Source organism: Scyliorhinus canicula, chromosome 15, assembly GCF_902713615.1.
Source record: "Scyliorhinus canicula chromosome 15, sScyCan1.1, whole genome shotgun sequence".
In the NCBI taxonomy this organism is placed as follows: Eukaryota; Metazoa; Chordata; class Chondrichthyes; order Carcharhiniformes; family Scyliorhinidae; genus Scyliorhinus; species Scyliorhinus canicula.
The window spans coordinates 84,545,655-84,617,743 of NC_052160.1; the positions used below are offsets into that span (position 1 = coordinate 84,545,655).

Consider the following 72,089-nt stretch of genomic DNA (forward strand, 5'->3'; position numbering starts at 1 on the left):
TTCAAGTTTGTTTTAACATACAAGCCACCTATTGAACAGAGACATCACTCCTGGGTGAAGTATCCTTTCCTCAGTTTTACAAATTAAAACATTTGGGGTTCTTCTCCGATATTCTAACAATAGCTCTGGTCCAATAGCACAATAGAGGGCATAGACCCTCACCCAACTGAATCAAGGCAGAGATCCTCACCCCTGGTTAAGTCTGGAGTTAGTATTCAGAATTGCCACAGCGCAGAGGAAGCCATTCAGCCCATTGCTCTCCAAATGAGCAATTCACCGAGTTCAATTCTCCCGCCTTCGCCCCCCCCCCCTCCATTGTAACCCTGCAGATTCTTCATTTTAAGATGACTGTCTAATTCCCTTCTGAATGCTTCAACTGACCTGCCTCTACCACCACTTTCAGACAGTGCATTCCCAACCCTAATCACTCACTGCGTGAAAATGTTATTCCTCAAATCACTTTTGCTTCTTTTACCAATTACTTTAAATCTGTGCCCAGTTGTTCTCAATCCGTTCACGGGTGAGAACAGGTTCTTACCATCTCCCAAGGCGTGGAATGGTGGCACAGTGGTTAGCACTGCTGCCTCACGCCACCAAGGACACAGGTTTGATTCCAGCCTTGGGTCACTGTCTGTGCGGAGTTTGCACGTTCTCCCCATGTCTGCACGGGTTCCTTCTGGGTGCTCCGGTTTCCTCCCACAGTCCAAAGATGTGTAGGTTAGATAGCTGGCCATGCTAAATTGTCCCTTAGTGTCCAAAGGTTCGGTGTGGTTATGGGGATGGGGTGGAGGAGTGGGCCTGGGTAAGGTACTCTTTGATTTGATTTGATTTATTATTAGTCACATGTATTAGTATACAGTGAAAAGTATTGTTTCTTGTATGCTGTACAAACAATGCATACCGTACATAGGGAAGGAAGGAGAGACTGCAGAATACAATGTTACAGTTATAGCAAGGTGTAGAGAAAAGATCAACTTAATATGTGAGGAAAGAAGCTGTTCTTCAGTCAGTTGGTACGTGACCTCAAACTTTGATAACTTTTTCCTGACGGAAGAAGGTGGACGAGAGTATGTTCAGGGTGCATGGGGTCCTCAATTATGCTGGCTGACTTTCTGAGGCAGCGGGAATTATAGATAGAGTCAATGGATGGGAGGCTGGTTTGCGTGATGGACAGGGCCACATTCACGACCTTTTGTAGTTTCCTGTGGTCTTGAGCAGAGCAGGCTCCATACCAAACTGTGATACAACCAGAAAGAAAGCTTTCTATGGTGCATCTGTAGAAGTTGGTGAGAGTCGTAGCTGACATGCCAAATTTCCTTAGTGTTCTGAGAAAGTATAGTTGGTGGGCTTTCTTAACAATAGTGTCGGCATGGGAGGACCAGGACAGGTTGTTGCTGATCTGTACACCTAAAATCTTGAAGCTCTCGACCCTTTCGACTTTGTTCCCATTGATGGAGACAGGGGCATGTACTCCACTTCGCTTCCTGAAGTCGATGACAATCTCCTTTGTTTTGTTGACATTGAGGGAGAGATTATTGTCGTCACACCAGTCCACCAGATTCTCTATCTCATTCCTGTACTCTGTCGTGTCATTGTTTGAAATCCGACCCACTGCGGTGATGTCATCAGCAAATTTGAAAATCGAGTTGGAGGGTAATTTGGCCGCACAGTCACAGGTGTATAAGGAGTATAGAAGGGGGCTGAGGACACAGCATTGTGAGGTCCTGGTGTTGAGAATTATTGTGAAGGAGGTGTTGCCTATCTTTACTGATTGTGGCCTGTGGGTTAGAAAGTTCAGGATCCAGTCACAGAGGGAGGAGCCGAGGCCAAGGCCACGGAGTTTGGAGATGAATTTCATAGGAATTATGGTGTTTAAGGCTGAGCTGTAGTCGATAAATAGGAGTCTGACATAGGCATCTTTGTTATCTAGGTGTTCCAGGGTAGAGTGCAGGGCCATGGAGATGGCGTCTGCTGTGGACCTGTCGCAGCGGTAGGCGAATTGTAGTGGATCAAAGTAATTCGGGAGGCTGGAGTTGATTCGCCACTCCATGGCGAAGTGGAGGCCATGACTAACCTTTTGAAGCACTTAATGATGATGATGTCAGAGGCACTGGACGATAGTCATTAAGGCACCCTGCTTGTCTTTTTTTGGTACAGGGATGATGGTCGTCTTCTTGAAGCAGATAGGGACCTCAGATTGTTGTAAAGAGAGGTTGAAGATGTCTGCGAATACCCCTGCCAGCTGATCAGCGCAAGACCTGAGTGCTCGTCCGGGTACCCCATCTGGGCCAGTGGCTTTCCGAGGGTTGACCTTCGAGAAGGCTGCTCTGACGGCTGCAATGGTGATCGCAGATACAAGTTCATCCGCGGCTTCTGGGGTGGAGCGCGTGCTCTCGCTGACCTCTTGCTCAAAGCGGGCATAGAATGTGTTGAGCTCATCAGTGAGCGGTGCATTGGAGCCGGTGATTTTACATGCCTTCAACTTGTAGCCTGTTATGTCTTGCAGACCTTGCCTGAGACGGCGGAGGTCTGTGTGGCTAGCCTGCGACTCAAGCTTGGTCCGGTTCTGTCTTTTGGTGTCTTTTTTTTATTTTTTATTTTTTTATAAATTTAGATTACCCAATTATTTTTTCCAATTAAGGGGCAATTTAGCGTGGCCAATCCACCTACTCTGCACATTTTTGGGTTGTGGGGGCGAAACCCACGCAGACACGGGGAGAATGTGCAAACTCCACACGGACAGTGACCCAGAGCCGGGATCGAACCTGGGACCTCAGCGCCGTGAGGCGGTTGCGCTAACCACTAGGCCACCGTGCTGCCCTGTCTTTTGGTGTCTTTGGTGGATTTCTTTAGATCATATCTGGCTTTCTTGTTTCGGTCAGGGTCACCTGACTTGAACGCCTCAGACCTAGAATTCAGCAAGCAGTGGATATCCCTGTCCATCCAGGGTTTCCGATTGGGAAACACGCGGATTTGCTTCTCTGGCACAGTCTTCTACACACTTACTAAGTTAGGAATTGGATAATAGTTAACTTGTTGTATTTGCCTCATATTTAATGATAGTTCCTGTTATTATTTTTTTTTACATTTAAAGTAAGCAATTTTTTCCAATTCAGGGGCAATTTAGCATGGGCATGGCCAATTCAGCTATCCGGCATATCGTTCTGGGTTGTGGGGGTGAGATCCACACAGACATGGGTGAATGCGCAAATTCCACAAGGTCAGTGACCCAGGGCCGGGATCGAACCAATGCCCTCGGCGCCATGAGACAGCAGGGCTAACCACGGCCCCACCATGGTGCCCCTTTATAGTTGCTGTTATTAATAAACTAAATTATCGCTTTTTGGCCATTTGGCTAAGATCGAGTGTGTGTATTAATAAAATAAATTTAGAAACCTACTTTTTGAAATATTTTTTATTTGTGTTCTTCATATTTCATTGCAAACTTTACACGACCAGAACACATATTTACAATAATTTACATACATTGTGATTTAGGCAGTAATTTTTCAGCAAACTGTCTTTTGTAGTTATCTTCTCTTCTGCCTGTTCTGGGTTCTTCTTTGGGTGCATTTGTTCCCCTTTTCCCTACACCCTCCCCCCTTTCCTTTCTCTTCATTATTACATGATTTGTCCCTTGTCCTGTGCCCCCTACCTCTGAACATTCTTAAAACAAGTTGATGAATGACTTGCACGTCCTGTGAAAGCCTTCTGCCGACCCATGATGGCAAACTTTCTCTTCTCCAGCCTGAGAAATTCCTCCAAGTCGGACAGCCAGCCTGCAGCCTTGGATGGTAGTGCCGATCGCCAACCGAGCGGGAGTCTCTGGCGGGCTATCAGGGAAGCAAAGGCTTAGGCATCAGCCCCCCTCTCCATGAACAGCTCTGGCTGCTCTGATACTCCGAAGACCGCTACTAATGGTGGTCACTCACCCAACCCCAGACATGGCCTCAAAGAAGGACGTCCAGTACCCAACAATCCGAGGCAAGACTAGAACATGTGGATGTGGTTGGCCGGACCTCCCTGGCACCATTCACATTGGTCCTCCATCTCCAGGAAGAACCTGCTCATGTGTGTTCTGGTTAGGTACGCCCTTATCAGCACCTTTAGTTGCATTAGGCGCACTCCATGGAGGCAAAGTTTGTCCTGTGCAGTGCTTCGATCCAGAGCCCTCCACCTATCACCCTGCCTAGTTCATCCTCCCACTTTTTCTTTGTAAATTTACAAACCTGGTGATTGTAGCTATTGAGCAGCCGAGGGCCGATACTTTCGAAGAAGTATCTATTAACTTCAATTGTGTTGCGACTCTGGGTCAAGTGGAGCTGGAATTGCCCGTGCATGAGCCCAGCGGCTCATCACCAATTCTGTGATCTACTCTGTCTAAATCCCTGAAGACTTTGAAAACCTCAAATCTCTTTTCAGCCTTCTTCAAGGAAATCAGAAATAACTTCTCCAATCTAGCTACGTAATTCAAGTTCGTCATCCCTGGAACCATCCATGTGAATCTTTTCTGCACTCTCTTTCTAATGCCTTCCCATCTTTCCGATGTGATGTGCGATGTCCAAAATGGGACCCAATACTCCACCTGAGGTCAAATTAGTGTTTTATACAAGTTCAACATAATCTCCTTGATCTTGTATTCTATGTCCCCATTAATAAAGCCTGGGTAGGATGCCCCTTTAAGGGAGCGAGTTCTCAGAGGCTCATGTGACCTGTTCGGCCAATCCAGCTGGACCGTGTGAATCCTGGGGTTGAGTGCCAGTTTGTGCTGCCAGTTTTGGAGTCTGGAGTCATGGAATACGATAGCCTTCATCTCACTCTCTGTAAATAGTTACTTACCTTAATAAACCATTTATTAGTTTATCTACTTGGTGATTGCCAGACTTACAAGATACTACATTTGGCGAGAAAAATCAATTGGACTGCCTCCCTACTACTACAGAAATTGGGAGAGCAGACGTTGTGTCGAAGAATGTGGAGGCAAACTCATTCAGCAGTCTGTTAGTGTCAAAATTGCCACTTTTTGGGAAACTTGAGACATTTGATCCGAACGCGGAGCAGTGGGTGCTATATGTCGAACGCCTGTGCTATTTCATGTTGAGAGACAGGCTAGTCTGTGGTGTTAATGACATGGCCATATAAAAGAAATAATTAGCAGAGGCAGAGATGGATTTCCAGAAAGCCTTTGACAAGGTGCCACACAAAAGGTTGCTGCATAAGGTAAAGATGCATGGCATTAAGGGTAAAGTAGTCGCATGGATAGAGGATTGGTTAATTAGTAGAAAGCAAAGAGTGGGGATTAATGGGTGTTTCTCTGGTTGGCAATCAGTAGCTAGTGGTGTCTCTCAGGGTTCAGTGTTAGGCCCACAATTGTTCACAACTTACATAGATGATTTGTAGTTGGGGACCAAGGGCAATGTGTCCAAGTTTGCAGATGACACTAATATGAGTGGTAATGCAAAAAGTGCAGAGGATACCGGAAGTCTGCAGAGGGATTTGGATAGGTTAGTGAATGGGCTAGGGTCTGGCAGATGGAATACAATGTTGACAAATGTGAGGTTATCCATTTTGGTAGGAAGAACAGCAAAAGGGATTATGATTTAAATGATAAAATATTAAAGCATGCCGCTGTGCAGAGAGACCTGAGTGTGCTTGTGCATGAGTCGCAAAAAGTTGGTTTACAGGTGCAACATGTGATTAAGAAAGCGAATGGAATTTTGTCCTTCATTGCTAGAGGGATGGAGTTTAAGACTAGGGAGGTTATGCTGCAATTGAATAAGGTGTTAGTGAGGCCACACCTGGAGTATTGTGTTCAGTTTTGGTCTCCTTATCCGAGAAAGGACATACTGGCACTGGAGGGTGTGCAGAGGAGATTCACTAGGTTAATCCCAGAGCTGAAGGGGTTGGATTACGAGGAGTGGTTGAGTAGATTGGGACTGTACTCGTTGGAATTTAGAAGGATGAGGGGGGATCTTATAGAAACATATAAAATTATGAAGGGAATAGATAGGATAGATACGGGCAGGTTGTTTCCACTGGGGGGTGAAAGCAGAACTAGAGGGCATAGCCTCAAAATAAGGGGAAGTAGATTTAGGACTGAGTTTAGGAGGAACTTCTTCACCCAAAGGGTTGTGAATCTATGGAATTCCTTGCCCAGTGAAGCAGTTGAGGCTCCTTCTTCAAATGTTTTTAAGATAAAGATAGATAGTTTTTTTGAAGAATAAAGGGTTTAAGGGTTATGGTGTTCAGGCCGGAAAGTGGAGCTGAGTCCACAAAAGATCAGCCATGATCTCATTGAATGGCGGAGCAGGCTCGAGGGGCCATATGGCTTACTCCTGCTCCTAGTTCTTATGTTCTTATGACCTTAAAGAAGGCATTAGAAATCACCTAGCCTATGGAAAGTGCCAAAAAAGGCGGGGGGGGGGGGAGGGGGGGAGGAACTGCTATGCATGCAAGCAGGTGAGGTCCACCAGGTTTGGCGGGGAGCCGCTGGTAGCCGTGGTGCCAGGGGTGAGAGCGTAGAAAATAATCAGCAAAGAGGCTCCTAGCAAAAGAGAGTGCAGTGGTATAGGGAATTCAATCCATAGACCAGGAGCAATGAAAAATGGTACCTGTCTGGGGAAGATCATCCAGGAGAGATGCAAATTTAGGGAAACTGTAGGTTATGACTGCAATAGGAGTGGGCATATTACAAGCAGGTAGAGTCAACCAGGCACCCCCAAAAAATTTCTGACTCCAGTACACATTGTTGAATAACCTTGAAAATGGATCTGCAGTATACAGGCTAAACAACATCAAAGAGGGCAAGGCAGCTCCAGTTACGATTCTGGGTTGATGATAAATGGTCAGCCATTCAGAATGGAGAGGGACACGGGTCCCTCTGCTACAGGTGGAGGAGAACAAACATATCACTATTTGCAAGTGGGGGATTTCTTGCCCCTGAAGTTAAGTAGCTCTATAGCCAGGCTAGCCATGGATACTGAGAAAGCTTTAAGGATTCCCGAAACAACAACAATGTGTGTAAGCTACCGGCACCAGTCATCGCAACTGCCACTAATAGTAATGGGGGGGGAGGGGGGGGGGGCAAGTTTGATGGGCCGAGATTAGCGTTTGCCAAATTAGATAAAATTGGCTCCAAATATTCAAAATTAACTATCCTTGCTGGTCTTTCAATGTCAACCCTCCCTAAACTTTATTTGAGCTAAATTCTGCTCGACTGTATATTCTTAGGGTGGAATCTTCCGGCCTCGTTACATTCAAGCATAATGAGGTGGGAGAGGCCAAAAATGAGATGCGTGCCGGGTGCCAAACAGTTTGCGATGCAACCGGCCCGTTCCCATAGGTGAAATCGGGATCTTGCTGTACCGTAGCGAGAAACCAATTCTAACCACTTACGCCCCATTTCCATACAAGTAACCAGAGTGCCCCATATCCAACGGCCTCTCGTCATTTGGCTGCCTCCCCAGCAAGTGTTCACGCTGGCGCTGATTAATACTCCTTTTGAAAAACGTCAACCTGGCGGAATAGCTTCTGTGGGGAGCTGAGGAGGTGAGTCGCAATCTTTGCTCGCAGGCAAAGAGCCGTGTGTGCTGGGCATGCCGCCCCAGTTCTCAGTGGGGTTGGGGGACCCTCTGCAGGAGTGGGCTGCCATGGGAGGGTTGGAGAGGTGGAAGCTCTGTGGGGGGCAATCGCTTGCGGACCAACCCCTGATTCCAAATCCCATTCTGGGGCAACCCTTGTCCCTGCCCATCTGCCTCGCCAAACACACATAACCCCCACCGACTGCTAAGGACTCTGGCCATGCGGCTGATGACTATCGCTAATAGGGAATAGCCAATCGTGGAAAAGTGAGCACTTGTCACATGCCAAGTGGATTCCTGTGGGTGGGCGGGCAGTGTAGCATGTGGGCGTCATTGCCTAGCATTCTGTTCGCACCTTGATGTTTGGACACTGTGCTTGAACACTGCAACACTGCGGGAGGCAAAAGCACACACGCAGCAGCCAACATCCGTATACCCAGGGATGAGACACAGCTCTAGGGACATGTCCCTGCTGGAGGTTGGATGAGCACCATGGGGGGGGGGGGGGGGGGGGGGGATGCCTGGAGAGATGAGCAGAGAGTCCAGGGGTCAGCCCGCATTGCAGAAGAAAGTGACACAGGCGTCATAATGGTTGTGCTAAAAGCTGTTTAATGTGCTGCACAATACTCCATTCCCGTTAGTGCCACCCCCCAATCCCCCCAGTCCCCAACAGCACCCCCTAACTGCCTGCCCTCCCCCCCTCCCTCCTACCCTAGTGCCCTCAGTGATCCTCAACGTGCCTGGCCCTCCTAGCTCCACCACTACGTCTTGATGTTTACCCTGGATGCACATGTGAGGTAGAGGTAGCAGCTGCTTACCTTTTCTCGTGGCGCTCGATGCCCCTGGCGGGCGTCCTCTGGGGGCTCTGGGGCCGGAGGGCCCCGGCTCACTTATCGGCGACACTTGGACAGCCGTGCCACCCTGTCCCATGTGCTGCCTGCAAGACATGGCATCATCAGAAGGGTGGAACATAGGGGAGCTGGTGGCTACCATTGCCACTCCATGGGACGGGTCCGGGTTGGCAACCAGCGCACCCACCTCCTGATCAGTACCCATAGGGCCCTGGGGTTCACTTTGGGATGGAGAAGCAGTTGGTTTGAGCCCTGGCTGCACCTGGTGTCCACACCCTCAGCGATGCTCCTCAGTGATTGGGCCATGCTCTGCAGTGCCTCAGCCATGCCCATTTGCGACTGGGACAAGCTCCGCAGCGCCTTGGCCATGCCTATCCGAGAGCGGGACATGTCCCACAGAACCTCTTCAAGGTCAACCTGGTACTGTGTGACACCCCTCAGCGAGTCAGACCTTCTGCTGAGTCCCTCAGCCATGTCTGTTACCGCCTTGGACACCTTCATTCATGGTGCCGACGTCATGCACCAGGCTCTTCACTGTGGTCGCCACCCTAGCAGTGTTGCCACGCATTTCCAGTGCCATGTCCTAGGCCCATAGCCTCTGGGACTCCTCCAAAAGGCTATGGATCTGCTGCAGTAATGCGGACATCACCCCCTGAATTCCTGGCCGCTCTCTATCGTCTCCATCAGCTCCGGGTAATCCGAGGCTCAGCATTTAGCTGGGACCCAGCTGGGTCCTGGGATCCAGCAGACCACCTACTGCTGTCTCATCTGGGGGTTCCTGCCTCCACCTGGTGACGTCAGCAACTGTGTGGTGCTCACCAGATAGTGCCCCAGAAGCCTGACCACTAACATGTCCCATCGAGATGTGCGTATCGGCGCTGGTGGAGGGTGGGGATGGCAGCTGTGGCGCGATTATTATAGTGGCATCCTCGGACTCAGGAGAGGGGCCACCCGGGATGGGCCAGCGCCATTGGCTGGAGGACTTGTAGGATAATGGACATGTGGTCAGTGCGAGGGAGGGGTCAGTCAGTAAGGTAATCACTACTTACATCTGACAGGTCCTCCGGGTGGAGCCTGGTGGTTCCTCACCTCTGTGGTGTCCGCCAGCCTCCACATTGGTGACCGCCCTGTCCTCGGCCACATCAGTCACCTCCAGGGCTCGGTATCGAAGGAGGTGAGGATTCTCAAGTCTGCCACCACACCACAAGTCTGGGCTCTCTGCCGTCGATTGGGGGAGAACTTTTCCTGAGGAGACAGAGAGAGAGCACCGTTAGCCACACGCGTGGTTCAATGGTGGTAGAGGAGCAGTGGAGGGGGGAAAGGGGGAGGGCGGGCTGGGGTCCTGGGGGGAGTCGGGGCCGGAGGTCTATAGGTGGGGGAGGGAGGGGGGGAGGGTGGGGGAGGGAGTCCGGGCCGGTTCCAGGGGGAGTCCAGTGTGGGTGACCAGAGGCATGGGGGTGGTTCCAAAGGGACGAGAGGGGAGGTTCCAGGCGAAGGGGAGGGGGCTGTTTCCCGGCGGAGGGGAGGGGAGAGATTCCAGGGGGAGGGAGGAGGTTTCGGGGGGCGGGGGGAGGGGAGGGGGGGGGTTCCAAGGGGAGGGGGAGGGAGGGGGCTGTTTCCAGGGGGAAGGGAGGGGGTTGGTTTTAGGGGGAAGGGAGGGGCGTGGTTCCAGGGGGAGGGGGCTGTTTCCAGGGGGAAAGGAGGGGGTGTGTTTCCAGGGGGAGGGGGTTCCAGGATAAAGTCTGGGCAGAGGCTAAGCTGCAGCACAGACAGTGTTTGCGGGCAGAACATCCTGAGCTGCAGGTGGTGTTAGTGGGGATCAGACAGATGTTGGGCTGGGACAACAACCCTGGAGCCGGCTCCTTGAAGCTGCAGCGAGTCCCAGCAGACGGTGGCCGCCCGCACCGGGAGCTTTCCTTCTCTGGCAGTGGCTTCCTGGTCACTTATCAGCTTGGTGTAGCCGAGTGTTTATTGGAGAACATGCCGGAGGTTGTGGAGAGAGCTCCCAGAGTGTTTGGGGCATCTGCCGGCTCCCTTATTGCTGCTGCTCTTGTCTGTGCCATGAATCTAGGTAAGTGACCAATAAACTCCCAACACTGGAGCAGATTTCTTCTGGCCCAGATTTTGCTGTTTTTTGTTTTGCTTGTTGCTCGCGAGTAAGTCTTGACCGGTTTGGCATCTGGGCAGACAACGGGAGCCTGGACTGGGCTCAGTGTTAGGGTGTGGTGTGGGACACAGATTTCGTGCTGAGGAAGAGGATGGAAAGAAATAGGGTTCCTGCAGATGATCAATAAATGTTGCTGATTGTTCTGTTTCAGTGTGGGAATTGGCCCTATAATACATTAGATTGGGCTGGGTCGGACTGCAATGCATCGAACTTGCATCTTTATAGCGCCTGATCTCTCCGTGCATCCCACAGGGGGTGGACAGCCAGTGAAGTAGTTGTGAAATGTAATCACTGTTGTGAAGATCCCCGCTGGGCTTCCACAAACAACAATGTGATAATTTAATGTTTTTGGTGATGCAGTTGATGGATAAATATTGGTTCCGTTAAACTCCCACCTCCCTAATTAGTGCAAAGGGACCCATTAAGGAGTGTCACAGTGGTTAGCACTGCTGCCTCACAGCTCCAGGATCCCAGGTTCAATTCCGACCTTGGGTGACTGCGTGGAGTTTGCACATTCTACCCGTGTTTGTGTGGGTTTCCTCTGTGTGCTACGGTTTCCTTCCACAGTCCAAAGATGTGCAAATTGGGTGGTTTGATCATGCTAAATTCCCCCGTAGGGTGGAGTTGCAGTAATGGGGTGAGGGATTGTGACTAGGTAGGGTGCTCTTTTGAAGGGTCGGTTTAGACTTGACGGACCGAATGGCCTCCTTCCACACTGTAGGGATTCTATGATTCACATCTGCTTGATAGGGCGGGGAAGACAAGATCTCAGCCCAAAGACAGCTGAGAATTGGAGTTTGGAGTGAGGGCTCTTACCTGTTGACAAAGCATTTCAGCGAGGAACCTCCCCTTTCACTTTGACCACTCACTGCAACCCCCCCCCCCCCCCCCCCCCCCCCCCGGTGGCATAATGCTGCTGAGGTCACTGAAGCAGCGGGGTAAGGAGTCCAGAATGCCACTTTCTGTGTAAGGATAGCAAAGCTTGATACTGTCCAGTGGTACTCCATGAAGGGTAAAAAGATAACCAGGGAAAGAGGAAGGCCTGTTCAGGACCGCAGTGGTAATTTGTGTGTAGAGCCGGAGGATTTGGATCGGGTTTTAAATGAATACCTTGTGTCAATGTTCACTAGTGAAAGGGCCAGTGTGGGTATAGAAATCAGAGAGAATAATAATATTATAAGGACTGCAGTAAAATTAAATTGACAGAGAGGAGATTTTGAGATGCTTGAAAGTAGACAAATCTCCAGGGCCGGATGAAATGTATCTCAGGCTGGCAATAATTTTCCATTTCTCTCTGGCTCAGGAGATGTGACGCAGGACTGGAGGAGAGCCAATGCTGTACCATTATTCAAGAAGGGAGGAAGGGATAAACCAGGAAACTACAGGCCAGTCAGTCTAACCTCAGTGGTGGGTAAACTACTGGAAGCAATTCTGAGAGACAGAATTAGTTTGTATTTGGAGAAGCCTTTAGCAAGGCTTTTGATAAGGTCCCACATGGGAGACTGATAGCGAAGGTCAGAGCCCATGGGATCCAAGAAAATTTGACAAATTGTATCCAGAATTGGCTGAGTGGTAGGAAGCATAGGGTGACAGTCAAGGGTTGTTTTTCTGACTGGAAGCCTGTGTCCAGTGGGATCCCGCAGGGATCAGTGTTCAGGTCTTTGCTGTTTGTGATTTATATAAATGATTTAGACATGAATGTAGGAGGGTTGATCAGTAAGTTTGTGGATGATACGAAAATTGGTGGGGATAATTAGGATAGCCTTAGATTACACAAGAATATAGACAGGCTGGTAAGATGGGTTGATCAGTGGCAAATGGAATTCAATTCAGATAAGCGTGAGGTGATTCATTGGGCAGGACAGATAAGGCAAGAGAATACATGATAAATAGCTGGACCCTGGAACACCCGGGATGTACACCAGGGTTGTACACCCATCCATGAAGGTAGCAGCACAGGTAGATACAATGGTTAAGAAGGAATATGGTATACTTGCCTTTATTAGCTAAGCACTAAAGTTTAAGAGCAGAGAGGTTATGCTGGAACTGTATAAGGTATTGGTCAGGACACAGCTGGAGTATTGCGTGTAGTTGTGGACTCCACATTATAGGAGGGATGTGACAGCACTGGAATGGGTGCAGAGGAGATTTACCAGGATGTTGCCTGGGCTGTCTGTGTTTGGCAGAACAAAACGGAACACCAGCACCAATCAGCACAGACTATTAGCTGTGACCCGGGAATTTAAAGTAGCTGATTGGCTGCTGGCCAAGTCCATCAAGTCGAATCATCATCAGGCCAGACCAAACAGCACTTTGAACTGGGGGGAGGGATTTCCTTATTTTTAAAGTTAAAGGTGTAGTCCTTCTAATGGTGGCACGGTGGTGTTAGCACTGCTGCCTCACAGCTACAGGGACCCGGGTTAGTACCGGCTTCAGGTGACTGTCTGTGTGGAGTTTGCACCTTCTCCCCATGTCTGTGGGTTTCCTTTGGTTACTCCGGTTTCCTCCCACAGTCCAAAGATGTGCAGGGTAGGTGAATTGGCTGTGCTAAATTGCTCCTTAGTGTCCAAAAAGGTTAGGTGGGGTTACTGGGATAGGGTGGAGGTGTGGGCTTAGGAAGGGTGCTCTTTCCAAGGGCCGGTGCAGACTCAATGGGCCAAATGGCCTCCTGCACTGTAGGGATTCTATGATTCTAATGGTCCAGGTGTAGAACATATAAATCAAAACAGAAAATAAAGGGAATGCACCGGTAAAACAAGGTTTGAACAGGAGGATACCGCAGAATGCCCATTAAAACCATTACACTCTTCCAACCTGACCATTCCCCAGAATTACAGAGTTGTGAACAGTGCAGAAGGGGGCCATTTGGCGCATCATGTCTGCACCGAACATCGTGACGTAGTGACATTCCCCTGCCTTTCGCTCGGGGAAGAAAAGGGGTGAAAGAATAATAAGGATAAAGATCAAAGATGAGTCTTTGCTTCCGATGATAGTTCTTTAGCACCCGTTCTTCACAGCAAGTTTGTAGGTTAAAGTCCTTGGTCTGGAACCTGTAAAAATAATCTCTGTGGTTTACTCACATCTTTTCCTGGAGAGGTCCCTTTGCTTCACCTCAAACTTTGCTTTCAGTTTGTGGTTTATTTCCATACCTCTCTGTCTTTACTGGAGAGAGAGTTGATCGGTTAACATTCGCCTTTTTTGCAGAGGTTTAGTTAGATCTTTTCTGGAGAGAGTTAGTTAGATCCCTTCATCCAGACTGCAGAATCAAAAGTGACACTGCAATGGAACCCTATGGCTCTGAAAAACATTCCAGTGGGATAATATCCAATCACCACCTATTACCAGGCAGAACACTGCATTTTGGGCCAATTCATTGGCCATCAGCCAAATCAATCAACAGTCATCCCTGATGCCAGCTAATTGGTAATCACCAATCTAAAACAGGATAATAATCATTAACGCTGCAATGACGTTACTGTGAAAAGCCCCTAGTCACCACATTCCGGCGCCTATTCAGGTACACGGAGGGAGAATTCAGAATGTCCAATTCAACTAACAGCACGTCTTTCATTCTTGTGGGAGGAAACCGGATCACCCGGAGGAAAACCATGCAGACACGGGGAGAACATGCAGACTCTGCACAGTGAGTGACCCAAGCGTGAATCGAATGTGGGACCCTGGTGCTGTGAAGCAACAGTGCTAACCACTGTGCTACCGTGCCGCCTTCTGTTTCAGTTAAAGGCACAGGCCACTGTTTTCTTCTGCTTGAATTAAAGATACAGGCTGCTTTAAAGACACCGGTCCAAAACTCATCCATGGATCAAAATATAGCAGCAGAACTAAAAGAAAGGGTAAATAAGGGAATAAACAAGAACAAATAGGAAGGACCTTTTACAATGGGAAGAGTGCCCTCTTTGACAGCACATCTCTTTTTTTACAGCAATAGTAAAGGCACAAATGATATCTGAATGATTGTAAATATAGTTAACTACCCCTCTGCACTGTTTTGAACCAGTCTGCAGCCTATGTCCACACCATCCTCCAAGCGTCTCTACTGTCATAGAATCATAAAATGATTGATACATCATGGAAGGAGGCCATTTGTCCCATTGCATCTCTGCTGGCTATTCCTGTGAATAGTTTTCTCAAGAATTTTTTTCATCCCACTGAATGGGGTTTGCTCTCATTTCCTTTCATTCTTATCAGTCCAGTCATTGCAGAAGAATCACTGGCAAAGGGGCTGGTTTAGCTCACTTGGCTAAATCGCTGGCTTTTAAAGCAGACCAAGTAGGCCAGCAGCACGGTTCGATTCCCGTACCAGCCTCCCCAGACAGGCGCCGGAATGTGGCGACTAGGGGCTTTTCACAGTAACTTCATTGAAGCCTACTTTGGGGCCTCACGGTAGCATAGTGGTTAGCATCAATGCTTCACAGCTCCAGGGTCCCAAGTTCGATTCCCAGCTTGGGTCACTGTCTGTGTGGAGTCTGCACGTCCTCCCCGTGTGTGCGTGGGTTTCCTCCGGGTGCTCCGGTTTCCTCCCACAGTCCAAAGATGTGCGGGTTAGGTGGATTGGCCATGCTAAATTGCCCGTAGTGTAAGGTTAATGGGGGGATTGTTGGGTTACGGGTTACGTGGGTTTAAGTAGGGTGATCATTGCTCGGCACAACATTGAGGGCTGAAGGACCTGTTCTGTGCTGTACTGTTCTATGTACTCGTGACAATAAGTGATTTAGGAGCTGATTTAGCTCATTGGGCTAAGTCGCTGGCTTTTAAAGCAGACCAAGCAGGCCAGCAGCACGGTTTGATTCCCGTATCAGCCTCCCCGGACAGGTGCCGGAATGTGGTGACTAGGGGCTTTTCACAGTAACTTCATTGAGGCCTACTCGTGACAATAAGCGATTTTCATTTTTCATTTTCATTTCAATGCCTTCTCTTCCTGCTCTTCCACCATTGCCTCTGGAGCATCCACAAGGATAGATTTTTGGTTTCTTCCTCGTTCTCAGCTATGTGCCGTCCCTCAGCAACATCAACAGGTACACTGATGACACCTCAAACTCATCTACCGCCACCTCAAACTCATCTACCGCCACCTCTCTCAGTCCCATCACTGCTTGTTACGTGTTAGATTGCTTGTTCAACATCCCTATGGATTCAACATAAATTTCCTCCAACAAAATATTAGGAAGACCAAAACCATTGTCTTTGGCCCTGATCACAAACTATCCTCCCTGGGCACCTGATCCCATCCCTTTCCCTGGCAACATTCTGAGGTTGAAACCGACAGCATCCTTACTGTTGAAGACAGAGATGAGGAGGAATTTCTTCTCTCAAGAGGGCAGTGAATCTGTGGAATTCTTTATCACTGAGGGTTGTAGAGGCTGGGTCGTTAACTATGTTCAAGGTTGAGAGAGACAGATTATTAATCAGTAAGAGAATCGGGGGTCATGGGGATAATGCTGAAAAATGGAGTTGAGGATTATCACATCAGATCAGCCATGATATTGAGATGTGGAACAGACTCAATGGGTCAAATGGCCTACTTCTGCACCTACGTCGCATGATCTTATTTACATAGAATTTACATAGCATTTACAGTGCAGAAGGAGGCCATTCGGCCCATCAAGTCTGCACTGGCTCTCAGACAGAGCATCCTACTCAAGTCCACACCACCTTATCTTCCTAACCCAGAAACCCCACTCAAGCAACACTAAGGGCAATTTTGGACACTAAGGGCAATTTATCATGGCCAATCCTCCTAACCTGCACATCTTTGGACTGTGGGAGGAAACCGGAGCACCCGGAGGAAACCCACGCACACATGGGGAGAACGTGCAGACTCCGCACAGACAGTGACCCAGCCGGGAATCGAATCTGGGACCCTGGAGCTGTGAAGCCATTGTGCTAGCCACTATGCAGTTGTATTTCACACCGATGAATTTTCAGCTGGTCATGTACATTCAGCTAACATCCCAACAAGGTTTGTTTCCAAATTTGTTTCAAATCCTTATTTCCAAATTTCTTGCAAATGACAGACGTGTACCAAGTTCAAACTGTGCTCTTTGCACCAGCTTACGTGAAAGCAGAAATGTAGAATCAGAAACTGCTTGAAGTACTCTGTCAGCATGAAGCAGAGTTAGCATTTCAGATCTGTGACCCTTTAGGTGGCTACCAGATCTAAATATTTCTCACATTTTGTTTTTATTTCAGATTTCCAGATTCCGCAGTATTTTTCCCTTGTACAAAGTTATTTTCATATTCTAAATGTCTATGTGTATTCCTATATCTAGGATTACATTTTACGGAGTTCATGCCGACACTGACACCTTTAGTTGACAGGTTCATTCATGAGGTAGTCTGGTTTTTATTTTTGACTCTTGCAGATAATTTCTACCGGAGCCTGAAACGAGCTGCTAAGAAGTCGAGGAGATCGTTTCTTGGACCAATGAACCCTTTAGTTAACCTGGTCCAAATTATAAGGAAAGGCTTGGTGGAGAACCTTCCTGACAATGCACATGAGCGTGCCTCTGGGAGACTCTTCATCTCCCTGACGCGGTTGTCTGATGGACAGAATGTCTTGGTCTCCGACTTCACGTCCAACGAGGAACTCACCCAGGTAACAGTCTGCTTTGCCTCATCCAACATCGAATGAAACTTCAGGACTTTTTGACTGTGGAATATTTCCAGATTTCTGATGATGCAGAGTATTTGCGAGGTATACCTGGCACATCTTGATTTTGCCCCACTTCCCGCCATCCTCTCGCCCCATCCAGCTGAGGGTTTGATCCCATGGTATTGGGCCCCCTTGAATTCCTGTGGTGCGGGATCACATTTTGGCTGGTTAATCAGTGAGCATAGAGGAAAGCTCAGATCTGCCCATCCTATAAATGGAATCAGAGTCAGAAGGAGGCCATTCAGCTCATCGAGTCTGCACCAACCCTTCGAATGAGCACTCTACCCATGCCGAGTACCCCCTATACTGCAACTTCATAACCTAACATATATATCCCAGGATGCTAAGGGGCAATTTAGCATGGCCAGTCCACCTAACCAGCACATCTTGTGGGAGGAAACAGGAGCATCCGGAGGAAACCCACGCAGACACGGAGAGAACGTGCAAACTCCACAGCCACTCAAGGTTGAAATTGAACCCTGGCACTGTGAGGCAGCAGTGCTAACCGCTGTGCCATCGTGCTGCCCCATGTTGACATTTTACCTCTGAATGAACAGCCATCTTGATAAGCCATCAGAATCAATCATTATCTTATTCTCTCTTTTCCTCCTCCCCCCATGTAACCGCCTGGAGTTGCTGAGGCAATGTATAACTCAAAAGGATTTTTAATTTAATCACTTGACTCACTGGCTTGGTGCTTGGAACCCACCTCCTTGAGGATTATTGTTCAGGTGATGTGTGTTCCTCGCGCCCTAATCTTGTCCTCTGCAAATTCTCAGAATTTCTCTAAGCTATAATGCCTTAATTTTAATGTGTGTAAGTGACTTTACTATTGAGAAATGTTTAGTCGAGCTGTTAAAATCGTTCAGGTCTTTTTTAACTGCAGTGACTCTGTCCACATAAAGTGACCCATTCAATGGGATACTTTAATTGCCACTTGACCTAATCTCAGTTGAATTGGGTAAGATGAAGACTTAAGACTTAAAAATGTATCATTTTAGATTTGAACTCTTCTCTACTTGGTACAGGCATTGGTGTGTAGCTGTTTTGTTCCTGTTTACTGTGGCCTGATTCCTCCAACTTTCCGGGGTGTGGTAGGTAGTCATTGACTCGATTTCTAGATTGTGCTGCAAGTTTGTATCTATGTAAACCATTTATATTCTTCTGTCTCATCGAATCGTAGAATAGTGCACAGGAGACCATCCAGCCCATCAAGTCTCTGTTCGCTCTTTTAAAGAGCAATCCAGTTACTTCCACCCCCATTTCCTATAACTCTGCAATTTTATTCTCTGGAATGTGTCAATTCCCATCAAATTGAATTCCCCATGAACCTGTATTCACTCATGCTTCTCTTAATAGCTTGAAAATTCATCAAGTCACCACTTAACAACCGTCTAAAATCTAGGAATACAACCCCAGTTTATTTATTTATTTAAAAGCATCTTTTTCCAATGAAGGGGCAATTTAGTGTGGCTAATCCACCTATTTTGCACATCTTTGGGTTGTGGGGGTGAGACCCATCCAGACATGGGGGGAATGTACAAACTCCACACGGACAGTGACTCGGGGCTGGGATCGAACCCGGGTCCTCGGCGCCGTGAGGCAGCAGTACTAACCACTGTGCCGCCCTTCTCAAGTTTATTTAATCACTCCTTGTGCATTCCACATGCTGACCACTTGTTATATAACATTGCTTCATCTTGCCTCCAGTTCTTTTGCCAATTGCTTTAAATCTGTGTCCTTTGACTATTGGATACAGTTTTATAATATTTATTCCATCAACACTCAATCTTGATTTGAAACCTCTTTATTAAATCTTCTCTTAGCCTTCTGTGTTCTGAGTCTCCAGTGTGTGACATTATACAATTGTACAGCATGTGAAGTGTTAATGCTATGTTAAGCCTAGCCACTAGAGGGAGTTAAGGGACAGTACTATAAATTGCACTGGATCTTGGGCTCGGGGAGGAGATTATACTGGAGCTGACAACGATAAGATTCGTAGTGTATTGCAGAGTTAGTTCAGATATAATTGTTATAGTTAGTAGATAGAGATAATGTTAATGAGTGTAGTTTAATTCTTATATTCAGAATAAGTGTTGAGCTCAAATTTAGTAGTTAATAAAATTAGTTTAGTTCTTCAAAAGAGCTTTGTGTAGCTTTGTGATCACTACGCCTCCCATCCTGGAAACCCTTCACAAAGATCATTACACAGTGTATCCACTTAATTGTAGCCCCTCATCCCTCAAGCTTTTCTAGTAAATCTCTTCTGCACTTTTTCCAAGACCATCATGTCCTTCCTAAAGGTGGTGCATTTAATTTGACATAGTACTCCATTGGGTGGGGGGGGGGGGGGGGAACAAGACATGTATTATCTCTGTTGTGATGTTACAAGGGGCCAGATCCTATCCCTCACTCAGCATGGCTGCCGACTACAGCCAGGTCTCACACAAAATGGCTGCTGACACCCGTGACCTTCAACTTGGAAGAAAGGACACATCAATCTGGGCGATGGGGTTCAGCTGTAAAACAAACTATGTAAGTGGATCCCTGAGTCATCCCTGAAAATCCTTGGGGTGGAGGCCAGGAGTGTAATGCATTCCTGTGTGGTTTGCTGGTTCTGTACCATTTGCGGTGTGCATTGTGAACTGTGACCGGGCTGAAATGCGAGCCGTTTTTGGAGCTTGGCTGCGGATTGGGTGAGAGCCTTTAGCGGTAACATGGACCTGTTTTATGTAGACAACAATGAATTTGGCTGTGTGCTCTTACCTTATTAATCAGTAAATTGTCTATTAATTGGATATGGGCTTATGGTCGTCTGTTTTGTGTCTGTAACTCTGACTATGTCGTCGCCTGACCCCTTGCAACATCACAATATAGACTAACTTCCTGGACATTGTACTCAAAGCTTCTATTTATAAAGCCCAGGATCCCACTAGTTTTGTTAACTCCTTTCTTCGCCTTTCCTGCCAACTTTAATGAAAGCACCCCTAGGGGCCTCTTCACTATTAAGCACATATTTTATATCTTCATTCTTTCTACCAAATGTATTGCCTGTCTATGTTCTCTTAATCACAACTCGACTACTGTGACCAACTCTGGACATCTTACAGAAGGTATATTGGCTTTGAAGGCATGTTACCTGCGTTCCTTCCAAGTGCGAAATTACGAGCAATGATTTAATGAATTAGGGTTGTATTCCTGAGAATTTAGAAGGTTATTAAGGGGTGATTTGATTGAATTTTAAAGATATTAAGAGAAATGTTTGGGATAGAAATGCCGTCTACTGACTGGGTAACCGGAGGATAGGAGGAATAGTCTAATACCCAGACTACTGAAAAGGGAAGTGTGCAAATGTGTCTCCGTACAAAGGGTAGCAGAAGTTTGGAACTCTCTTCCACAATTGGTAATTGATACTAGATCAATTGTAATTTTAAAACTCCAATTGTTAATATCCCCAATAAAACTCTTGGGATATAGACAGGTTCATGGAAATCAACCATGATGTCAATGAATGGTGGGGAACAAGCTCGAGGGGCTATATGGCCATCTCTTGTTCCTGTATACCAATACTAAAATGAAGCAATGATCAAGCAAATTACTGGCCTGACAATGTGCTGGTCACATAGACTCCATTTTAAATGTTGACACCATTTTAAATGTTGACATCAGAACTTATGACTGAAAAAAGGTGACAAAATACATAGTATTGTAGACAGGGAGTACATGATTGTAGATGCAGTATGATAGTCAAAAAGTAAAAGGGCCATAATACTGGATCAGAAACAAATTCTCAGGGTAGCATGGTGGCACAATGGTTAGCACTGCTGCCTGACGGTGCTGAGGACCCGGGTTCAATCCCGGCCCCCTCACTGACCATGTGGAGTTTGCACATCCTCCCCGTGTCTGCGTATGTCTCACCCCCACAACCCAAAACAGGTTAGGTGGATTGGTCGCGCTAAATTGTCCCTTAATTGGAAAACAAAAAGAATTGGACACCCTAAATTTTTTTAAAAAGGAACAAATTCTCACCAGTGTGGTAAACCACTGTTGCACCTCTATTCGGTGATGTATGGAAGGACTTGTACTGCAGGTGCGTTGATAGTCCCTGCCTGCTGGCTCCGCCCAATAGGCAGAGTATAAATATGTGGGTCCCCCATGCTGCAGCCATTTCGCCAGCTGTTGTGGGAGGTCACACATTTTAGAGCAATAAAGCCTCCGTTGTATCCAACTCTCGTCTTTGTGCAATTGATCGTGCATCAACCAGACTTTTGACTAACTTGTACAGTTAGAATATATGTCCTAAGGACGGCACGTGGCACAGTGGTTAGCACTGGAACTGCGGCGCTGAGGACCCGGGTTTGAATCCGGGCCCTGGGTCACTGTCCGTGTAGAGTTTGCACATTCTCCCCATGTCTGCGTGGGTTTCATCCCCACAACCCAAAGATGTGTAGGTTAGGTGAGTTGGCCATGCTAAATTGCCCCTTAATTAGGGAAAAAATAATGGGCGAGATTCTCCCAAAACGGGAGAAATCGTAAAGCTGCTGTAAAACCCGGGCGGGTTTTACGGCAGCGCGCCCCTTCCCGACCGGGGACCGATTCTGGTCCCCGGTCGGGGCTAGCAGCCCGACGCCGTAGGCTCCGGCAAGACGGGCTTAACGAAAATCGTTAAGCCCGCTTGCCGGAGTTAGCGCCGGCTGACGCGTCATATGACGTCAGCCGCGCATGCGCAGTTTGGAAGACTCCAACCCGCGCATGCGCGGGTGACGTCATCGCGTTTTTGCTCGAAACCCGCGCATGCGCGGGCCGGGTTGCCCCTCAGCCGCCCCGCGAATGGATACTGCGGGGCGGCGGAAGGACAAGTAGTGCGCGGGCATCGGGCCCGCTGCCCGCGATCGGTGCCCACCGATCGCGGGCCCATGGCACCCTTGGCACGGTGGTGGTACGGCCGTGCCAATCGGTGCCATGGTTATTAATAGCGAGTTTGTGACGCCGTTTTTACGAACGGCAAGACCAGGTGTGTTTGCCGTTCGTAAAAACGGCGGAAAGGGCTGGGACTTCGGCCCATCTAACAGCTGAGAATCGCTGCCGGCCGTAAAAAAACGGCGGCAGCGATTCGGGTCGGGACTTCGGCGGGGGGGTGGGAGAATAGCGGGAGAGCGGCAAAAATGTCGGGAAGGCCCTCCCGCTATTCTCCCACCCGTCGTGGGGGGCGGAGAATTTCGCCCAATAAGTGGGTACTCTAAACTTATTAAAAAACAGAGGAAAATAAAAGGATATAGGACCTAGTGGAACCTAAAATAGAACATAGAACATAGAACAGTACGGCACAGAACAGGCCCTTCGGCCCTCGATGTTGTGCCGAGCCATGATCCCCCCCCCCCCCCCATACCTTACTTTTTAGAACACTTCGGGCAATTTAGCATGGCCAATCCACCTAACCCGCACATCTTTGGACTGTGGGAGGAAACCGGAGCACCCGGAGGAAACCCACGCACACACGGGGAGGACGTGCAGACTCCGCACAGACAGTGACCCAGCCGGGAATCGAACCTGGGACCCTGGAGCTGTGAAGCATTTATGCTAACCACCATGCTACCGTGCTGCCCCCTGCTACCATGCTGACCCGCGCTACAGAAATGTTTCTGTTAATTTTATCTAATGGTGTTTAAGGACACTGTGACTAGTGAATACTCAGGAGTACCGTCTACTCCAGAATAGTGGAGTGCAGAAGGAGGCTTTCCAGCCCATCTCATCTGCACTGACCCTCTAAGAAAGCACCCTACCTAGGCCCATTCCCGTAACCCCATAACCCCACCTAACCTGTACATCTTTGGACTGTGGGGGGAAAAAACCGGAGCACCCAGAGGAAACCCACGCAGACAAGAGGAAAATGTGCAAACTCAGCACAGTCACCCGAGGCCGGAATTGAACCCGGGTCCCTGGTGCTATGGGGCAGCAGTGCTAACCACTGTGCAATGCTCCATCCCCACCCACTTCTCAGTTTTTTGTTTTTTCCTTATCCTACTGCAAGTGGCGAGCTGGCACAACTAATTCACTCACTCCCAGTTGATTTCCTGTCTGTTGCTTTCTTTTAATAGCATGGGATGCGCAATATGCTTTACAAAAGAGGGTTTAGAATTTGTTTTCAGACTTCTTGCTCACAGCGTCATGGTCATACGGGTTGCGTGTGATCACAGGATGGCCTTTATTAACTGGCGCATGAAATTAGAATTATAGATCACAGGACACCCACTGAGAAATAACCAAATCACTTTGAATGATGGCGTTTGTCCAACTTTCCCCAACTGTTCTGCAGTGGCCTGATTGCGCTTTCATTCCGCGATATTTCCATTCCTCTTGCAATAAACAACAAGCTTCCATTATCCTTCCTAATCACTTGCTCTGCCTGCAGATTAACTTTTTCTGATTCACGTACCAGGATACCCGATCACTCATGCCATCAAATTCTGTAATATCTCTACATTTAAATAATATATTGCTTCTCCAGCCTTCCTGCCAAAATGGGAAAGTTCACATTTTCCCACATTATACTCCATCTGCCAAATTATTTCTCACTCACTTAACTCTAACCTGCTCATATTCTTTTACAGACTTCTTATGTCCTTTTCATAACTTGCATTCCTACCTACCTTGGTGTCATTGGCAAATGTAACTACCGTACATTCGGCCCCTTCATTCAAGATGAAAATTTGTAAATAATTGAGGCCCCCGCTGTGACACTCCACTAAATTACAGCTCGCCAATTTGTAAAGGTCCCATTTATTCCGACTCTCTGTGTCCTGTTTGCTAACCAATCCTTTATCCATGCTAATATGTTACCCCTTCACCATTGTCATCTTAACTTGTGGGCCTCGGAGATCACGGCGCCATTTAAAATGGCATCTCAATCTCTCGCAACAACTGGGAGTTCCAACGAGAAGAGCTCCCCTTTGTAAAAACGGGGCTAAGTGCGGCCTCAGCCGTGCGTTCCCCGTTTAAGCCCCTTATTCAAAGCAAGTCCTGTTGAATAGCCACGTTATTCTCGGCACTGCGAGTGCTGAGAAACACGCGGTTAAACGCACTTGCTCGCAAACTTTGTTTCCTTTTTTGGAAGATCGCGGCCTACATCTGCAGTCACTTTTAAAATCCTAGGATGTAGGTAATAAGGTCCTGGCGACTAGTCAACCTTTAGGTCTAATAGTTTTCCCAGCACCTTTTCCCTAGTGATGGTGATTGGTTTAAATTCCTCCTTTGCGTTCACCTTTTGATTTTCAAGTATATTTGCAAAATTTTCTAAGTTTTCTACATTGAAGATGGACACAAAGATACATACATAAATCCATAGGAGATAGGAGCAGGAGCAGGTCTTTGGCCCTTCGGGCCTGCTCCGCCATTCATCACGATAATGGCTGATCATCCAATTCAATAGCCTAATCCTGCTTTCGCCCCATAGCCTTTGATCCCATTCTCCCCAAGTGCTCTCTCCAGCCACCTCTTGTTTTAGCATCAACTACCTCCTGTGGTAATGAATTCCACAGGCTCACCCCTCTTTGTGTGAAGAAATGTCTCCTCATCTCTGTCCAAAATGGTTTACCCTGAATCATCAGACTGTGACACCTGGGCCGGGATTCTCCCCTACCCGGCGGGGCCGGGCGCCTTGAACCACTCCGGCGTCGGGTCTCCCCAAAGGAATTCTCCGCACCTTTTAGGGGCTAGGCCCGTGCCGGAGTGGCTCCCACTCCGCCAGCCAGCGCAAATGGCCTTTGACGCCCCGCTAGCCGGGGCCGAAAGGCCTTCGCCGGCCGGAGGAAGTCTGCGCATGCGCCGGTGCGTCAGTGGCTGCTGATGTCATACCGGCGCATGCGCAGGAGAGGGGGTCTCTTCCGTCCCCGCCATAGTGAAGGCCATGGCGGAGCGGAAGAAAAAGAGTGTCCCCACGGCACAGGCCCGCCCGCCAATCGGTGGGCCCCGATCACGGGCCAGGCCACCGTGGGGGCACCTCCCCCGGGGTCAGATCGCCCTGTGCGCCCCCCCAGGACCCCGGAGCCTGCCCGCGCTGGCAATCCCGCAGGCACCAGAGGTGGTTTAAACCACGCTGGCGGGAAAGGCCTGTCAGCGGCGGGACTTCGGCCCATCGCGGGCCGGAGAAACGCCGCAGGGGGGACCGGCGTGGCGCAATTCCCGCCCCAGCGAATCTCGGGACGCGGAGAATTCGGGACACGGTGGGGCAGGATTGACGCCGGCCCCGGGCGATTCTCTGACCCCCCCAGGGGGGTCAGAGAATTCCGCCCCGGGTTCTGGACATACCCATTATTGGTAACATCTTCCCTGCATCTACCCTGTCTAGTCCCGTAAAAAATTTATAATGATGTGCAGAATAGGTGGATTGGCCATGATAAATTGCCCCTTAGTGTCCAAACGGTTAGGTGGGGTTATTGGGTTATGGGGACAGGTTGGAGGCGTGGGATTAAGTGGGGTGGCTTTTCAAAAGACTGGTGCAAACTTCTTTTTTTAACAATATTTTATTAAGGGATTTGAGAATGTTTATAACAGTAACAAAAACAATGACATCAACATGGTAAAATAAACATTTCCCCCCCTCAGCTCAATCTTCACACACCTCAACCATACAACAACAATCTGCACCCCCCCCGCCCCCCCCTTGGAATACTGAATCTGCTGACATTTAAAATTTTCTCCGAGAGAGTCGACGAACGGCTGTCATCTCTGGACGAACCCTAACATTGACCCTCTTAAGGCTAACTTTATTTTCTCAAGACTGAGAAACCCAGCCATGTCACTAACCCAGGTCTCTACAGTCGGGGGCTTCGCGTCCCTCCACATTAACAAGATCCGTCTCCGGGCTACCAGGGACGCAAAGGCCAGGACGTCCACCTCTTTCGCCACCTGAACTCCCGGATCTTCCAACACTCCAAAGATCGCTACTTCCGGACTCGGCACCCATGGACATTGCCTCAGCAAATCCCTGCCAAAACCCTTTGGGCATGCCCAGAACATGTGGACATGATTTGCTGGGCTTCCCGTGCACCTCGCATACCTATCCTCTATCCCGAAAAACTTACTCATCCTAGCCACTATCACGTGTGCCCGGTGGACTACCTTAAATTGTATCAGGCTAAGCCTGGCGCACGATGAGGAGGTATTAACCCTGCTTAAGGCATCCGCCCATAGACCCGCCTCTATCTCTCCTCCTAGCTCGTCCTCCCACTTGCCCTTAAGCTCCTCCACCGGAGATTCCTCCCCCTCCTAAAGCTCCTAGTAAATATCCGATACCTTCCCTTCCCCCACCCAGGTACTGGAAACTACTCTATCCTGTATCCCCTGTGGCGGCAGCAGCAGAAAGGCCGGCACCTGTTTCCTCAGGAAGTCGCGCACCTGCAAATACCTAAAACCATTCCCTGCTGGCGATTTAAATTTATCCTCCAAAGCTTTCAAGCTGGGGAAGCTCCCGTCTATAAATAGATCCCCCATCCTTCTAATTCCTGCCCTCTGCCCACGCCGGAACCCGCCAGCTAGCCTATCTGGTACAAATCTGTGGTTGTTATAAATCGGGGTCCAAATTGATGCTCCCTCCACTCTCTTATATCTTCTCCACTGCCCCCAAATCCTTAGAGCCGCCACCACCACCGGACTTGTGGAGTATCGGACCGACGAGAACGGCAGAGGTGCCGTTACCAATGCTCCCAGATTGGTGTCTTTACATGACGCTGCCTCCATCCGCTCCCATGCCGACCCCTCCCCCATTACCCACTTCCCGATCATGGCTATATTAGCAGCCCCGTAGTAATTGCAGACGTTCGGCAGCGCCAACCCACCCTCACCCCCCCGACTGCGCTCCAGCAACACTTCCTTCACTCACGGGGTTTTACTCAGCCACACAAAGCCTGAAATAATCTTATTCACCTGCTTGAAAAAGGCCTTAGGGATGAAGATGGGAGGCACTGAAAGACAAACAGAAATCTGGGGAGGACCGTCATTTTCACGGTCTGGACCCTCCCCGCTAGTGATAGCGGGAGCATGTACCATCTCTGAAAGTCCCCTTTCATTTGTTCTACCAACCGGGATAGGTTTAACTTGTGTAGTACCTCCCATTTCCAGGCCACCTGGATTCCCAGATATCGAAAGCTCTTCCCTACCATTCTAAGTGGCAGCTCTCCAAGTCTCTTCTCCTGTCCTCTTGCCTGGATCGCAAACATCTCGCTTTTCCCCATGTTCAATTTATACCCCGGAAAATTGCCAAATTCCCCCAAGATTCGCATGACTTCCCATCCCCTCCAACGGGTCCGAAATGTACAAGAGCAGGTCATCTGCGTAGAGCTAGACCCGGCGCTCCACCCCATTCCCCAGAACCAGCCCTTTCCACTTCCTAGAAGCTCTTAACACCATGGCCAGTGGCTCTATGGCCAGAGCAAACAGTAGCGAGGAGAGGGGGCACCCTTGCCTTGTCCCTCAAAATAGTTTGTAGTTCAAAATACCCCGACCTCAGCCAGTTAATACCCACACTCACTACTGGTGCCTGATAGAGCAACCACACCCAGTCAGTAAAGCCCTCACCAAACCCAAACCTTCCCAGTGCCTCCCACAGGTAATTCCACTCCACCCGATCAAAAGCCTTCTCCGCATCCATCGCTACCACCACCTCCGCCTCCTCTCCTTCTGAGGGCATCATAATAACATTTAGAAGCCTTTGAACATTGGCCTGGAGTTGCCTGCCCTTAATGAATCCCGTCTGGTCTTCCCCTAACACCCCCGGGACACAGTCCTCGGACCTTGTGGCCAGTACCTTAGCCAGCTGTTTGGCATCCACATTCAGTAGAGAAATTGGCTTGGATGACCCGCATTGCTCCGGCTCCTTCTCCCGTTTCAAGATCAATGAAATCGAGGCCTGCGACATTGTTCAGAGGAGGACTCCTTTCTCTCTTGCTTCATAAGATTCTCATGGATAGCCGTCAGGCCCCGGGGCCTTGCCCGACTGCATGCCCTCCAACCCCTTGATTATTTCCTCAATCTCAATTGGGGCTCCCAGCCCCTCCACCAGGTCCTCCTCCACCCTCGGGAACCTCAACTGATCCAGAAATTGCCTCATCCGCTCCACCCCAGCCGGGGGTTCTGACTCATATAATTTACTCTAAAAGTCCTCAAACACCTCGTTCACCCCCGCTGGATCCAGGACAGTATTACCGTCTCTACTCTTTAATTTACCCATCTCCCTGGCCGCCTCTCTTTTCCTGAGCTGGTGCGCCAACATTCTGCTTGCCTTTTCCCCACACTCATAGATTGCCCCCTTTGCCTTCCTCAACTGTTCCACTGCTTTCCCTGTGGTCAACAGCCCAAACTCCACCTGTAACCTCAGCCGCTCCCTCAGTAGCCCCGCGTCCGGGGCCTCCAGTATCTCCTGTCCACCTGGAGTATCTCCAACACTAACCTGTTCCTCTCAGCCCATTCCACCTTTTCTCTGTGGGCCCGTATCAAGAGTAATTCCCCTCTCACTACTGCCTTCAAAGCTTCCCAGACCGTCGCTGCAGAGTCCTCCTCCGTATCATTTGTTTCCAGGTAGTTCTGGATGGACTTGTTAACCTGCCCACATTCCGCCGCGTCCGCTAGCAACCCCACATCCAGTCTCCACAGGGGGCATTGCCCTCTCTCCACACTAACCCGTAGATCCACCCAGTGCGGGGCATGATCCGACACTGCGATTGCCGAGTACTCAGTATCCACCACCTTCGGTATTAGCGCCCTGCTCAGAACAAAAAAGTAAATGCGAGAGTATACCTTGTGGACATGTGAAAAAAAGGAAAACTTCATCCTCAGCCGTGCAAATCCCGATGGGTCCACTCCCCCCATCTGTTCCAGAAACCTCTTCAATTCCTTTGCCGCAGCCGGCTTCCTCCCTGTCCTGGATTTTGACCGGTCCAATTCCAGATCAGTGACCTCCCCTGACCAGGTTATGTGACTCTAAGTCTGGGATCTTACCTAACACCCGTCATCCCAATTCGGAGCATATATGTTCACAAGTACCACTCGCACCCCCCCCCCCCCCCCCCCCCCCCTGTCTGACATGATTCTCCCTGCCTCAAATGCCACTCGTTTGCTGATCAAGGTCGCTACCCCCCTCTGGTCTTTGAGTCCAGTCCTGAGTGGAACACTTGGCTAACCCACCCCTTCCTCAATCTCGTCTGGTCTGTAACCTTTAGGTGTGTCTCTTGTAACATTGCCATGTCCGCCTTCAGTTCTCTCAAATGTGCGAACATGCGAGCCCTCTTGACCAGCCCATTCAGGGGCTCAATCTCAATTGGGGCTCCCAGCCCCTCCACCAGGTCCTCCTCCACCCTCGGGAACCTTCCAAGAGTCAGCTTCTGAGAGTCAGCTAACCCATGCTGACTCGATAGCTCCCACCCCTGGCACCAAGCAGCCTGTCTCCCTATTGTACTCTCCTCTCTCCCCCCCCCCCCCCCCCCCCCACATGAATAAGCATTTTAAAAGCATCACATTCCCCAGTAAGTAAACAAACAACATAGAAAAAAACAGTGAAGAAACAATCACTGTAGAAAAATAGTCACCCAAAAAGCAGAACTAACTTCAAAGCCCATCCCCCCCCTCTAACAAGGTCCCTGCAAGACAGATCAACCTTTAACCATCCCAACAGCCCATTATTTCACACAGAGCTACTTAATGTTTTACAATCCAGCACCACAAATTGCTGCCATAGTATTTCTCCAAGACTTAAGTGTCTTTTAATTCGCTTCCAGCTTCATTTCTTTAATAAAGGGCCATACTTCGTCTGGCATTTCAAAGTAGAAGTCCCGTTCCTCATGTGTGACCCACAGGCGGGCCTGGGTACAGCATCCCGAACTTCACCCCCTTAAAGAGGGTCGTTTTTGCCCGATTGGACCCAGCTCGCCTCTTGGCCAAATCCGCCCCCAGGTCCTGATAAATGCGTAACTCAGTTCTCCCACTTGCTGCTCCGTTCTTTCTTGGCCCACCACAAAACGTGTTCCTTGTCCATGAAACGGTGAAAACGTACCACCATCGCCCTCGGCGGTTCATTCGCTCTGGGCTTCCTCGCGAGGGCTCTGTGTGCTCTGTCCAATTCCAGGGGCCGAGGGAACGCCCCAGCCCCCATCAACTTCTCCAACATGTCTGTCACATAGGCCCTCGCATCCGTTCCCTCACTGCCTTCAGGGAGGCCAACAATTCTGAGATTCTGCCTCCTGGACCTATTCTCCAGCTTCTCCTGCATTATTTTCTGGCGGTCGTTCATCATTCCCACCTTGCTTTCCAGTACGGTTATATACTCCTCGTGCACGGATAACTTTTGTTCGACTTCCTGGATCGCTCTCCCGTGGGTTTCCTGATTGTGAACCACTTGACCAATCGAAGCCTTAATCAGGTCCAGCGTGTCCTTCTTCAGCTTGGCGAAGCAATCCTCGCAAAACTTCACCAGCTGCTCTGTCGATCACTGTGCCGTCTCCCCGCGGCCCTGATGCCCCGCCATGCTGTCCCGTGTTACCAGCTCTGCTTGCGTCTCCCTTATAGGACTTTGCCGTCTCACACGGCCTCCTCTGGTCCTATTCTCCATACACCGGAGGGGGATTTCTCCTTACTGTCTCACTCTTCACTGCTTTATCCCATAAAATCCCAAAAAAAAGGCGGGAAAAAGGTCCAAAAGTCCGTTACAGGCAGGAGCTATGAAATGTGCGGCCTACCCCTCCATGGCCGCCACCGGAAGTCGGCTGGTGCAAACTCGATGGGCTGAATGGCCTCCTTCTACACTGTAAATTCTATCATTATCTATGAAAATATCTGTTCAACATTGTAATTTTGTTGCTTCCCATTAATAATTACCCAGACTCACTTTCTAGAGGACCAATATTTGCTTTAGTTACTTTTTTAAAAGTATTTTGAAACTCTTGCTGTCTGCTTTTGAATTTCCAGCTAGCTTTCTGCTCTACTCTAATTTTTACCTATTTATTTATTTTTGGTGGCGGCACGTTGCTGGAGGTCGCACAGGTGACTCCTGCTAGAGTGTCTCGTTTTTGGACTTCCTAGACGTCTGGTGGCAACCAAAGACAATGGGGCGGATTCTGCATCATCGCCCCAGGGGATTTTCCCATCTCGCCAACCGGCCAATGGGATTTCCCATTATCCCACGCAGCCGGGAAACCCTTGGGCTGCCAGCGCAACTGAGAATCCCGAGAATCCAGCCTAATGACTTCAGTCTTCCCAATATTTAGTTGTACTGCAACTGGTGTGGTGGTAGGGGAGGGTGAGACATGGGGGGAAATGTTGCAGACTGGAGGGGGGGGGGTCAGAGAGCCAGACTGGGTAGGGGGGGGCAGAAAGAGGAGGGCCAGGTTGGGTCAGGGAGTAGGGGTGGTGTGCTGGATCCACTGGGGGGGGGGGGGGGGGGTCGTGTGTGTGTGTCCAGGGTATCCCATGCGAGTCTCGGCTTTTTAAAACAACTTTTTACCATTTACTCTAGAGTTCACCTCTAACTCGCTTTCAGAGTAAGATCAACCATCTGAGGTTAGCAATTTAAATCGCTTCTGTCGGATGGTTCCCAGCCCAGTGCTATTGTCCAGCGGGAGTCCACACTTCGGGCAATTGCCGTGTAAACTTTTATGTGGAAACCTCCAAGAAGGATTCCCAGCACATCATCGGGGTACCCCCGCAATGCGACACGGGGCAACCAGGAATTTATGGGCCCACGTTTTGTACCCGTTTGGCCAGCAGTGATTCGGTTGATCTGCTGTCTCGCTAATGCTCCAGGTGTCACTGAGGGAGCTCGCACAAGCCATTGATAGTAGCAATGTATTTAGAATAAGTACATCAGAATGTTAATGCCTGTGATTCCTTTGGCAGCGTTACATTGATGGAGGGTTTACCAACTTCCAGCCTCTATATGACATGAGGAATACAATCACCGTTTCCCCATTCTCCGGAGAGATTGATATTTGTCCCAGGAATGGGACTGACTGCTTCCTCCTCTGGCTGGGGAAGAGCAGCTTCGTACTATCCCCAGAAAACCTGCATCGCGTTGCCTTGGCTCTCTTCCCACCCCATTCCAAGGTAACCTGACCTGTACGAAGCCTCCTTTCACACTAAACTCCTTTCCTTCTCAGAAACAATCAAGGAACAACCATCCTCCTATCTCTCTGCCTCTTATTTCTAATCCCCGATAAAAGGCTTTGATCTCTGCCCCATTTCACAATGAGTTTCACGATTTCTTTCTCTCTGTACTCTCTTTTCCTGCAATGTTGACGCATGCAGCTGACCTATGCCTTTGTCGGGCACTTTGTCTACTGAGGGCATTTCAGACAAGTTAACACTGCTGTATTGGATTGGATTGGATTTGTTTATTGTCACGTGTACCGAGGTACAGTGAAAAGTATTTTTCTGCAAGCAGCTCAACAGATCATTCAGTACATGGAAGAAAAGCGAATTAAACAAAATTCAAGAAAATACATGAGAATACATAATAGGGCAACACATGATATGCAATGTAACTACATAAGCATTGGCATCGGTTGAAGCATACAGGGTGTAGTGTTAATGAGGTCAGTCAATAAGAGGGTCACTTAGGAGTCTGGTGACAGTGGGAAAGAAGCTGTTTTTGAAGTCTGTTTGTGCGTGTACTCAGACTTCTGTATCTTCTGCCCGATGGAAGAAGTTGGAAAAGTGAGTAAGCCGGGTGGGAGGGATCCTTGATTATGCTGCCCGCTTTCCCCCAGCAGTGGGAGTTATAGATGGAGTCCATGGATGGGAGGCAGGTTCATGTGATGGACTGGGCGGTATTCACGACTCTCTGAAGTTCCTTGCGGTCCTGGGCCGAGCAGTTGCCATACCAGGCTGTGATGCAGCCCGATAGGATGCTTTCAATAGTGCATCTGTAAAAGTTGGTAAGGGTTAATGTGGACATGCCGAATTTCCTTAGTTTCCTGAGGAAGTATAGGCGCTGTTGTGCTTTCTTGGTGATAGCGTCGACGTGAGTGGACCAGGACAGATTTTTGGTGATGTGCACCCCTAGGAATGTAGAAGTGAACAAGTGTATCTGTCTCAGTTAGCTCCTTGCTCCCCCCTTGACAGGAGCCCACAGGCCAGTGGAGCGGGAACCTTATCCCGACGGTGCTCTGGACCGTGTGTGAAGCCTGGAACAATGACATTGAGCTGAATCTTTGATTGTATTCCAGATTTTGCAGAGATTTCTCTGGGATGGTTATAGTGATGCCTTGCACTACCTGCTGCAGAATGGTGAGTCTCTATTCATATCATGGCTTTAGCTCTCTTGTCTGTAACAGAGCTGTACATGAGCGCTATGCCTGCATGCACATTTGGATTTGGACTTCTTATACCTATTCCTCTCTGCTGCTTGAAGAATCTAGATTCTCCGATACCCTGAATGGGCCTTGAGCTCAGGCATGCTTTTTTTAAACTCATTTATGGGATGTGGGTGTCACTGGTTGGACCAGCAATTATTGCCCATCCCTGATTGCCCCTCAGACGGTTGTGATGAGTTGTCTTCTTGAACTGCTGCAGTCTCTGAGGTGTAGGTACACCCACTGTGCTGTTAGGGAGGGTGTTCCAAGATTTTGTCCCAGCGACAGTGAAGGAACTGCGATGTTTCCAACTCAGGATGGTGAGTGATTTGGAGGTGAACCTCAGGTGGTGGGGTTCCCAGGTATCTGCTGCTGTTGTCCTTCTAGATGGTTGTGGGTTTGGAAGGTGCTGTCGAAGGAACCTTGGTGAGTTACTGCAGTGCATCTTGTACATGGTACACACGGCTGCCACTGTTCATCGGCGGTGGAGGGTTTAAATGTTTGTGGAAGGGGGAGAAATCAAGCGGGCTGCTTTGTCCTTGATGGTGCCAAGCTTCTTTTTTTTCAATTTAGAGTACCCAACTAATTTTTCCCAATTTAACGTGGCCAATCTACCTACCCTGCACATCTTTGGGTTGTGGGGGTGAAACCCAAGCAAACACGGGGGGAATGTGCAAAGTCCACATCGACAGTGACCCAGAGCCGAGATCGACCTGGGATCTCAGTGCCGTGAGGCAGCTGTGCTAACCACTGTGCCACCGTGCTGCCCTGTGTCAAGCTTCTTGAGTGTTGTTGGAACTGCACTCATCCAGGCAAGTGGAGAGTATTCCAATACACTGCTGACTTGTGCCTTGTAGATGGTGGACAGGCTTTGGGGGTTCAGCAGGTGAGTTACTCACCGTAACATTCCTAGCCTTTGACCCGCCCTGGTAGCCACAGTTTTACTGTGGCTAGTCCAGTTCTGTTTCTGATCAATGGTAATGCCAGAATGTTGATTGTGGGGGATTCTGTGATGATAATGCCATTGAATGTCAAGGGGCGATGGTTAGATCCTCTCTTGTAGGAGATGGTCATTGCCTGGCATTTGTGTGGTGCAAATGTGTGACTCAGAGTGGAGCTGAGTCCACAAAAGATCAGCCATGATCTCATTGAATGGCGGAGCACGCTCGAGGGGCCAGATGGCCTACTCCTGCTCCTAATTCTTATGTTCTTAAATATAACTTGTCATTTGTCAGCCTAAGCCTGGATATTGTCCAGGTCTTGCTACATTTGGACATGGACTGCTTCATTATCTGAGGAATTGCAAATGGTACTGAACATTGTGCAGTCATCCGCAAACATCCCCACTTCTGACCTTATGATCGAAGGGAGGTCATTGATGAAGCAACTGAAGGTGGTTGGGCCTGGGACACTCCCCTGAGGAACTCCTGCAGTGATGCACTGGAGCTGAGCTGATTGACCTCCAACCACCACAACCATCTTCCTTTGTGCCAGGTATGACTCCAACCTGTGGAGAGTTTTCCCCGAATCCCATTGATTCCAGTTTAGCTCGAACTCCTTGATGCCATACTCGGTCAAACGCTGCCTTGATGTCAAGGGCAGTCACTCTCACCTCACTTCATTCAGCGCTTTTTGTTCATGTTTGAACCAAGGCTGTAATGAGGTCAGGAGCTGAGTGACCCTGGTGGAACCCAAACTGAGTGTCCGTGAACAGGTTATTGCCGAGTAAGTGCCGCTTGATAACACTGTTGATGACCCCTTCCATCACTTTGCTGATGATGGAGATAGATAGATAGAGAAATACAGCACAGAACAGGTCCTTCGGCCCACGATGTTTTGCCGAACTTTTGTCCTAGGTTAATCATAGAATTTTGGACAATTTTTCATGGCCAATCCACCCAACCTGCACATCTTTGGACTGTGGGAGGAAACCGGAGTACCCGGAGGAAACCCACGCACACACGTGGAGGATGTGCAGACTCCACACAGACAGTGACCCAAGTCGAAATCGAACTTGGGACCCTGGAGCTGTGAAGCAATTGTGCTATCCACAATGCTACTGTGCTGCCCTTAAGAAATTAACCTACACTCCATTATTCTACCCTAATCCATGTACCTATCCAATAGCCGCTTGAAGGTCCCTAACGTTTCCGACTCAACTACTTCCACAGGCAGTGCATTCCATGCCCCCACTACTCTCTGGGTAAAGAACCTACCTCTGACATCCCCTCTATATCTTCCACCATTTATCGTAAATTTATGTCCCCTTGTAATGGTGTGTTCCACCCGGGGAAAAAGTCTCTGACTGTCTACCTATTCCCCTAATCACCTTATAAACCTCTATCAAGTCGCCCCTCATCCTTCTCCGTTCTAATGAGAAAAGGCCTAGCACCCTCAACCTTTCCTCGTATGACCTACCCTCCATTCCAGGCAACATCCTGGTAAATCTCCTTTGCACCTTTTCCAAAGCTTCCACATCCTTCCTAAAATGAGGCGACCAGAACTGCACACAGTACTCCAAATGTTGCCTGACCAAGGTTTTGTACTGCTGCATCATCACCTCACGGCTCTTAAATTCAATCCCTCTCCTAATGAACGCTAGCACACCATAGGCCTTCACAGCTCTATCCACTTGAGTGGCAACTTTCAAAGATGTATGAACATAGACCCCAAGATCTCTCTGCTCCTCCACATTGCCAAGAACCCTACCATTAATCCTGTATTCCGCATTCATATTTGTCCTTCCAAAATGGACAACCTCACACTTGTCAGGGTTAAACTCCATCTGCCACTTCTCAGCCCAGCTCTGCATTCTATCTATGTCTCTTTGAAGCCGACAACATCCCTCCTCACTATCCACAACTCCACCAATCTTCGTATTATCTGCAAATTTACTGACCCACCCTTCAACTCCCTCATCCAAGTCGTTAATGAAAATCACAAACAGCAGAGGACCCAGAACTGATCCCTGCGGTACGCCACTGGTAACTGGGCTCCAGGCTGAATATTTGCCATCCACCACCACTCTCTGTCTTCTATCGGTTAGCCAGTTTGTTATCCAACTGGCCAAATTTTCCACTATCCCATGCCTCCTTACTTTCTGCACAAGCCTACAATGGGGAACCTTATCAAATGCCTTACTAAAATCCATGTACACTACATCCACTGCTTTATCTTCATCCACATGCTTGGTCACCTCCTCAAAGAAGTCAATAAGACTTGTAAGGCAAGACCTACCCCTCACAAATCCGTGCTGACTATCCCTAATCAAGCAGTGCCTTTCCAGATGCTCAGAAATCCTATCCCTCAGTACCCTTTCCATTACTTTGCCTACCACCGAAGTAAGACTAACTGGCCTGTAATTCCCAGGGTTATCCCTATTCCCTTTTTTGAACAGGGGCACGACATTCGCCACTCTCCAATCCTCTGGTACCACCCCTGTTGACAGTGAGGACGAAAAGATCATTGCCAACGGCTCTGCAATTTCATTTCTTGCTTCCCATAGAATCCTTGGATATATCCCGTCAGGCCCGGGGGACTTGTCTATCCTCAAGTTTTTCAAAACGCGCAACACATCTTCCTTCCTGACAAGTATCTCCTCGAGCTTATCAGTCTGTTTCACACTGTCCTCTCCAACAATATGGCCCCTCTCGTTTGTAAATACTGAAGAAAAGTACTCGTTCAAGACCTCTCCTATCTCTTCAGACTCTATACACAATCTCCCGCTACTGTCCTTGATCGGACCTACTCTCGCTCTAGTCATTTTCATATTTCTCATATATGTGTAAGTAGACAGTAAGTAGGAGAGTAGACAGATAGGGCGATTAATTGGCTGGGTTAGATTTTCCTGCTCCTTGTGTACAGGACACACCTGTGTATTAATTTTCCACATTGCCGGGTAGATACCAATGTTGTAGCTGCACTGGAACAGCTTGGCTCGGGTTGTGGCAAATTCTGGAGCACAGGTCTTCAGTCATATTGTCAGGGCCCATAGCCTTTGTATTGGATACTATCTTCAGCCCTTGCTTGCTGTTATGTGGAGTGAATTGTATTGGCTGAAGACTGACATCTGTGATGCTGAGGACCTCCAGAGGAGACCGAGATGTCCATTCACTCAGCACGTCAAGCTGAAGATTGTTGAAAATGCCTCAGCCTTGCCTTTTGCACAAATGTGCCGGGCTCCTTCATCATTGAGGATATTTGTGGAGCCTCATCCTCCAGTGAGTTGTTTAATAGTCCACCACCATTCACGGCTGCATGTGGCAGGACTGTAGAGCTTAGATCTGATGCGTTTGTTGTGGAATCGCTGAGCACTGCCTATTACTTGCTGCTTGTAGTCCTATTGTAGCTTCACCAGGTTTACACCCCATTTTTCGGTATGCCAGATGTTGCTCCTGGAATGCTCGCCTACACATTTCATTGAACCAGGGTTGATCCCCTGGCTTGGTGGTAATGGTAGAGTGGGGGGAATATGCTGGGCCATGAGGTTGCAGATTTTGGTTGAATACAATTCTGCTGCTGGCCCACAGCGCCACAGGGATGCCCAGTTTTGAGTTGCCAGATCTGTTTGAAGTCTACCCAGTTTAGCACAGTGGTAGTGCCACACAACACGATGGAGGGTATCCTCAATTTGAAGATGGGACAGTGCGGTGGTTTCTTCTACTGATACAGTCATGGACAGATGTATCTGCAGCAGGCAGATTGGTGAGGATGAGGTCAAGTATGTTTTTCCCTCTTCTAGGTGTCCTCACCACGTGCTGCAGTCCCAGTCCAGCAGCAATGTCTTTTAGAATCCGGCCTGCTCGGTGATACAACCAAGTCACTCTTGGTGATGTACACTGAAGTCCCCCACCCAGAGCATATTCTGCGCTCTTGCCACCCTCAGTGCTTCCTCCAAGTGGTGTTCAACATGGAGCAGTACTCATTCATCAGCCGATGGTGGCCTTTATGTGGTAATCAGCAGGAGTTTCCTTGTCCGTGTTTAACCTGAAGCCATGAGACTTCATGGGATCCAGAGTCAATGTTCAGGACTCCCAGGGCAACTCCCTCCCGACTGTATACCACTGTGCCGCCACCTCTGCTTGGTCTGTCTTGCCAGTGAGACAGGATATATCCAGGAATGGCAATCGTGCTGTCTGTGATATTTTCTGTAAGGTATGATTCTCTCAGAATGACTATGTCTGTCTGTTGCCTAACTAACCTGTGAGGCAGCTCTCCCAACTTTGGCACAAGCTCCCAGATGTAAGTAAGGAAGACTTTGCAGGGTCAACAGGGCTGGGTCTGCCGTTGTCGTTTCTGGTTCGATGCTGGGTAGGCTGTCCCGTTTAATTTCTTTTGTGTGTTTTTGTAGCAGTTGAACACAATTGAGTGGCTTGCTAGGTGATTTCAGAGGACATTTAAGAGTCAACCACATTGCTGGGTCTGGAGTCACATGTCGGTCAGACCAGGTTTTGATGGCAGATTTCCTTCCCTTAAGGGACATTACGACAATGGTTTCAGGGTTTCGTTAGACTTTTAATTCCAGATATTTTATTGAGTTTAAATTCCACATCTGCAGTGGTGGGATTCAAAACCAGATCCCCAGATCATTATCCTGCGTCTCTGGGTTACTAGACCAATGATAATACCACCTCCCATCAATGAGTCATGATGCCAACAAAATACACACCTGAGTATTCAGAATAGCTTCCAATCTCCTGTCTGTCTGGCAAGAAACTGTGTCTCATACCAGTGCTACGGACAGGTGGGGGGTTAATTTAAACAGCCCAGATTCCCGCGCTCGCTATGTGTCCATAAACAGAAAGATTTTCTTTTAAAATTCTGATTTCACCCTTTAGCTCACTCGGCTAAATCGCTGGCTTTTAAAGCAGACCAAGCAGGCCAGCAGCACGGTTCGATTCCCGTACCAGCCTCCCCAGACAGGCGCCGGAATGTGGCGACTAGGGGCTTTTCACAGTAACTTCATTGAAGCCTACTCGTGACAATAAGCAATTTTCATTTCATTTCATTTTCATTTCATTATAAACAGTGGTGTATTTTCCCCAACCCTTAAATTTGGAGTATTCGATCCTCTATGAATAACTTGTGACGCAAGATAAAATACAAAGGATTGGTTTATTTTTACAAACGCGGGCATGCGAGCGAGAGCGGTTTCACAATTTCCACTCCTTTTGCACTCCCACAATAAAAGGGGGATAAGGGAAAGGAAGAAGGTTCAGGACATGACCATGGTAAAAATACAAGTTAAGGTTTCACGTGCGTCCAGAGTCCAGAATCAAAGGTCTAATGGGATGTTCGTTCAGAAGGATTGTCGCAGGGTGATCCTCATTTCCAGAAGTGAGACTTCCACAAGGGGGAAAGGTGTATATTTCTCTGGAATTTAATTGTCACCATTCACAAAGGGTATTAGCACTGACTTACAGATATTGAGTTTCTGATGGTTTGAAATTCCTCTGCTAGGCGTCATTGCAAGTCCATAAGACATAGGAGCAGAATGAGGCCACTTGGCCCATCGAGTCTGCTCCGCCATTCAATCATGGCTGATATGTTTCTCATCCCCATTCTCCTACCTTCTCCCCATAACCCCTGATCCCCTTATTAATCAAGAACCTATCTATAAAGGGCTGGTTTAGCTCACCAGGCTAAATCGCTGGCTTTTAAAGCAGACCAAGCAGGCCAGCAGCACGGTTCGATTCCCGTACCAGCCTCCCCGGACAGGCGCCGGAATGTGGCGACTAGGGGCTTTTCACAGTAACTTCATTGAAGCCTACTCGTGACAATAAGCGATTTTCATAAAGTCTGGGAATGCCTTGTCCATTTGAATAAAAGAGAAAGGAATAGAAGGATATACTTTACTTACTAACGATATTAGATGCATTTGGTGTAATCTTTCAAAATTCCCTAAACTCTGGAAAGATCCCAATAGATTGCAAAGCTGCACACGTAACACAAATACTCAATAAAAGAGGGAGACCAAAGCAGGAAGCTATAAGTCCTTTAATGTAACATCTGATGTGGGGAAAATGCTGGAATCCGTTATTAAGGACGTAATAGCAGGACATTCAGAAAATCATCACGCAATCAGGCAGGATCAACATGGTTTTTTGAAAATGAAATTGTGTTTGACAAATTTCTTAGAATTTTTCAAGGATGTGACAATGAGGGTGGATAAAGGGGAGCCAGTAGATGTAATGTATTTAGATTTCCAAAAGGCATTAAAAAAGGGACAACAAAGGTAACAGCATATGGTGTTGGGGATATATATGAGCAAAGATCGAGGATTGGCTAACAAACAGAAGTCGGGATAAATGGATAATTTTCAGGTTGTCAAACTGTAATTAATGGCCACAGGGATCAGTGCCGGTGCCTGAACTGTCTGATTTATATTGATGGCTTGGATGAAGGGAACGACTGTTGCCAACGTAGCTGACAATACTAAGATAAGTAGGAAAGCAAGTTGTGAGGAGGATACAAAGGAATATTGATCGATTAGGTGAGATGGGCAAAGGTTTGGCAGATAATAATAATCTTTATTGTCACAAGTAGGCTTACTTAACACTGCAATGAAGTTACTGTGAAAGGCCCCGAGTCACCATACTCCAGCGCCTGTTCGGGTACACAGAGGGAGAATTCAGCATGTCCCATTCACCTAACAGCACGTCTTTTGGGACTTGTGGGTGGAAACTGGAGCACCCGGAGGAAACCCATGCAGGCACGGGGAGAACTTGCAGACTCCGCACAGACAGTGACCCAAGCCAAGAATCGAACCTGGGACACTGGCACTGCGAAGCAACAGTGCTACCCACTGTGCTAACACTGTGCCTTTGGAGTATAACGTGGAAGTCATCCACTTTGACAGAAAGAATAGGAAGACATGCGGTACAGAGGGACCTGGGTGTTTTTGTACATGAATCACAAAAGGTTCACATGCAGGTAGGGCAAGTTATTAGGAGCTAAAATGAAATTTTAACTGGGGGGTGGGGGAAGAAATGAATCTTGCTACAGTTGATGCCACACGGAGCGCACTGTGCACTGCTCTGGTCTCCTTACTTAGGGAGGGATATTCTTGTCTTAGAAACAGTTCAGAGAAGGTTCATTAGGCTGATTCTGGGGACAAAGGGGTCTTATTGAGGAATGTTTGAGCAGGTTGGGCCTCAACCCATTTGAGTTTAAAAGGACGACAGGTGATCTTACTGAAAGTTACAAGATTTTGAGGGGGTTTGACAGGGGAGTATATTTACACTCATTAGCGAATCTGAAATTAGTGGAAACAATTTTAAAATAATGGGTCTCATTTCATACGGAGATAAGGAGGAATTTCTTCTCTGAGGGTCACGAGTCTTTGGAACTCTCTCCCCAGAGAGCAGTGGGGGCTGGGTGACTGAATATATTCAAGGCTCAGTTAGACACATTTTTGGTAGATGGGGAGTACAAGGCTATGGGAGTCAGGCAGGAAAATGGAGTTAAGGCCACAATCAGATCGGCCATGATTTTATTGGATGGCGGCCAAGTAGGCTTCATGGGCCAAGTGGTCTTCTCCTGCTTCTATTTCTCGTTATCTTGTGATCTCATTCACCCACTTTCCCATATATAAAGTGTACATCTCCCTCGGCTCCATCCCACTCCTCTTACTTCCCAGTGATGAAGGCAGCACGGTAGCATTGTGGATAGCACAATTGCTTCACAGCTCCAGGGTCCCAGGTTCAATTCCGGCTTGACTCACTGTCTGTGCGGAGTCTGCACATCCTCCCTGTGTGTGCGTGGGTTTCCTCCGGGTGCTCCGGTTTCCTCCCACAGTCCAAAGATGTGCAGGTTAGGTGGATTGGCCATGCTAAATTGCCCTTAGTGTCCAAAATTGCCCTTAGTGTTGGGTGGGGTTACTGGGTTATGGGGATAAGGTGGAGGTGTGGACCTTGGGTAGGGTGCTCTTCCCAAGAGCGGGTGCAGACTCGATGGGCCGAATGGCCTCCTTCTACACTGTAAATTCTATGACAAGACAGGCGAATGTGGACTGGAGCCAAAATTGTCAAACAAATTGATGACGGTGTCAACTTCACCACCACCCGTGATTCATTCTCACCTTAAGAGATGCTCCTGCAATTAAATGTTGAAAGTCTTCTTCGCTTCTTTGGCGATCACTCGCTGAAAAGTATGTTTGTCCACCTAAGAAACTTGTGTTACTGGCCATGGGTTCTGTGGGTTCTTGCATGGCTGGTGAGCCCGATCATACAGCCAATTCTACCACTTACCTGCTAGTCTGAAGCTAGGGACTTCTTCAGGACCGGATCTTATGGTCCTGTCCCCATCACCTCTCGCTAATCGCTGCAGGGCTTGTCTGTGTGGGGGGTGCACGGCTTCCTCTAGGTAGGCGCCTGGCACAAGACATCTTTTAACGTGGATATGCCGTTGCATATCAGCAGACATATGAGCTGGGAGTTTCTGAAATCCCGGCCAAGTGTTGACGCCGGCGTCAAAACCGGCGTGGGCGACGCTGGCATCAACGGGCCTCCAGTCCCAGTCATTCTACCCGCCCTCGAAGGCTATTTCGGCGCCGGAGTGCTGTGTGCTGCTCTGCCGCCGAAAGCCGGCCGGCCACTGCCGGCGTGGGTCCGCGCATGCACGCCATGGCCGTCTCTGTGCCGGCCTGCGGGCAACATGGCGGAGCCCAACAGGGACCCGGCGTGGAGGAACAGAGGCCCCCCCCCTGGAATCAGCGCGCCCGCCGATCGGTTGCCCCCGATCGCGGGCCTGGCCGCCGTGAGGCCCACCCCCCGCCCCCCCGGGAGCCGGCTCTTCCCCCCCCCCCCAACCAGGACGGCCCCCGTAGCCAGAACGCCGGGTAGGACCATACACACATGACGTCGGTGGGACTCGCCCGGCACTCGGCCCATCAAGTGCGCCTGCTTTCAATGGCCCCCGACCGCGCCGGCGCGATTGCTGCTGATTCGCCGGTCACTGGAGAATCGGCGGCCCGGCGTTGGAGCGGCGTGGCAGGATTCCGGCGTCCCCTGCCGATTCTCCGACCCGACATGGGCTCGGAGTATCCCAGCCATGGTCTCTGGTCTTATACAGAAGATAGGCCCAGTTCCAGTGGCAAGGGAACCTCAACTGGGGAACTCCCTGCTGCTGCAGCCGACATATGCCATCGTAGCCACTGATACCATACCTGTATCTTTGCCTGATCCGCCATTGACGACTTGTCTTGGTTTGTGCTTTGTCTGGCTCCTCCGCTCCATCATGGGTGACCCTGCCATGACGGCATTGCTTTTTTAATATAAATTTAGAGTACCCAATTATGTTTTCTCCAATTATGGGGCAATTTAGCGTGGCCAATCCACCTAACCTGCACATCTTTGGGTTGTGGGGGTGAAACCCACGCAGACAAGGGGAGAATGTGCAAACTCTACACGGACAGTAACCCAGGGCCGCGATTCAAACCTGGGTCGTCAGCGCCGCAGTCCCAGAGCTAACCATTGTGTCACATGCCGCCCTACCTGACGGCATTGCTCTCGGGATCAACGGAACGTTCAAACCTCTCCACCACGGCACAGAAAGGAAATGTTGAAGCATTTTGTCAGTGAAAGTCTAAATATTTAATATTCATTTGGTTGTATATTGAACCTATGAATCTATGGAATAATTTGTCCAACAAAGATATAGTGTGATAATACTAAAATAAAAAATAAATAAAAAATCGCTTATTGTCACGAGTAGGTTTCAATGAAGTTACTGTGAAAAGACCCTAGTCGCCACATTCTGGCGCCTGTTCGGGGAGGCTGATACGGGAATTGAACCGTGCTGCTGGCCTGCCTTGTGTCACTGGACTAGGAAGCCAGAGACCCAGGATAATGCTCCGGAGACCTGGGTTCAAATCTCAGCATGGCAGATAGTGAAATTTGAATTCAATAAAAATCTGGAGTTAAAATTCTACATGATAACCATGAAAACATTGCCAATTGTTGTAAAAGCCCATCTGGTCCTCTAGGGGAGGAAATCTGTTATCCTTACCTGTTCTGGCTTGCATGTAACTCCTGATTCATGGCAAAGTGGTTGACTCTTAAATGCATTGAAATGGCCTTGCAATTCCTTCAGTTTAACAGCAATTAAGGATGGGCAATAAATGCTGCCCAGCCAGCAACACTAATCCAATGAACGAATATATATTAAAAAATCGGGAGGGAAGGAGGCCTACATTTTGTACCATTGTCATTCAGTCTTTCAACCCGTTTGACATCAATCCTGTTTTTGTTTCTAGACTTGCTGAGTCCAGATGCCCCGATTGTCTCCAAAGTTTTATCAAGTCAGTACTGTAACGATTATACACCCTCACAAGAGGGTGACCAAGTCGCTGAATATCTGGAACCTGAGGCACGCTCCAAGTTTGGTTCTCTTGAAGAAAGATTATCTGGATATAAGACGGGGGTTCTTGGAGGTACCAATGTTATGTTCTTTTAAGGTCATGTCCCTGATTTCCTTCCCACTGTACTGTCAGTAGGCAGCACAGAAATGTCCCAGCTGACAGAGCAGCATTTGTACAGTAATGAAAAACCAATATCAGCTTCAGTACCTGGCAGAGCTCCAAGCCAAGACACCTAGGGAAAGAAAACAAACTATCCAACTGTTGACAGGGCAGATGTTTTAGCGTCCCCACTGAAGAATGGGTGGAAAAATGGTAGCTCCGTTATAATGCTGAATTGGATGCAGAATAATAATTGGATTGTGAATTACACAGAAATATGGGCGGTACGGTGGTACAATGGTTTGCCCTGCTGCCTCGCAGCTCCAGGGATCCGGGTACGATTCCAGCTTTGGCTTAATATCTGTGTGGAGTTTGCACTTCTCCCCGTGTCTGCGTGGGATTCCTCCGGGTGCTCCAGTTTCCCCCCACAGTCACAAAGATGTGCAGGTTAGGTGGATTAGCCATACTATATTGCCATTCAGTGTCCAGGTTACAGGGTTGCAGGAATGGGCCTAGGTAGACTGCTCTTTCAGAGGGTCAGTGTAGACTCGATGGGCCTCCTTCTGTACTGTAGGGGTTCTATAGGAGTTGGAGAAGGCCATTTACCCCTTTGAAATAGTTCCACCGTTCATTTATGCTATGTCTGACCTGTGCCTCAAGTCCATTTACTTTCCTTTGCTCCATATGCCTTGATGCCCTTACCTACAAAAAATTATTGATCTCTGTTCCAGAAGCTACAGTTGTCTCCTTGTATCCCCAGTCTTATACAGGAAAGAGAGATCCAGATGTGTGAATAGACACTTCCTGATTACACTCCTGAATACTTCTCAATCTAATTTTAATATTATGTCCTCGTCTGGATATTCCCACCAGCCCTGGCTCAGTGTTCAGTTTAATAACACCCCTATGACGTGCACTGAGATGTTCCACTGTGTTTGGATGCTATATCAATGGGTGTTGTTGTTGTTGCCTGCTGAAGCAAACCTCCTGTTTTGCATTTCCGCTCCCTCCAGAAAAAAAACAATCTTTTTGATTTGCCTTTTGAATTTGGGTCTTGTGTGTAACTTGTCATTTGAACACCTGGACACACAGATTGAAAATAAATACTGCATTAGTGAAACAAAATACTGCATTTATGTAGTGCCTTTCATAACTGCCAGACTTTAAAGGCACTTTTCAAAAGTACTTTTTGAAGTGCAGTCAGGGTTGCCACGTAGGAAATGGATCAGCCACTTTATGCTCCGCAAGTTCCCTCAAACAGCAATGTGAGCGTGACCAGGTACTGTGTCTGTGATGTTGATTTGAGGGATAAACCTTGGCCAGGGCACCGGAGTAAATCTCCTGCTCTTCAAATAGCATCCTGGTATATTTTACATCCACTTGAGTGGACAAATGAGATCTCTCATCCCAATGACAGCATCTCCAACAGTGCAGCACTCCCTCAATACCGTGCTAGTGCCGGCTGTGATTGTTGTTGGTTGTGCTCAGGTACCAGAGTGGGACTTGAACCCTCAGCATTCTGAATCAGAGGCGAGAGTGCTACCAACTGAGCCACAGTTAATAGTGGAGTCAGGTTATTCTGGAATTGTCCTCTTAAGCTGGTGTCTGGCCTCTGTTCTAGTGGATTGAAGTTAAACGGTGATTCATTGGTGATGACCTGTTGCAAATGTGGCAGTAAGTGCATTGCAAAACCTCCTTCAGGTTTGCCCTTGACAGAGGTCTAGAAGCAGGTTATCTCCCTGTGTTGCCAGTTGATGGAATAGGAAGACCAATGGAAGGAGACCACTGTCCTGCTTTTTCCCCACCCCGCAATTCTCTCTTGTCCTCTTTCTCCACCTTGTCCTTCCTGCCACCCATCATCTCTTTATCTGGTCTGCCCCAACAAGTGGAATCTGTGGAAGGGAGGAAGATTTTCAATTCTTGTTCATCTGTTCTTTTTCCCCTGTCTGAATAGTGTTGCCACCTGTGAGCAGGCAGAAAATGGGCATCCCTGACACCTTCACCAGCCTGGCCTCGTACCCAGTGCATTCTGTGGCACAGATGTAAGGGTTTGATTCTTCTCGTTCACCTGCATTTCTTTGAGCTTAAAAACGGGGGGGAAAAAAGGTTTGAAATATGAAGGGCGCGATTCTCCCAAAACGGGAGAAATCGTAAAGCTGGCGTCAAACCCGCCCGGGTTTGACGCCAGCGCGCCCCTTCCCGACCGGGAACCGATTCTGGTCCCCGGTCGGGGCTAGCAGCCCGACGCCGTAGGCTCCGGAATGACGGGCTTAACGAATATCGTTAAGCCCGCTTGCCGGAGTTAGCGCCGGCTGACGCGTCATCGCGTATTTGCGCGAAACCCGCGCATGCGCGGGCCGGGTTGCCCCTCAGCCGCCCCGCGAATGGATACTGCGGGGCGGCGGAAGGAGAAAGAGTGCGCGGGCATCGGGCCCACTGCCCGCGATCGGTGCCCACCGATCGCGGGCCCATGGCACCCTTGGCACGGCCGTGGTACTGCCGTGCCAATCGGTGCCATGGTTATGAAAAGCAAGTTTGTGACGCCGTTTTTACGAACGGCCAGACCAGGTGTGTTTGCCGTTCGTAAAAACGGCGTGAAGGGCTGGGACTTCGGCCCATCGAACAGCTGTGAATCGCTGCCGGCCGTAAAAAAATGGCGGCAGCGATTCGGGTCGGGAGTTGGGCGGGGGGGTGGGGGAGAATAGCGGGAGGGCGGGAAAAATGTCGGGAAGGCCCTCCCGCTATACGACGGGTCGGAGAATTTCGCCCGAAGTGCCGCAGAAACCATCTGTGGAGAGAAATAGAGTTAATGTTTCAGCTCTATGACCTTTTGTTCGCTCTGCTTAGCATTAATTACACTTCTTCCTCCACAGATGCTGAACATTTCCAGCATTTTTCAATTTTTATTTCAGATTTTGCAGTATTTTGCTGTTCTTTTGAGATTGATGTTTCTCTCAATTTCTCTTGTCTTATTTACTTACTTGCTCTGCAGTGACTCTTTAGCAAGGGACCCTGTTAATTATGTGCTGGGCGGGGTGTGAGAATGCTGAAGGCACTTTGCTAGTTTTTTTTCTAAGCCATCTACTCCGAGTTATCATCTCTTAATTTGTAATTTCACCTCTTAATTTTTAATGTTACAATCTCCCCTTTCCCAGATCCAGCAACCTGGAAGGGGGGGGGGGGAGAACTTCCCTTTGGGCAGGAGTCAAGGTCATTTGGCCTGCTGCTGAACTTGTGCCATTGATGGATTCTATTCCAACTTATCTTTCCCAGTGGGAAAGGAAGTATTTGTGAGGAAGGATTTGCGTAACAGCAGCATCCTCAAGTCTCATATCGATGAGTGCAGACTTGTCCAACCTTTTGCACGCCGGGGCGGGGCGGGTGGGCACAATTCGGTTTTCTTTTCCTCACTTGAGGGGCCAATAAGCAAATTTTGGAGAGTCACGGTTTGGCGAAAAAGTTGATGTATGAAGAAAAAAAAAACCAATTTGCGCACACTGTGACCCTAACAACAGTAGCAAACACAGGAGAGAATGGCCTGTGATCGTAGGAGTAACTCCTTACTGAGTCTTCCATCTCACTCACGGGTATATTAAATACTAGCTCCGCAGGCCAGATAGGGAGGCTGGGGGCGGGGGGGGGGGGGGGGGGCAGCTCATTGCCAGCAGCCTGGGGGTTGGATAAACCCGTTTTAGTGCTTTGTGCATCACACAGATAAGTCTCTCTTCTTAATTTCTGGCATTGTTTAGGAAGGTATAATTGTTGTAAAATACGTCACCATAAGTATTTTCTGCCTAACTTTTCCTCCTTTCTCCCCCTCCACCCAGAGTAAAAGGATGGTTCCTTGATATCCCAAAGGCTTTTGGCTGGATGTCTGATAATGTTGAGGCTCATTGGAATACTGAGTAACTCCAAATGGACAACCTGTGCTGCGAGGTAATCCTCCTCTTCTTTCCTGAATTATTTCAGCAACCTTTTAAGATCTCAGGATGTCCCCAGACACTTTCCAGCCAGCGAGGTACTCTGGAAGTGCAGCCACGATTGTAGAATTCTGACAGCCCATTTCTGCACAGCAAGCTCTCATGGTGATGAGGCAGTGGACCAGAAAATCAGAGCAGGAAAGAGAATAATTTCTCTCAGTGTCACATCAGCTGTGAGTCAGTTGGTAAAGCACTCCGCTCTGAGTCAGGGGGTTAAGATGTGAACACAAAAACATAGCTGAACTTAGTGCTGTATTGTCAAAGGTGCAATCGTTCAGTTGCTGAGATCAGTTCTTGGGTGAATGTAAAAGATCCTTTGACCTATTTTGAAGAAGAGGTCTCTTTGGTATCTGCTATAGCCCCCACGAGACTCATGGGGATGACTCGATTCATCTCCCCGTGAGCCTCATGGAGTACGAGCTCCCCACTGAGGAGTGGAGGCCCGTCAACAGGTTTATTAATTCCACAGGATAAAACACGGCCCAGCTAGGAGCGGAGTTCCAGAATAGCCCCGGCTGGGACTTGGACTGTTGCTTCTATATGGTTTTCCTAAACCAAGAGTTGGAAAGAAACCTTTTTTGGTTCTCCTTTCTGGACTCCTCCTTAACGACCATGATATCCTGGTCAATACATGTCCCAATATCACAAACAGATTATCAGTTCCTTCCTTTCTTTGCTGTTTGTGGAAATGGGCCAATCTCAACGGTACTTAATTGGTCGTAAAGCACTTTGTGACTTCCTGAGATCTTGAAAGGCGCTATAGAAATACAGGTTATCTTTTGAAGTCTAAGCTCATGAATAATTAAAAAAACTTGGGATCCAGATAGATGACCTGTGGCAAGTACAAAATATTACAACAGGAAGCAAAGAGATCAAACTTGAGAAGGTGCTTTGGTCAAGTCGAAACTTTGTAACTAGTGTTGAAATTAAAATTAAATGTTGAACCGGTAAACCCACCTGTTGCTGTAAACTATAAAAGTTTACAGGGTAGGACTTTGGGAATACCAGGGATTGAGATAAAAAAGAGTTTTGTGTGTGCAGCTGTGCCATCTGATGATCCCAAAGCAGCTGTTTTTGCTTCCTCGCCAGATGATTTTTTTTCATTCATGGGATATGTGTGTGTCTCTGGCAAAGTCAGTGGGCGGGATTTTCCGTTCCACGACGCCAATTTTGTAATCGGTGATCGGGCGCAGAATCTCTTTTGATGCCCAAATCGGGGGCGGCGCTGGCTTGACACCAGTTTTGTATCCTCCGCCCCCTCCAAAATGGCACCATCGCTACACGCACCGCACACCGTTGGAATGGCGTTGGCACATCACCTGTAGGCCCTCCCCCGATGCTCCGCCCCCGATGGGCCAGGTGCCCGACCGCGTGGTTGATGTGTGGTCACAGCGGTTGGAACCCGATGTGGCGGCTGCGGACTGTGTCCAACGCCGCCACAGTCTGGTGGGAGCTGTGCTGCTGGCCGGAGGAGCCTCCGTGAGGGCTGGTGGGGGTGGCCAGGGGGGCATTATCTGGCAGGTCGGGTCCCTGCATGGCCGGCGCCATGTTTTACGGTGCGTACACTGCAGGTCGTCGCTGTGTGCAGCCATGGACCCGGCCATTCTCCAGGCGCTTGTATTGTGGGAGCCAGGAGTTTACTTGCAGCGGCTGCTCGTCCCTCACTGGTCGCAGGATCTTTAGATCGTAAAATGCCACAGTTCCTCCGCTGGCGTCAACACTTAGTCTCAAAACGGTGAATCCAGCCCTGTTTATTTCTGAGTCTTACTCTTAAAGGTTGTGGTGGTGAGCTGCCTTTTTGACAATATGCTGGACCATTTTAGAGGGCAGTTTAAAGTCAGCCGCTGCTGTGGATATGGAGTTATATATAGGTCAGACCAGGTACAAAGGCAGATTTCCTTTTACAATGGAAATTAGTAAATCAGATGGGTTTTGTTTCTACAGCAATCCAATAGTTTCATGATCACCGTTCCAGATTTCTTCGATGTAATGAATTTTATTCCGCAGCTTTCATCGTACGGTTTCAACTTAGGTTTTTAGATCATTAGTCCAGGCCTTTGAACTACCAACCCATTAAAATAACCAAGCTACCATTCCCTGTTAGTATTGCTTCATAGAATCCTTACAATGCAGAAGAAAGCCATTTGGGTTTGCACCGACCCGAAAGAAAGGTTCTCGTCCGCTGTTGTGCCAGTTCCTCATATTTAATTGGATGATGAGTTGCTGGAATGCTAGCTTTATTCTCGACAGGATTAGGTCTGAGAAAGTAAAACATAACTATTGACGGTTTTTGTTTGGGACCCGAACTCTGCCCCTCAGTGGAACACAGATCTAGATTTGTTCATGTGTTAGTAAATTCTGAAATAATTTAGCATTAGGTCCACTTATCTGGTTTAATATGTTCAGAGGAAATACTCTGCTGTTGGTATATTTCTTTTTGAACACAGTCTGTTCTCTCTCCTTTCCTCTGAACATCACCCCTCCACCCACCCCTGGCCCCATCACAGAAAACCCCAATGTGGGGTAAGAGATCGGAGTTGAGTTTGAGCTCTTGCTGATGTTCAGCCCTGCGATTACACTGCTGTGGGACAAATCACTACTTTGCAAACCCCATTGGGTTGATGCACCCCACCTAAAAACAGCTCTGTGGTAATACAGTGTCAGAAATGGTATCAAGGTTTTAAAGTACACAGTGGCCGTCCAATAGCTGGTCTTGAACTCAGTACTTACTGGAGCAGTATGGCTTTACAAAACAATGCTGGAGCAGAGTATACCGTGAGCCAGTCTCTGTGGTATTCCATCCCAGGATGGCCTAATATCTCAGTCTTTCACCATTCTGTAACCATTGTTTGTATCTTCTTTCCACAGGTGGTCTTCTAATATTGATCCTCACACATTTGTTTCACTGTGCGTCTGGACAAACTGGGTTTGCAACGGAAAGTTGGGACCCACCATTCTGTCACTGACATGTATTTCATTGACACTGGAGAAGTCACCTCGGATTTCCCATTAAAAGGATAATACAGCTCGGGAGGGCATGGACCATGATAACTGGACCAGCAGGATCCTGTTTCTGATGTTCCTTTTGTCTACATGTTTCTGTAGATAGTATTTCAGAGATCAGACACAACACACGAGTATATCTAGGGCCAATCCTGTTCTCTGTTTAGTACTCACTGGTTTCATTTGTCCATCTTTTTACAGTTTGTTGATGCCTCTTTAAACTCTCCAGTGCCAGGTCCAGTCACTGGTGCTTTTGTTTGCTTTGCTGCATCCTCTGCAATTCCGTCATGTAGTTTTGATGACCAATCGATTGGGGTGGCACAGTAGCACAGTGGTTAGCACTGTTGCTTCACAGCGCCAGGTCCCAGGTTTGATTCCCGGCTTGGGTTACTGACTGTGCGGAGTCTGCACATTCTCCCTGTGTTGGTGCGTTTCCTCTGGGTGCTCCGGTTTCATCCCACAAGTCCCGAAAAACGTGCTGTTGGGTAATTTGGACATTCTGAATTCTCCCTCTGTGTACCCGAACAGGCGCCAGAATATGGCGACTAGGGGCTTTTCACAGCAACTTCATTGCAGTGTTAATGTAAGCCTACTTGTGACACTAAAGATTATTATTAATCTGTACTGATGATTTAGGAATATTTTTTTAAAACCACTGGAAGGGGAAACAACACAAGATCATCTTGCAAAATCCAAAAAAAAAACCTCCTGCTCGGAGTTGACTAGAGGCTCTAAGTTATACTGTTCAACTGCTTCCTACCCAATGCATGACTGCAGCCTTGTTAATCACTCGGAGGATCATCTCTAATATGAGACCAAACAGCATTTGATCAGTGACCAAATATGTGAATTCAGTATGTAAAACGTGGAGAGGCAGCTCGCTGAATCTTCATGTCATGTGTTCAGTGACCCCTTACCTGCTTTGCAGACCTGGTCCCATTGTGTGTAAAGGAGAGTAGATGGCAGTGTCACAGTCCATGCAAATTTCCCCTGTACCACCTTAACCAAACCTGCAGCAAATACCAATTCCTTCACAAATTTTGTACAACAGGGAACATTATAAATCAGACTCGTGCAATCTAATTTAGTGAGATTAAATCTGTGACAGCCAATTGGAGAAACTATTCTGTCATCAAAGGGAAGCTGCAATTAGCCTCCCTGCCCACCCTGTCATTCATGCCAGCCCTCTGCTCTTGTTTAGGAGGTTACGTTAATTAAAAACAAGGGGCTGGATTCTCCGGCCCCCGCCGGACAATCGCCGGGTGGCGGCGTGAGTCCCACCCCCGCCGTCTCCCAAAGTCTCCTGTCGGCAGGCCCCCCCCCCCCCGGCGATTCTCCGGCCCGCGATGGGCCGAAGTCCCGCTGCTGTCATGCCGGTCCCGCCGGCGGGAAGCAAAACACCTCCCGCGATCGGGGCCCACCGATCGGTGGGCGGGCCTGTGCCGTGGGGGCACTCTTTTCCTTCCGCGTTGGCCGTAGCTTTCACGATGGCAGAAGCAGAAGTGACCCCCTCCCCTGCGCATGCACGTGGATGGTGTCAGCTGCTGACACTCCGGCGCATGCGCGGACTTCCGCCAGCCGGCGAAGTCCCTTCGGCCCCGGCTAGCGTGGTGCCAAAGGCCTTCCACGCCAGCTTGCGAGACGGGAACCACTCTGGTGCGGGCCTAGCTCCTCAAAGTTAGGTCTTGGCCCCTAAGTTAGGGCGGCCCGACGCCGAGTGGTTCACGCCACTCCTTCCTGCCGGGATCCCCCGCCCCGCCGGGTAGGGGAGAATCCCGGCCAAGTTATTTGAAGAATAATCCAGTGACTTGCTCCAATTTAATAAAAAAAGAGAAAAGCTTCTCAAACAGTCATACTTGGAGCAGAGATGGTATTGACTTTAGGATCAGGAGAGGATTGAATATACAGAGCAATGTGTTCATAACTTTGGCTGCTAATATTATTTGGGTGCATAAAGAAAATGCTCGGTTGGCACTTTTCCTCTGAATTCTGTGAAGCGGTGTGTGACCCTGAGGTTGATTTGAAGTTTGGCTTGTGTTCCTTTACAGCTTTTTGCAGGACTGTCTTTGTGTTCAGGTGCTGGATACACTGCACTATTCTCAATCTGGCTCTTGCTCCCACCTGAGCCTTGAGGCTGCCCGGCTCATGTGTCGCTGCTGTTGTTCTGCTCAGAGTAATTTTTTTACCCTGTCAATTGGAGAGAAGGTGTTCAGTTTGTGTGTTAGTGGCCATCTCTTAGATCACCTTCCTCATTGCTCAGCAGATATCTTGTCAAAACCCCCTTGGTCCTCTGCCGACCCTGTTCCTCAAGGTTCTTCTATTATTTTAACCCCCCTCCTGCTGCAGCTTGGAATTAGAAATGAAGCTATCTGGGCTGCACAGTGTCGCAGTGGCAAGCACTGCTGCCTCATGGCGTCGAGGACCCAATTCGATCCCGACCCGGGTCACTGTCTGTGTGGAGTTTGTACATTCTCCTCTTGTGTGCGTGGGTCTCACCCCCACAACCTTAGGATGTGCAGGGTTGGTAGATTGGCCACGCTAAATTGCCCCTCAATTGGAAACATTTTTAAAAATTTAAATAAAAAGAAATGAAGCTCTTTCCCACTGAGCCATGAATCTGCTGTGCCATTGAATAATTGAGTAATGGATTACTGCTGTTTGTGTTCCCATGGTGACTGGGCAACATGCATTATCTTTTTCAACCAAAGTTTAACCAATTGATCCTTTTGTATCTAACTTATTTTATATTAAAAGTACTAACACTATAAGCGCAACACTTTTTGTCTTTGGTCTCTTGAGAAAATTGGTGTTAGTTAAGACGAACGAGTTAAATTGCATGGTTCAAGCCTGCTTCCTGCCAATGAGCTATCATTGCCTTGTGACCTTGCTGGCTATCATTGATCGAGTCATTGTGGGCCTTGCTTGGCAGTCCCAGTTACTGTACCCATGCACCGAGAGGCACAGCTGCTGTCACTGTACACAAACCCAGTCTAAATCTGGTTTCAGCTCCATTTTGGGAGCATCAGGGCTTCAGGGACTGCTGGAAACTGAAACTGGTGGAAGTGAGAGAAAGACTCTACACGACCAACAGTCATTTCAAAGTATTTTGCCAGGATTGGCCAGGACACCAAGGCTAACTCCTCTGTTCTGCAACAAAATATAATCATCGAATCTTTCACATTCACAATCTTATCTGAATAACAGCACCCTCAGAACAACACTGAAGTGCCCACCTTGATTTTTCTGCTCAAATCCTGCAGTGGGACCAGAACCAGTGTATCCCTGCAGTGCAGGAGGTCATTCGGCCCATCAAGTCCACCCTGACCCTCCAAAAGAGCACTTTACTCAGGTCTACATTCCCCTGCTCTATCCCTGCAAAATAACCTGCTCTTCTTTGGACACGAAGGGGAAACATATCATGACCAGTCCATCTAACCTGCACATCTTTGAACTGTGGAAGGAGACCGGAGCACCCGGAGGAAATCAATGCAAAAGCTGGAAGAACGTGCAAACTCCACACAGTCAATGAAGGCCGGAAGCGAACTAGCGCCCCGGCGCTGTTTCAAAAATTTGTCCATGGGGTGTGGGTGTCGTGGGCTATGCCAGCATTTATTGCACATCCTTAATTGCCCTTGAGGGGGCAGTTAAGAGTCAACCATATTGCAGTGGGTCAGGAGTCACATGTAGGCCAGATCAGGTAAGGACAGCAGATTTCCCTCCCTAAAGCATATTAGTGAACCAGATGGGTTTTTAGCACAATCGACAATGGTTTCATGATCATTGTTAGCCTTTTAATTCCAGATTTTTATTGAATTCAAATTTCACCATCTGCAGTGGTGGGAATTGAACCTGGGACTCTGGTTTACTAGTCTAGTGCAAATACCACTACCCCAACGCCTTCCCTTGTGAGGCAGCAGTGCTAACCACTGTGGAGCCAGGTGAAGGCTAGTCCAGTTTGTTATAGTCCGTGTGTGTGTGTGTGTGAGAGTGAATTCATTCTAGTTTCCTACTGTAACGTGACTGTTTATAGTCGACTTCCTGATTGCCCTCAGATAACTTCCCCAGATAACTTCTTCTGGTTCACTGATAGTGTGACAAATCTAGTTGATGAACCATTTTTTGTGTGATATTATTCACCAATCTTTCCAAGATTATGGTCTGTGCTCTTTGTTTAGTCCTTAACACCAGTGCCGTTGTTGTCCCTGCTGTGTATACTCCCTCGCTCCCAAATAATTACCTTGCTTTTTTCTCTCTTCCTGGACAAATCTTGGTACCAAATCTGGCGAGCAATCCCAGGCACGTTAATGCGTGCTGCCAACTCCATCGCCAATCCATTTCTTTACGAATTTTAAACCATCACCAAGTAATTCTTCTGTATCAACTACAAACACTGTGTCCAGACCGTGGCTGTTGCCACTACACACAAGACTAATCTAAATCCACATTGGCTCCAGTTTGGAAGTTTCGGGGCTGGATTCTCCGTCGGTCGGATCCTCCATTTCGCCAGCAGAACATTCATGCCCACAAATATGCCAATGGGGTGGGGTTGCCCATATTGGGAAACCCCATTTGCCAGCTGCCGGGACGGAGAATTCCACCCTCTGTCTCCTACACCACCTTATTCGGAAGCTAATGGGTGGAATTCTCCTTCCTGCCAGCCCCGTTTTCCAGCGCAGCGCGTCCCCCCGCTGGCAGCGCGATTCTCCATCCCTGCAGCCTGTTTATTAAAAAATATTTTTATTCTCCTTTTGAACATTTTCTCCCAAATGTACACCCACCAACAATAAACAGTAACGACTAGAATGTCAATCCCCACATCAACACCAACAATCCCATCCTCCTACCAACCCCCAAACATGCCCGCATGTTCACATAAATAACAAAAAGGAACCACCCATAGCCACCATTAAAACATACAGTTCCCCCAACGCCCCCCCCCCGCCACTAATGTTCAATATAATCTAATTCTTGAAAGTGCATAATGAATAACGCCCATGAATTGTAGAACCCCTCCATCTTTCCCCGCAGTTCAAACTCAAGAGTCAAGAATTCCAACAGGTACCCCCGCCATGCCAGGGCATAGGGTAGAGAGGTTGTTCTCCATCCCAACAGGATCTGCCTTCGGGCGATCAATGAGGTGAAGGCTCCAACATCTGCCTCAGATGGTCCGACACCCCGAATATGGCCTCCCGAGGGCCCGGGTCCAGTTTCACGTGCACCACTTTAGAGGTTACCCTAAAAACCTCCTTCCAGTAATCCTCCAGCCTTGGACAGCACCAAAACATATGAACGTGATTTGCGAGGCCCCCCCACACAACGTTCACACACATCTTCTACCTCCTCAAAGAGCCGGCTCATCCCTGCCCTTGTAAGATGCGCTCTATACACCACATTCAGCTTTATCAGCCTCAACCTCGCACACAAGGTGGAGCCGTTCACCCTCCGGGGCACCTCACACCAGAACCCCTCCTCCATACCCTCTCCCAACTCTCCCTCCCACTTTGCTTTGATCCCTTCCAGTGGTGCCTTGTCCTCTTCCAAAATAGCTCCATACACCCCTTCTCCAGTCCCCCTGTCGTCAGCAGCTCCTCCAGCAATGTGGAGGCCAGCTCCATCGGGAAGCTCTGTATCGCCTTCCTGCTAAAATCTCGAACTTGCATGTATCTGAACATTTCCCCCCGCTCAGCCTGCCAACGTTGATGCCAATGCAGAATTCGTGGACTTTCACAACAGCAAAATTGGTGCCAACCCTAGACTGATTCAGCAACTGTGAGGGGCCAGCACCGGCGCCAGATGGAACACAACAGATTCCAATGTAAAACGGTGCGGGATTTGGCAGGTCCGTGATTGACATTCGGGAGGCTGACAAGCTGCAGCCACACATACACATTATAACCCCACACACACTCATCCCAGCCAAAAAGATGGCATCAGTTGTGCTGGAGAGCACCCATACAGCTGGGGCCAGTGGGCACCCAGGTGGGGAGGACATGTATATGACCCGTGGCTCTAAGTTCACAGTGGGCTGTTAGCGGCTTGCGCAGCTGCATGGCTGCCTTGCCGGCTGTTGCAATGGTGTTCTGTGCCCATCCAGCTCGACCCTACAGCCCACCTCCTGGCCACCACCCCCACCCCCTTACTCCCCTGGCAGAATCTCCCCAGCCAGCAGAATAGCTGTCAGCAAGCTATGGCGATGTTGGACACTTTCCATAACCTCTCTCTCTCCCTCAGCAGCCACAACGCTGGTTTCACGATTTTTAAAAGCACAAGTGAACTGCGCTGTCGGGAACTCAGCCCATCGGAGGCGGAGCATCACGGAGGCCCCGGAGAATACTGGGTTGGACCCGCAAATGGCACGCAAACATTGTTTACTGTACGTGCGTTCTGGAACGCATTGACGCCACTGCCCAGGTGACCGAGAATTTCGATTTGGCGTCAAATTGGCACCTGCTGCAATTTTGGCGTTGGAACCGATTCTCTGCCCAATTGCGTTTCGCGATTTCGGGGTCAGCCAACGGAGAATCCCGCTCAACAGATTTACCGAATGACCTCCAAATGAAGGAATTATAACAAGATTTCACTTTTTGTAACTTTTACTTTAACACATATCAGAACCAAAGCAAATTAAATATGAACAGGCAAATTATACTTCAAACAAAAGCTATATTTCACTTTCAATAGTTGACACAACAAAGATGCATCTAAAAAAATACTGCGAACACCTGCATGGCTCCCCACCCAAAGGTGGCACCAAATGCAATTACAAAATTCTCAAATTTGGCCAGTGCGATCTCTCATCTTCCCATTCAATTGATTTGGCCATTGAGTCACATTCACCAGCAGCCATGTTCTATCTGAGGCCCCTGGAGACAGTTATCACCCAGTTTTGCAGAACCTCCTCTGTTAGGTTCAGACAGTCTGGATGAGACAGATTCTCCAGAGACTCTTTCATCCAAGTCCATTAATAAACCCCATTAAACGTTTGGTTGGCAAAAGTGAAGTAGCAGCAGTAAAACAGTGCAATTCACGATGTAACTCTCTTTAAATTTCTGTTCTACCGAGCTGTATTACAGACACACAACTCCTTGTATAATGTGTCTACTCTGTTCTCTCTGCTGCAGGTCTCCTTTTTGTCTTGCCACACAGCTTTTGGTTTAACTTCCTTCCTGTTGGTACTTTCCAGGTCAAAGGTTGCCAGGTCAGATGCCAGCATACCTTATCTAATAAGATTACAATTAATCCCTTTACAATTGATGTATGCTCATAAACATCCTTTTCAAAAACATCATTAAAAATTATTACAAAAGCGAGGGGCAGCATGGTGGTGCAGTGGTTAGCATTGCTGCCTCATGGCACTAAGATCCCAGGTTCGATCCCGGCTCTGGGCCACTGTCCGTGTGGAGTTTGCACATTCTCCCCGTGTTTGCGTGGGTTTCACCCCCACAATCCAAAGATGTGCAGGGTAAGTGAATTGGCCATGATAAATTAATTGGAAAAAATGAATTGGGTACTCTAAATTTATAATTTAAAAAAAATTACAAATTCCATGTAGTTAAAATAAATTAAATGTCTTTTTTACGATCAAAGGTCACCGCCACACCCCCACCCCCAGAAAACGAAAGCTTTACCTTGGTAAAGTTATCTTGACACATGTATTCAAAATGAATCAAGTGTTTAAACATCATAAACACATTAACTTGCATAACGTTACACAGGTTAGAACAATGATACATGGTATTTACAAAACAAACTTCATTACAAACATGCGGTATTCGTTTTCAATGTTATAAAGCCCATGTAAACAGAGTAATTGTAGAAATGCTGCAGTGGATGCGTGAAGATGGCACAGGACAGGTAAATGTGAAATACCTTGACACAAACCTCCAACCTACAAGACAGTGTAGTTCCAAGTCGCAGCAGGAGAAGATAAAACTCAATATATTCACCTGACTTTATTACATAGAATTTACAGTGCAGAAGGAGGCCATTCGGCCCATCGAGTCTGCACCGGCTCTTGGAAAGAGCACCCTACCCCCTATCCAAGGTCAACACCTCCACCCTATCCCCATTACCCAGTAACCCCACCCAACACTAAGGGCAATTTTTGACACTAAGGGCAATTTATCATGGCCAATCCACCTAACCCGCACATCTTTGGACTGTGGGAGGAAACCGGAGCACCCGGAGGAAACCCACGCACACACGGGGAGGATGTGCAGACTCCACACAGACAGTGACCCAAGCCAGAATTGAACCTGGGACCCTGGAGCTGTGAAGCGATTGTGCTAACCACAAGGCTACCGTGCTGCCCCCTATTTATTAAAAAAATATTCAAGGGATATGGACATCGGTGGTTTGAACGGCATTTCTTGCCCATCCCTAATTGCCCTTAGGAAGGTGATGGTGAGTTGCCTTCTTGAACCGCTGCAGTCCCTGAGGTATAGGTGCACCCACAGTGCTGTTAGGGAGGGAGTTCCAGGATTTGACCCAGCGACAGTGAAGGAACGGCGAGACATTTCCAATTCAGAATGGTGGGAACTTGAACTCCCATGTATCTGCTGCTCTCGTCCTTCTAGATCAGTGATTTTCAAAGTCAGGGTCATGACCCACGGGTGGGGGTCGGGAGTTTTGCTGGGCCATCAGTCGCGGCATTCCCGATCACGGGATGAAGTGCCTAATGGCCGCGGCCGGCGTTTAAAAACATTCTCAGTTAGGTTAACGACAGTCTTGATGGTACAGATTCCCCAGAGACTCACTTATCCATCCCTTTAAGAACCCTATTAAAAGGTTTGGTTGGCTGGATCAGGCAACACGGAAGTATCAGCAGTAAAATTGTCCAATTCGTAATCCCTGCTCTAACGATGTCTTCAGCTTTCTGCCCTGTTTAGCTGTTCAACACACAGCTCCTTATAAATGTGCCTCCCCTGTTCTCCCCTCGGCTGCAACTCTCTTTTTTGCCTTTAGTTTAACTTCCTTCTTGTTCACAGTAAGAAATCTTACAACACCAGGTTAAAGTCCAACAGGTTTGTTTCAAATCACTAGCTTTCGGAGCACTCCTCCTTCCTCAGGTTCACCTTAACCCCTTAACCTTCTACCTTCCTCAGGTTTACCTGAGGAAGGAGCAGTGCTCCGAAAGCTAGTGATTTGAAACAAACCTGTTGGACTTTAACCTGGTGTTGTAAGACTCCTTACTGTGCTCACCCCAGTCCAACGCCAGCATTGCCACATCATTCCTTCTTGTTGGGTACTGCTTCCAGGTCAAGAGTTACCAGCTCACAAGGACCAGTCCGAGAAAATTATAATTGATCCATTTATAGTTGATGCCAACTCTCAACAGTCCTTTTCATGCATTCTTAAAAACTGTTACAGATTCCACAGATATTTTTAAGGAACTATAAATTTTCCTTATGCTCTAGGTCAAAGGTCATACTTAGGAACTGTGGTAAACCACTGTATTGTATTGTACAGTAGTCCCCCGTTATACCGCGGGTGTTGGGGTCCAAGACAGCCACCTGCGTTGCATCCGAGCCGCGGATAGCCTACGAAAATTTTGAAAGAGCAACACATGGCCAGATAATGTTCTGCTGCGGGAAAGAATAATTACAAGTGAACCTATCAGGGTAGTTTCAGGTATTGTGGATGTAATAGCCTTACAATGTAAGAATGGAAGGGCGTTTTAATTAAAAAACATCAAAGTTCTTTCAAGTTTTAAATTTATTAAAAAATACCACTCAAAAATCCAGGCTTTGCCAGAGTTCCGGTAGGTGATGGGTAGGTTCTCCATGTTGATGTGGTGAAAGCATCTAGGAGACTTGAATTTGCCCACAATCAATGGCTGATTGATTGAGTCCTGATGATAGGTCCAGATAGGGGGGTGCCACCAGACTGTTCCTGGACAAACCAGGCGAACACAGCCTTCTCCAAGTTAATGTCACTCGCGGTCCTTGCTTTTTCCTGGCAAGCCCTTCACTCTCAGAAACTGTCTCAACATAAGTTCTCAAACTGTCCTTATCTGTCTCCCACCCACGGAGGGTTGACTCTGGCACACCAGTCTCTCTGGATAATTTTGCCTTTGTTTCGCCGTTTCTAATACGGTCTATCAAATTTATCTTTTCCTTTACTGTGTAAGACTTGCGCTTAGGCATTTTGTATTTAACGCTTTAATTACAAATCATCGCGGCTATTTATCGCGGCTAATCGGAATAACAAACAAGTTCACCGGCTTAAAAAGGTGTTGTTTCAAAAAGAGTGAAAAAAGTTGGGGTCCATAAGCACCCCTGCCGTATATCGTGAACCGCGGTATTGCGGGGCGCGGTATAACGGGGGACTACTGTATTGTACTGTTGTATTGTTAATGCCTGGGCTTGTCCCTGCTGGGTCCGAACCACTGTAGTATATAATATGTGTATTGTGGTAAACTGCCACTGTATTACATGTAATACCTGTTGGCTCCGTCTCCCCTCGGGCTTGGTATAAAAGTGGCTAGTCTCCGCCTCTGCCCCAGTTCGGGATCAGAGGCCAGGAGGCTTTCTGTTTAGTTTATTACAGTGAAGGAACGGTGATACATTTCCAATTCAGAATGGTGAGAACTTGAACTCCCATGTATCTGCTGCTCTTGTCCTTCTAGATCAGTCATTTTCAAAGTCAGGGTCAGGTCAGTTATGTTCACTACTCGTCTTGTGTTCATTGATGGCACATCAATTTAATACACTAAACTTCTAAGATGAATTCATCGCTCAAGCCTCATCGCCTGGAGCTGGACCCACAGGCAGCCGACGCCACTGCAACATTCGAGCACTGGCTAAGCTGCTTCGAAGCGTACCTCGGATCCTCCACCGAAGACTTCACCGACCTACAAAAGCAGCAGATCCTCAATGCATGGGTGAGCCCGCAAGTTTTCCTTCTTATCAGAGACGCCCCTCGTATACAGAGGCGAAAATGCTGCTGAAGGGACAATATGTAAAGTCTGTAAACAAGGTATATGCTAGACCCCTTCTTGCCAAGAGGCAACAATGCCATGGGGAATCACTAGTTGAATTCCTGTGTGCCTTTCAGGTGCTCGGCCGGAACTGTGCTTGCCAGGCGGTATCGGCTGTCCAACACGTGGAGCTGATGATCAGGGAAACCTATGTTGCGGGCATTAAATCGAATTACATCCACCAGCGATTGCTAGAAGGGGCTACCCTCGGCCTCCCAGAGACAGTGCAGCTCTCAAACTTGCTGGAGCTGGCCTTCCAGAACATGGAGGCCTACATCTCCGACCAGGCGGCACACTCGTGGACCTCGTGGGCGCCGCTATCATCCGACTCAAGTGCGTCTCAAGCCTGTGCCGCATAGCAGCCCGCCAATGCCGGAAGCCCAAAGTGCTACTTTTGCGGCCAGGATAAGCATCGCACGCAACACTGCCCTGCACGGAACGCAACTTGCAACGGGTGTAGGAGGAAGGGCCACTTTGCGAAAGCCTGCCAGGCCCGATCTCTCCCTAAAATTCCTAGGCCCAGCAGCGCTGCCTGCTGCCTGTCGGGACCGCCAACTGCCGCGCCACCCGCCATGTGCGACCCGAGGGCGCCGCCATCTTCGCCACCATCTTCAATTTCGGCCACCACGCGTGACCCGTGGGGGCCGCCATCTTTGACAGCATCTCCGATGCCAGCCGCCACGCGCGACTCATGGGGGCCACCATCTTGGGACCACTCCGCAGCCTCCCGGGAGCCCTGCTCACCCGGCCGTAAACTGGCCGTCAGTACCTCCGACCGACCTACCCATCACCTTCCGAAGCTCGCCTCCATCACGCTCGACCAGTCCCGGTCTCATCACCTCGCAAAATCTACGATGACCGTCCGGATCAACAGGCATGAGACGGCCTGCCTTTTCGACTCCGGGAGCACAGACGGCTTCATCCACCCAGACACGGTAAGGCGCTGCTCCCTCCCAATTTTACCCGCGACCCAGAAAATCTCCCTGGCTTACGGATCACATTCAGTAGCAATCTGGGGTACTGTGTCGCGACCCTTACCGTACAAGGCATAGAGTACACTAACTTTAAGCTCTACGTCCTCCCCCATCTCTGCGCTGCCCTATTACTGGGGCTCGACTTCCAGTGCCACCTCCAGAGCCTTACCTTAAAGTTCGGTGGACCCCTGCCCCCCCTCACCATCTGTAGCCTCGCGACTCTTAAGGTCGCTCTACCTCCGCTCTTCGCTAACCTCACCCTGGATTGTAAGCCCGTCGCTACTAGGAGCAGACGCTACAGTGCCCAGGATAGGGGCTTTATCAGGTTGGAGGTCCAGCGACTCATACGAGAGGGGATCATTGAGGCTAGTAACAGCCCCTGGAGAGCCCAAGTGGTGGTCATCAAGACTGGGGAGAAGCACCTGATGGTCATCGATTACAGCCAGACCATCAACCGGTACACGCAGCTCGATGCGTACCCCCTCCCCCGTATATCTGATATGGTCAATCAGATTGCGCAGTATCGAGTCTTCTCCAAGTCGACTTGAAATCTGCGTACCACCAGCTCCCTATCCGCCCAGAGGACCGTCAATACACTGCCTTCGAGGCAGATGGCCGCCTCTAGCACTTCCTCAGGGTTCCCTTCGGCGTCACCAATGGGGTCTCAGTCTTCCACCGAGAAATGGACCGAATAGTTGACCAGTACGGGCTGCGGGCCACATTCCCGTACTTAGACAAGATCACCATCTGCGCCCATCAGCAGGACCATGACGAAAACCTCTGGCATTTCCTCCACACCACTAAACTCCTGAACCTCACCTACAATAAGGAAAAATGCTTTTTGCGCACAACTCGCCGAGCCATCCTTGGCTATGTTGTGTAAAACGGAGTCCTCGGGCCCGACTGCATGTGTCCCCTCCTGGAACTCCCACTGCCCCAAGGCCCTGAAGGGATGCCTGGGGTTCTTCTCTTACTATGCCCAGTGGGTCCCCAATTATACGAGCAGGGCCCGTCCATTTATTAAATCCACCATTTTTCCCCTGACGGCTGAGCCCACCTGGCCTTCAACCGCATCAAGGCAGATATTGCCAAAGCCGCGATACGCACTGTGGATGAGCCCATTCCATTCCAGGTGGAGAGCGATGCGTTGGACTTTGCCCGTGGCTTTCTTCTCCCGTACCCTCCACGCCTCCATAATTCGACACTCCTCCGTCGAAAAGGAAGCCCAAGCCATTGTAGAAGCTGTGAGACATTGGAGGTATTACCTGGTCGGCAGCCGATTCACTCTCCTCACTGACCAACGGTTGGTTGCCTTCATGTTTAACAATACACAGCGGGGCAAGATCAAGAACGACAAAATTCTGAGGTGGAGGATCGAGCTCTCCACCTACAACTACGATATCTTGTACCGACTGGGGAAGCTCAATGAGCCCCCAGATGCCCTATCCCGCCGTACATATGCCAGCGCACAGGTAGACCGACTCCGGGCCCTCCACAATGACCACTGTCACCCGGGGCCACCCATTTTTTCCATTTTGTCAAGGCTCGCAACCTGCCTTAATCCACCAAAGAGGTCAGGACCGTGACCAGGGCGTGTCGCGTCTTTTCGTCCGACGTCATTTCGTCCAACGACACTTCGTCCACGTCTTTTCGTCCAACGTCTTTTTGTCCGCCCGTCTTTTGGTCCAACGTCACTTCGTCCAATTAACCAATTGCAAATCAACTCCGTATAAAAGCATTTAATTGATAGAAAGCAGGCACAATACAGCAAGTGAATTTAATTGCTAAAATGCAAGTAATTGATGAAATTCAAGTAAAATACAAGCTTAAAAATGCAGTTAAAAAGTTAAAAAATCTAAAATGCAGTTAAAAAGATCTAAAAGTTTACTACTGATGAATTCCCGAAATTACTTAAAATTGATGTAAATTGTGAGCAACATTCCTCAAGAAATCAATTTTCGCTGTGGGATCCTTTAACGAGGCTCGTTAAAGGGGAGAGAACGATAATAACTATCCTTTAACGAGAGAACGATAATAACTATCCTTTAACGAGGCTCGTTAAAGGAAAGAGGCCGGTAATAAAGATCCTTTATTGTATATTATGTGCATTAGAGAAGATTTCCATGTACAAAAGTTAAAGTGGAGTGGTGCTACTAAGCAAGTTACTAAAAGTCAAGTTACAAAAAGTCTTTGACAAAAAAAATCATCCAGCAAAAACACGTAAAAAGTCACAAAAAATCTTTGACGAAAAAAATCACCGGACAAAATGACGTTGGACCAAAAGACGGGCGGACAAAAAGACGTTGGACGAAAAGACGTGGACGAAGTGTCGTTGGACGAAATGACGTCGGACGAAAAGACATAGCACCGACCAGGGACTGCCAGGTCTGCGCGGAGTGCAAACTGCACTTCTATGGGCCAGACAGAGCACACCTGGTAAAGGCCTCTCGCCCTTTTGAGCGCCTCAGCATCAACTTCAAAGGGCCCCTCCCCTCCACTGACCATAACGTGTACTTCCTCAACGTTATTGACGAGTACTCACGATTCCCCTTTGCCATCTCCTGCTCTGACATGACCTCTGCCACTGTCATTAAGGCCCTGCACAGTCTCTTCACCTTGTTCGGGTTCCCCACCTACATCCATAGCAATCGGGGTTCCTCCTTCATGAGCGACGTGTTGCGTCAATTCCTGCTTAGCAAGGGCATCGCCTCAGGCAGAACGACCAGCTACAACCCCCGGAGAAACAGACAGGTGGAGAGGGAGAACGCGACGATCTGGAAGGCCGTCCTTCTTGCCCTACGGTCTAGAAGTCTCCAGTCTCCCGCTGGCAGGAGGTCTTCCCCGATGCGCTCCACTCCATCCAGTCGCTCCTGTGCACTGCCACCAATGAGACTCCTCACGAACGAATGTTTGCCTTCCCAAGGAAGTCCACTTCCGGGGTCTCGCTCCCATCCTGGCTGACAGTCCCAGGACCTGTCCTCCTCCGGAAGCATGCAAAGAGCCATAAAGCAGATTCCCTCGTCGAGAAGTTCATGCTCCTCCATGCCAGTCAGCAATATGCCTATGTGGCACATCATGACGGCCGACATGCTGAATGATGCTGCAGCCTCAGACTTCATCTTGTCCAGTGCGATGCTGAATGATGCTGCAGCCTCAGACTTCATCTTGTCCAGAGCAATGCTGAATGAGTGCTGCAGCCTCAGACTTCATCTTGTCCAGAGCAATGCTGAATGATGCTGCAGCCTCAGACTTCATCTCATCCAGTGCGATGCTGAATGATGCTGCAGCCTCAGACTTCATCTTGTCCAGTGCGATGCTGAATGAGTGCTGCAGCCTCAGACTTCATCTTGTCCAGAGCAATGCTGAATGATGCTGCAGCCTCAGACTTCAACTTGTCCAGAGCAATGCTGAATGAGTGCTGCAGCCTCAGACTTCATCTTGTCCAGTGCAATGCTGAATGATGCTGCAGCCTCAGACTTCATCTTGTCCAGTGCAATGCTGAATGATGCTGCAGCCTCAGACTTCATCTTGTCCAGTGCAATGCTGAATGATGCTGCAGCCTCAGACTTCATCTTGTCCAGTGCAATGCTGAATGAGTGCTGCAGCCTCAGACTTCACCTTGTCCAGAGCAATGCTGTATGATGCTGCAGCCTCAGACTTCATCTTGTCCAGAGCAATGCTGCAGCCTCAGACTTCATCTCGTCCAGTGCAATGCTGAATGATGCTGCAGCCTCAGCCTTCATCTTGTCCAGTGCGATGCTGAATGATGCTGCAGCCTCAGACTTCACCTTGTCCAGAGCAATGCTGAATGATGCTGCAGCCTCAGACTTCATCTTGTCCAGTGCGATGCTGCAGCCTCAGACTTCATCTTGTCCAGAGCAATGCTGAATGATGCTGCAGCCTCAGACTTCATCTTGTCCAGAGCAATGCTGAATGATGCTGCAGCCTCAGACTTCATCTCGTCCAGAGCAATGCTGAATGAGTGCTGCAGCCTCAGCCTTCATCTTGTCCAGTGCGATGCTGAATGATGCTGCAGCCTCAGACTTCATCTTGTCCAGTGCGATGCTGAATGATGCTGCAGTCTCAGACTTCATCTTGTCCAGTGCGATGCTGAATGATGCTGCAGCCTCAGACTTCATCTTGTCCAGAGCAATGCTGAATGAGCGCTGCAGCCTCAGACTTCATCTTGTCCAGTGCGATGCTGAATAATGCTGCAGCCTCAGACTTCATCTTGTCCAGAGCAATGCTGAATGATGCTGCAGCCTCAGACTTCATCTTGTCCAGAGCAATGCTGAATGAGTGCTGCAGCCTCAGACTTCATCTTGTCCAGTGCGATGCTGAATGATGCTGCGGCCTCAGACTTCATCTTGTCCAGAGCAATACTGAATGATGCTATAGCCTCAGACTTCATCTTGTTCAGTGCGATGCTGAATGATGCTGCGGCCTCAGACTTCATCTTGAACAGAGCAATGCTGAATGAGTGCTGCAGCCTCAGACTTCATCTTGTCCAGAGCAATGCTGAATGAGCGCTGCAGCCTCAGCCTTCATATTGAACAGAGCAATGCTGCAGCCTCAGACTTCATCTCGTCCAGAGCAATGCTGAATGAGTGCTGCAGCCTCAGACTTCATCTCGTCCAGAGCAATGCTGAATGATGCTGCAGCCTCAGACTTCACCTTGTCCAGAGCAATGCTGAATGATGCTGCCGCCTCAGACTTCATCTTGTCCAGTGCGATGCTGAATGATGCTGCAGCCTCAGACTTCATTTTGTCCAGTGCAATGCTGAATGATGCTGCAGCCTCAGACTTCATCTTGTCCAGTGCGATGCTGAATGATGCTGCAGCCTCAGACTTCATCTCGTCCAGAGCGATGCTGAATGATGCTGCAGCCTCAGACTTCATCTTGTCCAGTGCGATGCTGAATGATGCTGCAGCCTCAGACTTCATCTTGTCCAGAGCAATGCTGAATGAGCGCTGCAGCCTCAGACTTCATCTTGTCCAGTGCAATGCTGAATGAGTGCTGCAGCCTCAGACTTCATCTTGTCCAGTGCGATGCTGAATGATGCTGCAGCCTCAGCCTTCATCTTGTTCAGTGCGATGCTGAATGATGCTGCAGCCTCAGACTTCATCTTGTTCAGTGCGATGCTGAATGAGTGCTGCAGCCTCAGCCTTCATCTTGTCCAGAGCAATGCTGAATGATGCTGCAGCCTCAGCCTTCATATTGTCCAGTGCGATGCTGAATGATGCTGCAGCCTCAGACTTCATCTTGTTGAGTGCGATGCTGAATGATGCTGCAGCCTCAGCCTTCATCTTGTTCAGTGCGATGCTGAATGATGCTGCAGCCTCAGACTTCATCTTGTTGAGTGCGATGCTGAATGATGCTGCAGCCTCAGCCTTCATCTTGTCCAGAGCAATGCTGAATGATGCTGCAGCCTCAGCCTTCATCTTGTCCAGTGCGATGCTGAATGATGCTGCAGCCTCAGACTTCATCTTGTTGAGTGCGATGCTGAATGATGCTGCAGCCTCAGCCTTCATCTTGTCCAGTGCGATGCTGAATGATGCTGCAGCCTCAGACTTCATCTTGTTGAGTGCGATGCTGAATGATGCTGCAGCCTCAGCCTTCATCTTGTCCAGAGCAATGCTGCAGCCTCAGACTTCACCTTGTCCAGAGCAATGCTGAATGATGCTGCAGCCTCAGACTTCATCTTGTCCAGAGCAATGCTGAATGATGCTGCAGCCTCAGACTTCATCTTGTCCAGTGCGATGCTGAATGAGTGCTGCAGCCTCAGACTTCACCTTGTCCAGAGCAATGCTGAATGATGCTGCAGCCTCAGACTTTATCTTGTCCAGAGCAATGCTGAATGATGCTGCAGCCTCAGACTTCATCTTGTCCAGAGCAATGCTGAATGATGCTGCAGCCTCAGACTTCATCTTGTCCAGAGCAATGCTGAATGATGCTGCAGCCTCAGCCTTCATCTTGTCCAGAGCAATGCTGAATGATGCTGCAGCCTCAGACTTCATCTCGTCCAGTGCGATGCTAAATGATGCTGCAGCCTCAGACTTCATCTTGTCCAGAGCAATGCTGAATGATGCTGCAGCCTCAGCCTTCATCTTGTCCAGAGCAATGCTGAATGAGCGCTGCAGCCTCAGACTTCATCTTGTCCAGAGCAATGCTGAATGAGTGCTGCAGCCTCAGACTTCATCTTGTCCAGTGCGATGCTGAATGATGCTGCGGCCTCAGACTTCATCTTGTCCAGAGCAATGCTGAATGATGCTGCAGCCTCAGCCTTCATCTTGTCCAGTGCAATGCTGAATGATGCTGCAGCCTCAGACTTCATCTTGTCCAGTGCGATGCTGAATGATGCTGCAGCCTCAGACTTCACCTTGTCCAGTGCGATGCTGAATGATGCTGCAGCCTCAGACTTCATCTCGTCCAGTGCGATGCTAAATGATGCTGCAGCCTCAGACTTCATCTTGTCCAGAGCAATGCTGAATGATGCTGCAGCCTCAGCCTTCATCTTGTCCAGAGCAATGCTGAATGAGCGCTGCAGCCTCAGACTTCATCTTGTCCAGTGCAATGCTGAATGAGTGCTGCAGCCTCAGACTTCATCTTGTTCAGAGCAATGCTGAATGATGCTGCAGCCTCAGACTTTATCTTGTCCAGAGCAATGCTGAATGATGCTGCAGCCTCAGACTTCATCTTGTCCAGTGCGATGCTGAATGATGCTGCAGCCTCAGACTTCATCTTGTCCAGTGCGATGCTGAATGATGCTGCAGCCTCAGCCTTCATCTTGTCCAGAGCAATGCTGCAGCCTCAGACTTCACCTTGTCCAGAGCAATGCTGAATGATGCTGCAGCCTCAGACTTCATCTTGTCCAGAGCAATGCTGAATGATGCTGCAGCCTCAGACTTCATCTTGTCCAGTGCGATGCTGAATGAGTGCTGCAGCCTCAGACTTCACCTTGTCCAGAGCAATGCTGAATGATGCTGCAGCCTCAGACTTCACCTTGTCCAGAGCAATGCTGAATGATGCTGCCGCCTCAGACTTCATCTTGTCCAGTGCGATGCTGAATGATGCTGCAGCCTCAGCCTTCACCTTGTCCAGAGCAATGCTGAATGATGCTGCAGCCTCAGACTTTATCTTGTCCAGAGCAATGCTGAATGATGCTGCAGCCTCAGACTTCATCTTGTCCAGAGCAATGCTGAATGATGCTGCAGCCTCAGACTTCATCTTGTCCAGTGCGATGCTGAATGATGCTGCAGCCTCAGACTTCATCTTGTCCAGTGCGATGCTGAATGATGCTGCAGCCTCAGACTTCATCTTGTCCAGTGCGATGCTGAATGAGTGCTGCAGCCTCAGACTTCACCTTGTCCAGAGCAATGCTGAATGATGCTGCAGCCTCAGACTTTATCTTGTCCAGAGCAATGCTGAATGATGCTGCAGCCTCAGACTTTATCTCGTCCAGAGCAATGCTGAATGGTGCTGCAGCCTCAGACTTCATCTCGTCCAGAGCAATGCTGAATGGTGCTGCAGCCTCAGACTTCATCTTGTCCAGAGCAATGCTGAATGGTGCTGCAGCCTCATTTACATTCTTGGGTGGACGTAAAAGATTCCGTGACACTTTTGCAGAAAGGCAGGGGAGTTGTCCCTGGTGCCCTAGGCTAATACTTAGCCTTCAGCTAACATCACGAAAGAGAAATACAAAAGAAACACTGTACATGCTGGGAATCTGAAATAAAAACAAGAAGAACTGGAACTAGATTAGGCAGCACCTGTGAGTCCTTCAGGATCAGTCACCTGAACAGTTAACTCGTTCCTCGCCACAGATGCTGCCTGACTTGCTGAATATTTCCAGCGTTTCCTGCTTTTATTTTACTAAAGCAGATTATCTGATCATTATCTCAAATAATGAAACAAATCCGCGTTTACCAACCGGAAACCCTGGATGAACAGGGATATCCACTGTTTGCTGAAGTCGAGGTCTGAGGCATTAAAGTCAGGCGACCCTGACTATACAAGAAAGCCAGATACGATCGGAGGAAATCCATCAAAGCTGCCAAAAGACAGAACCGGACCAAGCTCAAGTCCCAGGC

General features: G+C 48.7%; 1 protein-coding gene across 1 annotated transcript; it reads left to right on the plus strand.

Annotated features, from left to right (window-relative positions):
- Positions 1 to 10,169: 10,169 nt before the first annotated feature.
- On the plus strand, positions 10,170 to 52,470 carry LOC119979084 (patatin-like phospholipase domain-containing protein 2). The gene is made up of 9 exons (XM_038821084.1): positions 10,170 to 10,502; positions 16,979 to 17,211; positions 18,297 to 18,362; positions 32,152 to 32,358; positions 33,480 to 33,540; positions 44,860 to 45,036; positions 47,018 to 47,105; positions 48,891 to 48,999; positions 51,912 to 52,470. Exons 1-8 carry the CDS (start codon positions 10,259 to 10,261, stop codon positions 48,970 to 48,972), a joined length of 1,158 nt encoding a protein of 385 aa, XP_038677012.1. The 5' UTR covers positions 10,170 to 10,258; the 3' UTR covers positions 48,973 to 48,999; positions 51,912 to 52,470.
- Positions 52,471 to 72,089: the final 19,619 nt, after the last annotated feature.

Coding starts and splice junctions, on each gene's coding strand:
- LOC119979084 (XM_038821084.1), top strand. CDS start 10,259: ATGTTGGGCTGGGACAACAACCCTGGAGCCGGCTCCTTGAAGCTGCAG. Junction 10,503..16,978: donor TGTCTGTGCCATGAATCTAG/GTAAGTGACCAA, acceptor TGACTCTTGCAG/ATAATTTCTACCGGAGCCTG. Junction 18,363..32,151: donor CTCCAACTTTCCGGGGTGTG/GTAGGTAGTCAT, acceptor TTCCTTTGGCAG/CGTTACATTGATGGAGGGTT.